Here is a 60,948-nt window from a genome sequence, read left to right on the forward strand (position 1 = left end):
TGTCCACCTCTGCCACAAAGGGAAGAGTAGGATCAGGATGAACGAGGATGTGTCCGGGGGTGAAACGTCCCTTGAGCTCCATGAATGCCCTGTCAGCCTCAGGAGTCCAGTAAAAACTGGTCTGGGACTTGCGGGTTAGTACCGTGAGAGTCGCTGCCACCACACCAAAGTTGCGTAAGAACTGGCAAACCCGAGGAACCACTGGAACTGCTTGAGTGAGGTGGGACGGGGCCAGTCGGCGACCGCCTCAACCTTTACGGGATCCATTTTGATTCCTGCGGTAGAGACAATGTGACCCAGGAAGGAAACTTGGGATACGTGGAACTCACACTTCTTTATCTTGACAGTTGACTCTGCAGGAGGCGTCTAAGGACTTTGCGGGCGTGCAGTATGTGTTCCGGAAGGGATTTGGAGAAGATCAGGATGTCGTAGAAGTAAACAAAGACGAACCGATTCAACATATCCCTAAGAGTGTCATTGACCAATGCTTGAAAGACTGCTGGTGACTTCGATAATCTGAAGGGCATGACTAAATACTCAGTGACCACTAGGGGTGTTAAAGGCTAACTCCAAGGCGGCGGACATAAGGGGTAGGGGGTAACAATTCTTTATCGTAATCCGGTTCAGCCCTCTGTAATCGATGCAAGGATGCAGGCCTCCATCCTTCTTACCCATGAAGAAGAAGCCTGCACCAGCTGGGGATGTAGAGGGGTGAATGAAACCTGCCTCCAGCGACTCCCGGATGTAATTGTCCATGACTGCTGCTTCAGGGATTGAGAGGGAGTACAGACGACCCCAGGGAGGTGTGGAGCCGGGTAGGATTTCTATGACGCTGTCGTCCATCGAGGCCTTGAATCTGCAGAGGGATGGGACATTTCACGTAGGGGATTTGTAATTCTCTGGCAAAGTTCTGATCAATCAAATGAACTGCGTCCCCGGAGTCCACAAAGGCTTGAATCTGGTGCTGACGGTTGTCCCAGTGGAGGGTTGCAGGTCGTGACAGACGGTGACTGGGTAGCCGGGGGGTAACTTCACAGCTTGTCAGGGTCTCACCTTGTCCTGGCGAGCCCTGGCGTTTCCCGTCAGCTCTGGGCATGTAGCACGGAGATGGTTGAGACCTCCGCAGTAGAGGCAGCAGCCTTCGCACATGCACCTGTCACGCTCCTGTGGGCTCAGAAGTGTGTCCCCCATGATACTCCTTGGTGGGTTACAACATTTTTGATCTGGGCGATCTCTGCTGGGTCCATGTTTGGGCAGAAGCTTGCTGTGACGTGGTGAGGTTGGACCCAGGTGCAGAGAAAAGAACAGACAAGCAATCGGTGGTTAAGGATAAACATAATACTTTACTAAGAAACGGTAGCTGCAGGATCACAGTACACTTGAAAAAACAACAATCTCAAACTCACTCAGGAAAGGAATGCACATGGTAAACAATTCAAGCTTCTGCAAAGAGAAACAGAAAACATTCCTCGTTTTTAAGGGGAAATCATAATGAGTAATAGAACACACCTGAGTGTCATAATTGTCTCTAAGATGGTCTCTGCGCCCTCTGGTGACAGGTGGAACCATGACAGAGATCATCCGTTCACCTACTCTGCGTCTCACAAAGACACAACGGTTGGAACCAAAATCTCAAATCTGGACTCATCAGACCAATGGACAGATTTCCACCAGTCTAATGTCCATTGCTCGTGTTTCTTGGCCCAAGCAAGTCTTTTCTTCTTGTTGGTGTCCTTGAGTAGTGGTTTCTTTTCAGAAATTCAACCATGAAGGCCTGATTCACGCAGTCTCCTCTGAACAGTTGATTATGAGATGTGTCTGTTAGGTTGCAAGTTCAAATCCCCGAGCTGACAAGGTACAAATCTGTCGTTCTGCCCCTGAACAAGCAATTAACCCACTGTTCCTAGGCTGTCATTGAAAATAAGAATTTGTTCTTAACTAACTTGCCTAGTTAAATAAAGGTAAAATAATAATAAAAGGTGCAGTTAACTCTAATGAAGTAATCCTCTGCAGCAGAGGTAACTCTGGGTCTTCCTTTCCTGTGGTGGTCCTCATGAGAGCCAGTTTCATCATAGCGATTGATGTTTTTTGCGGCTGCGCTTGAAGAAACTTTAAAAGTTCTTGAAATGTTCCGCATTGACTGACCTTCATGTCTTAATGTAATGATGGACTGTGGTTTCTCTTTGCTTATTTGAGCTGTTCTTGCCATAATATGGACTTGGTCTTTTACCAAATAGGGCTGTCTTCTGTATACCACCCCTACCTTGTCACAACACAACTGATTGGCTCAAACGCATTGAGAAGGAAAGAAATTACACAAATACATTTTTAACAAGGCACACCTGTTAATGGAAATGCATTCTAGGTGACTACCTCATGAAGCTGGTTGAGAGAATGCCAAGAGTGTGCAAAGCTGTCATCAAGGCACAGGGTGGCTATTTGAAGAATCTCAAATATAAAATATATGTTGATTTGTTTAGCACTTTTGTGGTCACTACATTATTCCATATGCGATATTTCATAGTTTTGATGTCTTCACTATTATTCTACAATGTAGAAAATAGTAAAAATAAAGAAAAACCCTTTGAAACAGTAGGGGTGTCCAAACTTTTGACTGGTGTGGTCGCATATTTCTGCTTTACCAAATGAGGAGAGTTACAAACTACACACCAGTTAGTTATATTTAAACTACATCTTTAATAATAATAAGCTTTGCAATAGCATTTGACTTTCAAAAATCCACTATTTCTAATGAACCGTTGAGAAGTACCAACAGAAAAGTACAAAGATCTTTTATAGCCAAGATACACCCTCTCAACTTACATGACGAATCACAGATCTTAGGAACAGTTCACAAAGAAAGACTTTTTCTTGAGAAAGATATCTATAAACCATAGCAGACGGTTACTGCTGTGTCAACAGTTTTCATTGTAAAGACCAGTGTCTGGCCCCCTTACTCCAAAAGGGAACTGTCTCTCCCTGGTACGGCATAGAACAGAACCATTAGCTCATCCAATGGCATATATCAATTGTCAACTCTAGATACTCCCATCTCAAGTAAACCCCCTCTTGACCCCACTCCTGGACAAGCTCACTGAGGGGAGTGAGCCTCTAGGTCATACACTATCCCAGGATAAGTGTAAGATCAGAGAGGACATACAATGTTTCCAGACACTGCCATACACCTCCCCCCAATGGGAAAAAGAGGGAGTGACTGGCGCACAGACATTGTGGAGACGAGTAATTGGTTCCCCATTAATCACACCATCCCTTCACATGGTTTAAGAATAGGTAAAGACACAATCACATATGAAGACAATGTTCCATTCTGTCCTCTTCCCTTTCTGATATTCTGCATAGCAACAGGGACATGTGAAAGACAAGCTGGACCTCTCCCCTCTCTGGGCCCCAAGTGACTGAGCCCCAGCTTAGGGAAAAGTGCAACCGCCAACACTATAGTCCAAAAGGATACATTCTAATGACAAGTGTCTCACATAAGCATATTATGCTAATAAAACATCTTAATTTTCTATGTTACCCAACTAATTCTGATTCATCCGCCACACTGGTACTGTGTGTGTGTGTGTGTGTGTGTGTATATATATATATATATATATATATATATATATATATATATATATATAATTTATAAGTAAAATAATTGATGTAGCAACTACAGATTGCCCCTTTAAATCGATCAAAAGTGTGTGAGTTTGAGCATGTGTCCATTAGGCCTATGCATTTTTTTTATCAGCATGAATTAGATTGAGTAATAAAAGCCCCACTTTTATTCCATAGGCTGGGATCCGCACTACTATGCAGCTGTTGCAAGAGCGTATTTTTCACTGGCTGTCCAATGGATTCAAAAACAATGATTTGATAGGCAGTTTAAACTTCTTGAATTCAACCATTATTGGGTTCAAATACACATTTAGATTTGTGAACAGCCATCCACAACAACCACAATCCGTAAGGCGCAAATAGCTAAATGAGAGAGCAGCAGTATGATTCACATCAATGCGCTACGTAGATATCAATAATAACTGATATCCGTATCGCCGTAGACTACACCACTGATGTCATCCTTACCTCCAAGCGTTTATTCAAGTTGGATCATCTTTGAATGCCGACAGCATTTGCACCATTGGAAGACAGCTTGGACTGTAGGCTACAAAAGCCTCGCTCAGGTGGAACAAACTTAAACTTGCGCCTTTTTTCAATGCTGATTTGAGTGTCATTGAGAAAACAGAGAAGTGTCAAATACTTTTTTTTCTCGCAAACATTCTTTCTGAATTTAAAAGTAATCCTCAAAGTAATCATCTAGTTTTTCAAAAGTATCTGTAATCTGATTACAATATTTTTGCTAGTAACGGATTACAGTTACTGTTTTTTTTGTAATCCATTACTCCCCAACCTTGCCTATTAGCCACGTTATGACTGACTTGGGATCATTGCCCTTGCTAGTTTGATTGTTTTGACATTCCCAGCCTTAGTTACAGTCGTATGTTTTTGTACAAAATATTTAGTCATTGAAACTGAAACCGTGCATCCCGAATGGGTGGAGGCATAAAACAATGTCCCAAGCCAGCTGTAATTTACAACCTGATAGCAATATTTTTTAGACTACCAAGAAATCTATTGGAGAATTATATTAATCATGCATTGAACTCCATCCATATATTCTGCCAGCAATGCCTTGCTCTATACGTCACAGATTTTTTTTTGTCAAATATAACCTATTTTTAAAACCTCTTATGAAGTTGGTTTTGTAGCATAAACTACGAATTTCATATTTTTGATATTACGATTGCCTGTTTGTTTCATATCTGCAAAGTAGTTAAAGTGGAACATTTTAAGGACACTAGCTACTTTTTCAGTGGGGTGAATACTGACTCACTGAGTGCTGCTCATCTGAAACTGCAGTTGAAAAGGAAAAGAGGAAGATCCAGATACTGTGCTAGCTTTGGTACTAGTTTAGCTAGCTAGCTAATGTTAGCCAAGCTAAAATAGCCAACCTAGTATTGCATCACTCGGTATAACACTATTTTTACACAATATTAACTCATCACTGATAGTTCATGTGTTACACAACAATGTAGGAATACATTTATGAAATGTTTATGAAGTTTTAATTGTTTTAAACGTTCAAAACATTTATACATTGGAGCACTTGTGAATATACACTATTTAATCATTCGGAAATTATTCAGACCCTTTCACCTTTTCCACATTTTGTTACGTTACAGCCTTATTCTAAAATTGATCAAATAATGTTTTCCCTCATCAATCTACACACAATACCTCATAATGACAAAGCAAAAACAGGTTTTTAGAAATGTTTGCAAATTTATTTTAAAAAACAAAGTATTCAGACCCTTTACTCAGTACTTTGTTGAAGCACCATCGGCAGCGGTTACAGCCTTGAGTCTACTTGGGTATGACGCTATTATTTGGGAAGTTTCTCCCATTCTTCTCTGCAGATCCTCTCAAGCTCTGTCAGGTTGGATAGGGAGCATCGCTGCACAGCTATTTTCAGGTCTCTCCAGAGATGTTCAATTGGGTTCATTTCCAAGCTCTGGATGGACCACTAAAGGACATTCAGAGACTTGTCCCGAAGCCACTCCTGCGTTGTCTTAGCTGTGTGCTTAGGGTCGGTGTCCTGTTAGAAGGTGAACCTTCGCCTCAGTATGTGATCCTGCGTGCTCTGGAGCAGGTTGTCATCAAGGATCTTTGTACTTTGCTCCGTTAATCTTTCCCTCGATCCTGACTAGTATCTCAGTCCCTGCCGCTGAAAAACATCCCCACAGCATGATGCTGCCACCACGCTTCACCGTAGGGATGGTGCCAGGTTTCCTCCAGACGTGACACTTGGCATTCAGGCCAATGAGTTCAATCTTGCTTTCATCAGACCAGACTATCTTGTTTCTCATTTGTCTGAGAGTCTTTAGGTGCCTTTTGGCTAACTCCAAGTGGGCTGTCATGTGCCTTTTACTGAGGAGTGGCTTCCGTCTGGCCACTCTACCATAAAGGCCAAATAGGTGGGGTGCTGCAGAAATGGTTGTCCTTCTGGTAGGTTCTCCCATCTCCACAGAGGAACTTTGGAGATCTTTTAGAGTGACAATCGGGTTTTTGGTCACCTGCCTGATCAAGGCCATTCTCCCTCGATTGCTCAGTTTGGCCAGGAGGCCAGCTCTAGGAAGAGTCTTGGTGGTTCCAAACTTCTTCCATTTAAGAATGATGGAGGCCTCTGTATTCTTGGAGACCTTCAATGCTGCAGAACTTTTTGGTACCCTTCCCTAGATCTTTGCCTTGACACAATCCTGTCTTGGAGCTCTACGGACATTTCCTTCAACCTCATGGCTTGGTTTGTGCTCTGATATGCACTGTCAACTGTGGGACCTTATATAGAAAGGTGTGTGCCTTTCCAAATCATGTTCAATCAATTTAATTTACCACAGGTGGACTATTATCAAGGTGTAGAAACATCTCAAGGATTGTCATGTCCTCCCTTGCTCCGGCGCTCGATGTCACCAGTCTACTAACCACCGATCCTGGCAACCCATATTTACGCCCACCTTCGTCTCATCATCAGTCACACTTGGACTTCATTACTCCCTTCATTACTTACCCTTTATATAGCACTCTTTTGTTATCAGTCATCAGGTCGTACTGTTTGTGTTTCCATGTCAGACGCTTCTCTTGTTTTGTATCGTTCCATGTTCGTTTTCATTAAACTCACAAACTGCACCTGCTTTCTGACTCCCTACGTTACAAGGAGGATTAATAGGCCCCTTTTTTCTCAATTTCCGCCTGAATGACGTGCCCAAAGTAAACTGCCTGTTGCTCAGGCCCTGAAGCCAGGATATGTATATAATTGGTACCATTGGAAAGAAAACACCTTTGAAGTTTGTAGAAATGTTAAAATAATGTAGGAGAATATAACACAATAGATATGGTAGGAGAAAATCCAAAGAAAAACCAACAGGATTTTTTTTTGAGAGAGACCATCCTCTTAGAAAGGCAAGTAAAAGGTCATATTGAAAATGATCTCCCTGGATGCAATTCCTATGGCTTCGACAGGGTGTCAGCAGTCTATGTTCAAGGTTTCAGGCTTATAACTTCAAAAACGAATAAGAAATATCAGTGTTAGTACAGGGACACAGTCTTGGAAATTTGTGTTTGCGCGCGCCATGAAGACAGTACGCACCTGCTAAAATCGGTTTCCTATTGAACATACTTCTTTCCGTAAGAAATGTTATAGTTTGATTACATTTTAGGGTATCTGAGGAGTAAATAGAAACGTATTTTGACTTGTTGAAACAAAGTTTAGGGGTAGATTTTTGGATTCCTTTCTCTGCATGTTGAACGAGTGGATTACTCAAAACGATGGTGCCAACTAAACAGACTTTTTGGGATATAAAGAAGGATTTTATCTAACAAAACGACACTACATGTTATAGCTGGGACCATTTGGATGACAAATCAGAGGAAGAAATTTAAAAAGTAAGTGAATATTCAATCGTTATTTTTGAATGTATGAAATCTGTGCCGGTGGAAAAATATTTTGATGTGGGGCGCCGTCTTCAAACAATTGCATGGCATGTTTTTGCTGTAATAGCTACTGTAAATCGGACAGTGCAGTTAGATTAACAAGAATTACGCTTTCAGCCGATATAAGACACTTATATGTACCTAAATGTTTAATATCCATAATTTTTATGATTATTTATTTGAATTGCGCGCCCTCCAGTTTCATCTGAAGTTGTGGGACGCCTATCCCTATTAATGGAAAAAGGATGCACCTGAGCTCAATTTCAAGTCTCATAGCAAAGGGTCTGAGTACTTATGTAAATAAGGTATTTCTGTTTTTGACTATTTGCTAAAATTCTAAAAACCTGTTTTCACTTTGTCATTGTGGAGTATTATGTGTAGATTGATGAGGAAAATGAATAATTTAATCAATTTTAGAATAAGGCTGTAACGTAACAAAAAGTGAAGGTCTGAATACTTTCCGAATGCACTGTACATACAAAAGTATATGGACACCCCTTCAAATTAGTGGATTCGGCTATTTCAGCCACACCCGTTGCTGACAGGTGTATAAAATTGAGCACACAGCTATGCAATCTCCATAGACAAACATTGGCAGTAGAATGGCCTTAGTGAAGATCTGTGACTTTCAACGTGGCACCGTCATATGATGCCACCTTTCCATCAAGTCAGTTAATCAAATTTCTGCCTTGCTAGAGCTGCCCCTTGTCAACTGTACATGCTGTTATTGTGAAGTGGAAATGTCAAGGAGTAACAACGGCTCAGCCGCGAGGTGGTAGGCCACACAAGCTCACAGAATGGGACAGCCGAGTGCTGAAGAGCACAAGCCTGAAATCACCATGCGCATTGCCAAGCGTCGGCTGAAGTGATTTAAAGCTCGCCGCCATTGGACTCTGGAGCAGTGGAAACGCGTTCTCTGGAGTGATGAATCACGCTTCACCATCTGGCAGCCCGACAGACAAATCTGGGTTTGGAGGATGCCAGGAGAACACTACCAGCTCCAATGCATAGTGCCAACTGTAAAGTTTGGTGGAGGAGGAATAATGGTCTGGGGCTGTTTTTCATGGTTCTGACTAGGCCCTTTAGTTTCAGTGAATGGAAATCTTAACGCTACAGCATACAATTATATTCTGGACGATTCTGTGCTTCCAGCTTTGTGGCAACAATTTGGGGAAGGCCCTTTCCTGTTTTAGCATGACAATGCCCCGTGCACAAAGCGAGGTCCATACAGAAATGGTTTGTCGAGATCGGTGTGGAAGAACTTGACTGGTCTGCACAGAGCCCTGACCTCAACCCCATCGAACACCTTTGTGATGAATTGTAACGCTGACTGCGAGCCAGGCCTAATCGCCCAACATCCGTGCTCGACATCACTAATGCTGTTGTGGCTGAATGGAACCATGTCCCCGCAGCAAAGTTCCAACATCTAGTGGAATGCCTTCCCAGAAGAGTGGAGGCTATTGTATCAGCAAAGGGGGGACCAACTCCATATTAATGCCCATGATTTTGGAATGAGATGTTCGATGAGCATACTTTTGGTCATGTAGTGTAGCTACCCAGGGCTCGAGACTAACTTTTTTCATTACCGTCCCAGAATCAGCCCATTGTGCAATTTCAACTGTCCAAAACTGAAGAAGATATGAAAATATGTTTATTTTTATGTTTTGATATTCCAAATTGTTTACTGTAGGACCTAAGTCATTCAGAGTGATTTGAAAGACTAATAAGACTACTACTAATATACACTGAACAAAAATATAAACGCAACATGTAAAGTGTTGGTCCAATGTTTCATGAGCTGAAATAAAATATACCAGAAATGTTCCATATGCACAAAAAGCCATGATAATCCATCCACCTGACAGGTGGGGCATATCAGAAGCTGATTAAACAGCATAATTATTACACAGGTGCATCTTGTGCTTTGGACAATAAAAGAACACTCTAAAATGTGCAGCTTTGTCACAACACAATGCCACAGATGTCTCAAGTTATGAGGGAGCGTGCAATTGGCATGCTGACTGCAGGAATGTCCACCAGAGCTGTTGCCAGAGAATTTATTTTCTCTACCTTAAGCCACCTCCAACGTCTTTTTAGAAAATTTGGCAGTACGTCCAACCAGCCTCCAAACCACACCAGCCCAGGCCCTCCACATCAGTCTTCTTCACCTGCGAGATCGTCTGAAACCAGCCACCCAGACAGCTGATGAAACTGTGGGTTTCCACAACCAAATCATTTTCAGTCAGAAACAGTCTCAGGAATGCTCATCTGCGTGCTCGTCGTCCTCACCAGGGTCTTGACCTGACTGCAGTTCAGCATCATAACCGACTTCAGTGGGCAAATGCTTACCTTCGATGGCCACTGGCACGCTGGAGAAGTTTGCCCTTCACAGATGAATCCTGGTTTCAACTGTACCGGGCAGATGGCAGACAGCGTGTATGGAGTTCTGAGGGCGAGCGGTTTGCTGATGTCAATGTTGTGAACATAGTGCCCCGTGGTGGTGGGGTTATGGTATGGGCAGGCATAAGCTACAGACAACAAACACAATTGCATTTTATCAATGGCAATTTGAATGCACAGAGATACCATGACGAAATCCAGAGGCCCATTGTCGTGCCATTCATCTGCCGCTGTTACCTCATGTTTCAGCCTGATAATGGCCACATGTTGCAAGGATCTCATCGACTTTGAAAGAGGGGTCTCAAAGGAGCATAGTGGGTTTAAAGGCAGTGTATCTCAGTCACCAGATCTCAACCCAATCGAACACTTATGGGAGATTCTAGAGCGGCGCCTGAGACAGCATTTTCCACCATTATCAACGGAACACCAAATTATGGAATTTCTCGTTGAAGAATGGTGTTGGATCCCTCCAATAGAGCTCCAGACACTTGTAGAATCTATGCCAAGGCCCATTTGAAGCTGTTCTGGTGGATTGTGGTGACTCAACGCCCTATTAAGACACTTTATGTTGGTGTTTACTTAAATTTGGCAGTTACCCGTATACAGTACCGGTCGAAAGTTTGGACACACCTACTCATTCAAGGGTTTTTCTTTCTTTCTTTCTTTATTTTTACAATTTTCGACATTGTAGAATAATAGTGAAGACATCAAAACTATGGAATAGAACTGTTGGGTCGAGTTGTCCTTATGTGGAACCACTAACGAGTTGGCTAATCAAGACTCCTGACACCTCTTTGTAAAATGAATGCAGACCAGATCCCAACGCACTGTTTCTCCTTCCTGACAAACTGAAGTGTTTCAGGTTGATAAGATGCGTTTGTTTTGTCTTTTAATTTTGTTGTTTGCTCTCCCATAATGAGATGAGTTGGAGTGTTGACTGACTGCAGAGATCTGCATCAGTCTCTGGCTGGCTCGTTGTCAGCATCATGGGGCTTTGACCCTGCTGTGGGCTAATGGTGTCTGGAAAAGCAGAGTGTCGTTATAATAAAGGGATGCACATTACTGATGAAAATAGACCTTCCAGCTACCCATTGGCATAGAGAACATGATGCAGATGTCATTCCTCAATATCATGTCTAGACAGCAGGTTTGCAATCTCCAGTTTATGGTTAGAGCATCTGCAGTAGTTAATGTTTCATAATGAAAAGGTTGATTAAGAATGATTGCATGTAGACTTGTATTTTGTTACGCTATACACACCACCTTTTGAAGTTATTGCATCATCATTCTGTCACTGTGTTTCATTACTTTCAACACATCACAACATTCCCCACACAACCCTCATTCTAAATTGTCATCTTTCATTGTTACTGACATTCATGATGACAGGGTATATTGTTATAAATAAGAAATAAGGGCCATACAGTACTTTCTGAGGTTACTGTCACAATTATTTGCAACCTTTCCTTGCAGGACAGCCACAGTGTGGAAGAATCTTAACCCTTTCTGGGGAGAAGAATACACGCTGCACCTCCCAATGGGGTTCCACTCTCTCTCCTTCTATGTCATGGATGAGGACACCATTGGGTAAGATGGTCTTCAACAGCTGTCAAAGATAATTCAGAGAATTGTTATAGTGTGTCAACAAACTAGCTGATAATGGTGTATAAACAAGTTATATCTATATAACCTGTAAAGGTATCATAGTTTTGTAATGTAAGAGATGTTCATGATTGTGTTTGCTTGTTTAGCAGAGGCTGTGATTGAGAGTTTTGTTACCTAGACGGACTGGGTTAGGAGCCATGGATGTGTGTTTTGGAAAAATCTGCATGCTTTGAATAAACAAACACCAACACGCAGATGATACCACAGATTGAAAAATGAAAGACAACCTCAGTATTTTCCTTCCTGTCCTGATCAATGGTCTCGTCAGTTTATTAATATATTTTAGCTGTTATATCAGGGAACTCTATAGGATATTAAGTTATTTTTTGAGAAATATCTCTTGTGAAGTTCTCTTCAGATCGGCTATCTTAATTTGGTCACTCTGTTGTCGCAGATAATTTTCCTGTGTAGCAGGAAATGCAAATTGTGGTGTATTCAAGGTTTAAAGAGGCTTCTAAAGTTTGTAATTTCCACTTTAAAATTTCAGACTTGATTTGCCACACTGAAAAATGTACCAGCCCCTACAAAAATGTCCATTAATTATAGTCCACATAATAATTCACATTTCCTCGTGTTGCTGGATTATTTTCCTGCTGTGAGAAGCAGGGTCAATTTTAGACAGTGTATCTGTATATTCTATAATACGTTTTTATGAATATGGTATTGTGGTATTAAAATTCTCTATTTTTTGCCCTAGCCATGATGACGTCATTGGAAAGATATTGCTGAGCAAAGACGCCATCGGGGCCCAGGCTAAAGGTATACCTGATCACTATGCCACAATACTGTTGGTGTCTTTTAATTAAAGGGTGGCACCATCATGATGGAGAAAAACTACCAGCACAGAAACAATTCTAAATGCTTAATGCTTTTCAGTGCTGCGGTTGATATCTGTGGGTCTTCTTCTCTGCCTATGCCATGCTAAAGAGGGCAAGCCAAAAGAGGGTCACCAGAGAAGGGTTATTCCCACGACTCTGAGTAAGGCTCTGCCATGTAGGTCACTGTAATTGAGGAGCTGGGCCTTTTTTAGGTCCTCTTGCTGGGAAATATTGCCAGTGTATTCTCACTCATCCATGGGTTAATTTAGAGATGTATTTTCTGACTTATGCTTGTTTATTTGCTCACATACTGTCCACATCTTTTTTTTCCTGACTTGTCTCTGAGCAACATGCTCTCATTTCATTGGACAGGCTACAGGCAGAGGGAACGACCTGTACATGGTTACATTTTTGCAGGATTGCTCTTTGAATCAGGGTTTACATCAACTCCAGGATCATTCATTGTACAGTGCAGCTGTCCTTTATGTCTGAAATGCCACTGTAGTCTGTGAGAATCAGCCAAAGCTTTTCAAACTGTCAGTCTGCGGCTTTCTTCACCACAGTACACCTGGCTCTCCTAGAAGTGGCTTTTAACGTGTGAATTAGTTAGAATTTCTAGCAATACTGAATATCCTTGCACTGCTTTTTCTTATCCATGGCAACTGGGTATAAAACCCTGAAGAAGAAATAAAAACACGCAAGTGTGTTTGTTAGAAATATATTGTTACTTTGAATGTGTTTTATCGCTACATAAAACTAAATGTGAAACCTTTTCTGTTAGTTAGTGTCTGATACCAGTCCTCTCCTGGGAACATTCTGCATTCAGTCCTGTGATTCACTGCAACATGTTGCCACTGAGTCAACAACTCCTTCACAGGATCTTAGGAATTCTCTCCTCTTTTGGCTGTGAAACTGAAGTTACTGCCCTCGCCACCTTGTATCTCAACCAGAAATGTCAGCAGCAGTGCCCATATTATTACACACAAAAGGATCCTCTTGTCTTTTCATATACTGTACCTTCAGAAAGTATTCACACCCGTTGACTTTTTAAACATTTTGTTGCGTTACAGCCTGAATTTAAAATGGATTAAATATCGTTTTTTTTGTCACTGGCCTACACACAATACCCTATAATGTCAAAGTGGAATCATGTTTTATTAATTCTTACAAATTAATTAAAATGAAAAGCTGAAATGTCTTGTATTCAACCCCTTTTTTATGGTAAGCCTAAATAAGTTCAGCACAAAAAATGTGCTTAACAAGTCAATAAGTTGCATGGACACTGTGTGCAATAATAGGGTTTATGATCTTTGAATGACTACCTCATCTCTGTACCCCACACATACATTTATCTGTAAGGTCCCTCAGTCGAGCAGTGAATTTCAAACACAGATTCAACCACAAAGACCAGGGAGGTTATCCAATGCCTCGCCGAAGAAGGGCACCTATTGGTAAATGGATAAAAAATAAAAAAGCAGACATTGAATATCCCTTTGAGCATTATGAAGTTATTAATTACACTTTGGATGGTATATCAATACACCCAGTCACTACAAAGACACAGGCATCCTTCCTAACTGAGTTGCCGGAGAGGAAGGAAACCTCTTAGGGATTTCACCATGAGGCCAATGGTGACTTTTTAAAACAGTTGCAGAGTTTAATGGCTGTGATGGGAATGGATCAACAACATTATAGTTACTCCACAACACTAACCTAATTGACAGAGTGAAAAGAAAGAAGCCTGTACGGAATAAAATGTTTCAAAACATGCATCGTTTACAAGCATTTCGCTACACTTGCATTAACATCTGCTAACCATGTGTATGTGACAAATACATTTGATTTGATTTGATCCTGTTTGCAACAAGGCACGAAAGTAATATTGCAAAAAATTTGACAAAGTGTTATGTTTGGGGCAAATCCAATACAACACATTACTGAGTACTACTCTCCATATTTTCAAGCATAATGGTGGCTACATCATGTTATGGGGTATGCTTGTAATCGTTAAGGACTGGGGAGTTTTTCAGGATAAAAACGAAACAGAATGGAGATAAGTACAGGCAAAATCCTAGAAAAAAACCTGGTTCAGTCTGCTTTCCACCAGACACTGGGAGACAAATTCACCTTTCAACAGGACAGTAACCTAAAACACAAGGCCAAATCTACACTGGAGTTGCTTACCAAGAAGACAGGGAATGGTCCTGAGTGGCCGAGTTACAATTTTAAATCTACTTGAAAATATATGGCAAGACCTGAAAATGGTTGTCTAGCAATGATCAACAACCAATTTGACAGAGCTTGAAGAATTTGGAAAATAATAATGGGCAAATGTTGCACAATCCAGGTGTGGAAAGCTTTTTAGAGAAGGGTTCCCCAACTGGTGGCCCGTGGGCCGAATTTGACCCGTTATTGTTGAATTTTCATTGTTGGACATAAAAAAACGGTACAAACACCAGGAAATCAGCTCCAAGTGATTTTAATTTGGTAAATTAGTTCCCAAATATTTCCACGCATAATAGAGAGACGTTATCATATACAAATTTAAGCAAGATTTGAAATTATTATGTTTCAGTCAAATATTTTATTTGTTTTTGGCTTCTTGCGGTCAATTTGCAGTCTACAAATTATTTGTAATTCTGTTCTGGCCACCTGACCATTTGCTCAAGAAAAGAATTGGCCCTGTCTTAGAGACTTACCCAGAAAAACTTGCAGCTGTATCGCTGCCAAAGGTGCTTCCTCAAAGTATTGACTCAGGGGTGTGAAAAAAGTTAAACAGCTGCACCATTGAGAGCATCTTTACATTTACATTTAAGTCATTTAGCAGACGCTCTTATCCAGAGCGACTTACAAGTACATACATTCATACTTTTTTGTACTGGCCCCCCATGGGAATCGAACCCACAACCCTGGCGTTGCAAGCGCCATGCTCTACCAACTGAGCCACACGGGACCAACTGAGCCACACGGGATCTTGACTGGCTGCATCACTGCTTGGTATGGCAACTATTTGGCATCCGACCGCAAGGTGCTACAGAGGGTAGTACATCAGTGGGGCCGAGCTCCCTGCCATCCAGGACCTCTATACCAGGCGGTGTCAGAGGAATGCCCTAAAAATTGTCAAAGACTCCAGCCACCCAAGTCATAGACTGTTCTCTCTGCTACCGCACGGCAAGCAGCATCGACTCACCAAGTCTGGAACTATCAGGACCCTGAACAGCTTATATCCCCAAGCTATACGACTGCTAAAAAGTTAGTTAAATAGTTAACCAATAGCTACCCAGAATATCTGCATTGACCATTTTTGCACTCATCTCTTTTGACTCATCACGTACGCTGCTGTTACTGTTTATTATCTATCCCTTTGCCTTGTCACTTTATCCCTACCTATATGTACATTATCTACCTCAATTATCACGTACCCCTGCACATTGACTCAGTACTGGTACCATGTGTATATAGCCAAGTTATCGTTACTCATTGTCATCGTTACTCATTCCTCGTTTCTATTTTTTCTACTATTTCTGTTTTTTCCTCTTGTTGGGAAGGGCCAGTAAGTCTGAACCAAGAGTTTCATATCAGACCATTTCTTACATGAATACAGTATGCCACTCTGATTTGTCTTGCCTTCCAGGTCTCCTACTTGGTCATTTTGTAAATATATATTATTTTCTGTAACTACTGCATGTGCCCATCTCATTGATATCAAATGATTAGAGATACACAAATAGTTTTTGCACAAACCATGCATCATGTGCGTAATGGTCATGTGAGGTGAAATGGTCATGTGAGGTGAAATGGTCATGTGAGGTGAAACTTTGTTGGTTTGACCTGACGAAGATCCGTTTCGGATTGAAACGTTGTCAATAAAGTGGTGAATTGGGAGCTTTAACCATGTGCGGTCCTTCTTGTTCTTTACTAGGGCCAGTAAGTAAGCATTTCACTGTTGGTCTACACCTGTTGTTTATGAAGCAGGTGACACATTACATGTGATTTTAATCCTTATGTAAATGAGATATCTGTATTTAATTTTCAATACATTTGCAAACATTTTTAACATGTTTTCACTTTGTCATTATTGAGTATTGTGTTTAGATGGGTGAGAAAACAAATCTAATCAATCCATTTTGAATTCAGGCTGTAACACAACAAAAGGGGTATGAATACTTTCTGAAGCCACTGTATGTAGCGGTCGATGCCGTTTAAGATGAGGGAGGATGATCATTTTTTTTATGAGCATGGCCTTATTTCTATTACAGCATATTGGATGACTCATTCATATTCTGTTCACCCAGTTCAATGTAATAGCAATACGTTTAGGCTGCTACATTATACTCAAATCTTCCCTATACCCATCATGAGGTTGCTACAACCTAGTCTACTAATGAAAGTTTACAACAGGTGCACAGGTCTGGAGAATTTTTTTTTTGTAATCAAGGTGACAGACAGTGACACATTCAAAATCACCTTGCACACTCTTGCCTGCATCTAGCTGATCTAGGGTGTAATCATTAGTCGCAACAGTTGTAAACGAGAGCTTCTATTGGAGAAATTCAGGTATGTTTATCCCTGTTTCGTTCCGTTTGCCCTCCGTTTACGATTTTTCTTCAACAGAATCGGCGGAATGAATACACACCGAACCACCCGCCAACACAGTTCACTTTGATAGCAGACACATACAAACAGCATGATCACTTTGCTCATTGTATAATTCCTTCTCGCATCTATCCTGTCCTACTGTACACCTTCATTGAAAAACTATTATTTGGTGATGTGAATATATTTAGTATAGTTTTATCTAAAAAGGATAACTTTTTTAATGTTTCACTATTTTTATTTTTATGAAATTCACTGAGGAAGATGGTCCTCCCCTACCTCCTTTGAGGAGCCTCCACTGATAGCAGACATTTATCCAGGGTCTGACTTATGAGGATGTGTTCAAGGATTTACAAATTGTTCACAATAACAGAACCATGCAGGGCACTACCCATTAGAGACACTAGGCATTATTGATGTAGTACTGGGCTGGCTGTACTACATTTCACTGATGGCCAGTGTTGTGTTCGAGACCACCTAAAGCGAAACGATTCAGCACCAAGACTGAAGCAAATCGAATCCGAGTCAAGACCAAGACTGGGAGGGGGTGAGTGGTCTGAGACCAAGTCAAGACCGAGACTGGGAGGGGGTGAGTGGTCTGTGACCAAGTCAAGACCGAGACTGGGAGGGGGTGAGTGGTCTGAGACCAAGTCAAGACCGAGACTGGGAGGGGGTGAGTGGTCTGAGACTAAGTCAAGACCGAGACTGGGAGGGGGTGAGTGGTCTGAGACCAAGTCAAGACCGAGACTGGGAGGGGGTGAGTGGTCTGAGACCAAGACTGGGAGGGGGTGAGTGGTCTGAGACCAAGTCAAGACCGAGACTGGGAGGGGGTGAGTGGTCTGAGACCAAGTCAAGACCGAGACTGGGAGGGGGTGAGTGGTCTGAGACCAAGACTGGGAGGGGGTGAGTGGTCTGAGACCAAGACTGGGAGGGGGTGAGTCGTCTGAGACCAAGTCAAGACCGAGACCAGAAAAATGCGAATCCAATGTCAAATCACCACCATAATAAGAGTTCAAAATGTCCAGTATTTCTGTGTTCATATTTCAGAACATCTGGATTCTTTAGACATTCAGAATGGTGAAAAAATACATGCCAAGGACAAATAGAGAGCCACTTTACAAATGATCACTAACCCAAGGTCTATAATAGATAAAAATACTATGTTATAACTTCCCCCGGTCTCCCCTAATAATAGTGGGCATGCAACTTTCAAACAATTTCCCTCATTCTTCCCTACCAGGAAGTCACGGAAATTCTGATGAGCGTGACAAGGTATTGAGGATATTTTTCAACTAAAGTAAAGGACAGTAATGCTATGAGTAAAGCAGGAAGCCCAGGTTTCAATGGGCGATAACATATCAACGTGTCATTTAAAAGAGTGTGCCTGACCAGGTGGGTTTATGCGCTGAGTGAATGGGAGCTGATAATTTCGAGTTTTTTTACTCCTCTGGTCTCGGCTGGTATCTGAAAGAAAATACGAGTCCTCACTGTCCGAGACCGAGTCAAGACCGGATTAAAAAGGTAGCCGACCCCGAGACAAGACAGAGACACTCAATATGTGGTACTACAACACTGCTGATGGGCTTTATTAAACGATACATACGCTACATGACCAAAGGTTTGTGTACACCTGTTTGTCGAACATCTCCTTCTAAAATCATGGGCATTAATATGAAGTTGGTCCCCCCTTTTGCTGCTATAACAGTCTCCACTCTTCTGGAAAGGCTTTCCACTAGATGTTGGAACATTGCTGCTGGGACTTGCTTCCATTCAGCCACAAGAGCATTAGTGAGGTTGGGCACTGATGTTGGGCGATTAGTCCTGGCTCGCAGTTGGCGTTCCAATTCATCCCAAAGGTGTTCGATGGGGTTGTGGTCAGGGCTCTGTGCAGGCCAGTCAAGTTGTTTGCTTTGTGCATGGAGGCATTGTCATGCTGAAACAGGAAAAGTTCTTCCCCAAACTGTTGCCACAAAGTTGGAAGCACAGAATCATCTAGAATGTCATTGTATGCTGTAGCGTTAAAACTTCCCTTCACTGGAACTAAGGGGCCTAGCCCGAAATATGAAAACAACCCCTGACCATTATTCCTCCTCCACCAAACTTTACAGTTGGCATTATGCATTGGGGCAGTTATTGTTCTCCTGGCATCCGCCAAACCCAGATTAATCCGTCAGACTGACAGATGGTGAACCGTGATTCATCACTCCAGAGAACGTGTGTCCACTGCTCCAGAGTCCAATGGCGATGAGCTTTACATCCCTCCAGGCGATGCTTGGCATTGCGCATTCTGATCTTAGGCTTGTGTGCAGCTGCTCGGCCATGGAAACCCATGAAGCACCCGACGAACAGTTATTGTGCTGACGTTGCTTCCTGGGGCAGTTTGGAACTCTGTAGTGAGTGTTGCAAATGAGGACAGGCAATTTTTACGCGCTATGCACTTCACCACTCAGAGGTCCCGTTCTTTGAGCTTGTGTGGCCTACCACTTCGTGGCTGAGCCGTTGTTGCCTCTAGACGTTTCCACTTCACAATAACAGCACTTACAGTTGACCGGGGCAGCTCTAGCAGGGCAGAAATTTGACGAATTGACTCGTTGGAAAGGTGGCATCCTATGCCAGTGCCACGTTGAAAGTCACTGAGCTCTTCAGTAAGGCCAAGGTTTGTCTATGGAGATTGCATGGTTGTGTTCTAGATTTTATACACCTGTTAGCAACATGTGGCTGAAATAGCCGAATCCATTCATTTGAAGGGATGTCCACATACTTTTGTATATATTGTGTATGCGTTGTAAAATGTCCCCTGTGTCCAGGGTTGGATAACTGGCTGAATCTAACCCGGGTGGACCCAGATGAGGAGGTGCAGGGGGAGATCCACCTAGGTCTGGAGCTTCTTAGAGATGCCAAGAGGATAGGACTGCGCTGCCATTTCATAGAGGCCAGGTAATACACCCACTTTATTGCCTAATTGATGCTACTGTAAGCCGTTATGGTCTCTTGTTGAAATATATAACTTCTTGTTGAAATATATAACTGCTTCTTCAATCTCAAAAGGTCGTCAAAATGCTCATCCTCTGTATGACAGATTATCATGCAGTGCTTTGTGGTTGAATTCACAATATCTGTCATTCTCCTTATGAGCATTAACCTCCAGAGAGATAAAAACTTGTTAGACAATATTTCATGTTACCAGGAATATCACACTCCGTTTCAGTGTTTTATAAAAGAGTCTCGAATGCACAATATGGAAATTGTGAGATTTTAAGGTTGATTTGGCAGAGGGATCTTAATTGTGGCATTGAGGAGGATGTATGGAAAAAATATTGTTTCCAATGTAGGGTAGTGTACCAGGGTTGCAAGGGTGAAATGTACACATTATAAGGTTGTTCATAGGTACTATTGGACCCCAGTTAGATGAAATAAATTGGGTTTATTGCAAAATAATGTATGCTGGAAATGCAAGGGTGAAGTACGTACCTTTCTGCATGCTATATGGGATTGTCCCATATAGTACAAAAAAGTATGAATGTATGTACTTGTAAGTCGCTCTGGATAAGAGCGTCTGCTAAATGACTTAAATGTAAATGTAAATGTCCCATGATGCTCCTTTTCTGGAAGGAGGTTCTTCAAAAGCTTGAGGAATGGGTGTGACAGCCTATCCCAGAGTCCCCACAGCTGTTCTTATTAGGGGATATATCTATTTTACCAGTGGTGTAAAGTACTTAAGTAAAAATACTTGAAAGGACTACTTAAGTCGTTTTTGGGGGTATCTGTACTTTACTTGACTATTTCTATTTTTTACTACTTTTACTTTTACTTCACTACATTCCTAAAGAAATGTATGTACTTTTTATGCCATACATTTTCCCTGACACCCAAAAGTACTTCTTTCAATTTGAATGCTTAGCAGGACAGGAAAATGTTCCAATTCCCACACTTATCAAGAGAACATCCGTGGTCATCCCTGCTGCCTCTGATCTGACGGACTCACTAAACTAATGCTTTGTTTGTAAATGTTGTCTAAGTGTTGGAGTGTGCCCCTGGCTATCTGTAAACAAAAAAAACTATGATGATATCTGGTTTGCTTAATATAAGGAATTTTTAATTACTTATACTTGTACATTTACTTTTGATACTTAAGTATATTTTAGCAATTACATTTACTTTTGATACTTAAGTATATTTAAAACCAAATAATTTTGGACTTTTACTCAAGTAGAATTTTCCTGGGTGACTTTCCCTTTCATTTTCTATTTAGGTATCTTTACTTTTACTCAAGTATAACAATTGGGTACTTTTTCCACCACTATATTTTAGCACCAGATGTTAGGAAAGAAAAGTTTGGTTTTGCCTCAGTGGGTTTCCTTACTAGACTCATAACTGGAAGAGTGCAGATTGCCTGAAATCATCAGATTGGCTCACATTTATGGTGGAGACTGCATCTCATGAATCAATGATAGCAAAATGACAGGAGAGGAAAGGGAAATTTAGTATGATATGGGATCACTTTTTAAATTATATAAGGGACATGCGCGTGAGAAGCGAGGGTATAAGTTAGTACAAATAATTTATTTGATTATTATTACAATTTTTTTATATTATTATTATTACTTGTTGTTTAATATTCCAACCACTGATATATGGTTGAAAGGTGCTGTCTTGTTTTCTGTCTTGTTGGGTGTTATGTTTTTATTGTTATTAGTGTTATGTAATGTCATATCGATAAAAAAAAATCATAAAAAACTTTATTGATAATATCTGCAATGCTCATCAATCAATAGTGCCTGAAAAAGTATTCATACCCCTTGACTTATTTCACATTTTGTTGTGTTACAGCCTGAATTCAAAATTGATTGAATACACAAATCGCTTTCTATGCGTGAGAACTTTTTGTATTTTTCTCGTCGTCAAATCCCTGCCAAAAGTCAGGTGACCGAAGCGCTTCCAAATACGGAGATGCTGTCAATAAACACTGGCATGTTTTATCATCGGACCCAGCTTTGCCAGCTGAATTTAAGAATCCACCATTTATTGTATATAAGAGAGGTCGAAATTTACGCGATAAATTGGTCCATGCCAACTGCCAGCCACGAAAGAAAATCAGCCAGGCACTTTTACGCCCTCTTCCGAATGGTAGCAATCTATAAATGCAGAGGTTGCGCACCGTGCAATAATATGATGAAGTGTGAATATTTCTGCCACCCACATACAGGTTCCAAATAAATCACATTATTACGTGCTCAACCCCACTCATGTTATCTACATGATTAAATGTCCACGTGGGCTGTGTTTTGTAGGTAAAACCTCTTGTTCTCTCAAACAGAATTCGTGAACATAAAAGTTAAATCAGGAGTAACAACAGGGATTATCCAGTCGCTGTACATTTTAATGCACAAAAACATGACATTCTACCTTTAGGTTCTGTGGCATAGAGAAAGTTAAGATATCAGACAGGGGAGGTGATATAGATAATACTCTGGGCAAAATATAATGTTTTGGGATTTTCACCCTCCAGACATTATTTCCAAAAGGTCTTAATGATGAAATGCCTATGTATGTTATGTTGTAAATGTGAACATTAATTAATGCCCCCATTTCAAATTTCTCTGACGTTTTTCTTGGGCTATTCCCAATGATTTATGAAAACTTGCTTGATGGGTCGATGTCCTCATTGTGGTTTTACAGATGTGTTTAATACGTTTTATGTACACACTTTATTAAATATTTATGAAATGCACATTGTTATATTTGGTAACACTCCTTTTCCCTCGACTCCAACCCCATTCGATGCATGGAACGGATGTGGGTGGAGCTATGTCTACATAAGGGTGCTAATTTTAAAACAACTCCCAAAAGCTCTGAGGAAGGCTTTGAGGCCGATACGTAAAGTTTATTAAAGAGCAGTGATACTATCAAGAGGGTTTCTTATTTTTTCTCATCTTATTCAACTGTTACCATGCACATGCAAAAAAGATAGCTCAGATGTGCGAATGCCTTTTGAATTAAGAATATTTAATTCAAAACTGTAACTCGGCCACTCAGAAACATTCACTGATTTCTTGGTAAGAAACTCCAGTGTAGATTTGGCCTTGTTTTAGGTTATTGTCTTGCTGAAAGGTGAATTAAACTCCCAGTGACTGATGGAAAGCAGACTGAACCAGGTATTCCTCTAGGATTTTGCCTGCGCTTAGCTCCTTAGCTCCATTCCATTTATTTTTTTGTCCTGAAAAACTCCCAAGTACTTAACGATTATAAGCATACCCATAACATGTTGCAGCCACCACTATGTTTGAAAATATGGAGAGTGGTTGGATTTTCCCCAAATCCCCCCCACTTTGTATTCAGGAAAAAAATGTAATGGCTTTGCCATATTTTTTGCAGTATTACTTTAGTGCCTTGTTCCAAGCAGGATGCATGTTTTGGAATATTCGTATTCTGTACAGGCGCCCTTATTTTCCCTCTGTCAATTAGGTTAGTATTGTGGAGTAACTACAATGTTGTTGATCCATCCTCAATTTTCTCCAATCACAGCCATGTAAACTGTGTAACTGTTTTAAAGTCACCATTGGCCTCGTGAATACTTTCTTAAGGCACTGTATGTTATTGACGTCGCCTTTATTCTTAAAATAAATACAAGCCCCAGGTAGATTGGGTTTACCCGCCTGTTGAAGTGCCAGCAGACACCAAGGCCACAGAGTTACAGAAAGCAGATTTTGAGGAGGATATGCTCATTTAGAAAGAGGAATGTGCCACAGAGAAAGCCATTAAGAAATGAGAGGCAGAGAGGTCCCTGAGAGGGTTTCAATAACGTGATGGGAACTGAGCACTGTAAGCATGGCATCTGTCCAGCGTGGCTGTTTCTGCAGGGTTTGAGCAATCAGTGGCAATGTGCTCAAGACCCCCTGAAGGAGGGCTTCTAACTAGATCTGGCAAGCTCTCATTACTGCCTAACGTTTGAGATTAGGGGTTTCAATTTAGTTATTTTCTACTAAATTAATCCTAACAACATTTGTACACTGTAGTGATGTCTGATAGATATCTTCGTAATTGATTGGTTATGTGTGTCATCGTCATAACCAGATTGACTGACTGACCTAGTGACTGACCTAGCAAACTACGCTAATAGGACTAACCTAGCAGTGAGGACTAGCAGATAGTGGCTCGGTGAACTGCATGTTAATTGCCTGATTTAAGAGTTTGTAACATAACTAAACCGGATAATTCACAGCCTGGCCTACATCATGGCATGTTGTCAGAATTAAAGAACTCACACGCCGAAGATTAGTGGGGAAATGTTGAAATTCAACCTACCAGAGCCGTTCGATTTCTCACAGCCGTCTCCAACGGCATGGCCGATCTGGAGACAACGTTTTTCCTGTTTTCGAGTAGCATCGAAACTGGATAAGGAGACCGGTGTGGTGCAGGTGAATTCACTAGTTTATGCAATGGGGAAAGATGCAGAGATTTTCTACAATGCATTCTCCTTTGATTACTTTAATGATGAGTTCAACAATGATGTGGTGATCGAAAAACTGAATGAACCTTTTGTGCCATGGCGCAACGTGATTCACGAACGAGCATGTTTCCATAAACGGATTAAAATAAAAAGGGAAGAGAGACAGTGGAATCTTTTGTGAGGAATCTGTATGAGCTAGCTGAACACTGCGAGTTTGGAACTACAAAGGACAAACAAATAAGGGACAGGATTGTGATTGGCATTATGGACAGTGATCTTTCACAAAAGCTACAGCTGGAGCCAGACTTGACACTGGAGAAGGCGATACAAATCACACGCCAGTCAGAGCAGATAAAGAAGCAGCACGTGGACATGCGAGCGGAAGCTGAGAACTACGTTGATGAGGTGAGAGGCAAACCACAGCATTACAACAAACATTCTAAGCAGACTGCATGCAGCCAGAACAAACAGTTTAAGCAAAGAAACAGTCAGTCAAAACAGGGGAATTTCTCACATTGTAACCACAACCATGATTACAGTGAAAATTGTCCAGCACTCAACGAAAGATGCAGGAAGTGTATGGGGTATTTTGGGGCATTTTACAAAAATGGTCAAAGAAGTTACAGCTGAGGATTTAGAGGAAATGCAAGGGGCATTCTTTTTGGGATCAGTTACTAAGTAGTCTGAAAATCAGTGGCATGTTGAGCTCCCAGTAAATGGCACACCTGTAAAGTTCAAGATTAACACTGGGGCTGATATTAGAGCGATGTCTCAGAGTACTTACCAGAGAACGGCACAGCGCCCCCGGCTGGTTAACATTGTAACAGATGTTCGCAGCCCAGGTGGCAGGATTGACTGTATGGGAAAATTCTTAGCCAAAAGGAGAAAAGTACAAATTCTGGATCTTTGTGATTCAAGGACCATATGCTAATAACCAAGTTAGCAGAACCGTTGCATGCAAGATGAGTTTGTTCCTCAGAGCAGATGAGATCAGCACAGATGTGTTTGGAGAGATAGGGCTACTGAACTGTGAACCGGTCAAGATTGAATTTAGGCCTGATGCAGTCCCCTATTCTCTGACTTCGCCATGCGGAATTCTGTTTCCACTCCTTCCAAAAGCGGAGGATGAACTCGACAGAATGGAAAGAAATGGGATCAGAGGGAGTAACCGAGTCTACAGACTGGTGTGTTCCCATGGTGCTGGTGATGAAGAAAAATGGCAAAGTGAGAAAATGCGTAGACTTAAAACGACTTAACGAAGCAGTGAAACGGGAGAGGTTCATCTTACCCACCTTGGAGGATATAGTACCTAAGCTATCCAGGGCGAGAGTCTTCTCCACACTCGATGCGTCTAGCGGTTTTTGTCAGATACCGTTTTGTCAGAACCCAGCTGCAACCTATCAGAGTCAGGACTAAAGCTGAATAAAAACAAGTGCCACTTTGGGAAGTCGGAGATCCAGTACTTCGGTCATGTGATCGGAGCGGATAGGATAAAGCCGGATGACAGCAAAGTGAAAGACATCTCCAAGATGCCCAGTCCAACAAACATCATTGAGCCGGGCCTGTCATCAGTGCTACACCCCATCACTGAGCTATTGAAAAAAGAGATGTGGGGAGACCCACAGGAGCAGGTATTGGCATACTGCAATGCCGGCCAACCAACTGTGGTCAGTGCAGACGCAAGTAGCTATGGCCTCGGAGCTACATTCCTATAGGAACAAGAGGGAGGCGAGCTCCATCCTGATGTATTTTTTGTTCACGCACAGAGACTGAGAGAAGGTACGCGCAAATTGAAAAAGAGTGCCTTAAGGTGTATGTGCATGTGAACAATTTGCCCACTACCTGCAGGGCAGCTTTGTTTTACATACAGACCATAAGCCACTCGTTCCATTGATCAACACGTACGACCTGGACAAAGCACCACTCAGGTGTCAGCAACTGCTCATGCGCCTCATGCGTGTCAATGGGAAAGCAGTGTTCCCTGGGAAGCAGTTAGTGGTGGATGACACACTGTCAAGAAACCCACTGAAAGAAAACACGCCAGACACAGAAGAAGAAGTCAAAGCATATGTGGAGGCTGTGGGGGAGAACAGAGCAGTGTCTGCACACAGGTCGGATGACATCAGAGAGGCGACACGCAACGATGCACACCTCCAAATGGTCATGGGCTACATCCGAAAAGGTTGGCCTCAGAGAATGGTGCAGCTACCCTACTCGCTACAGGGATACCACACAGCGAGAGCGCATCTATCAGGGCGGGATGGACTTCTGTTATATCAAGACAGGATTGTCATCCCAGCTTCACAGAGGGAAAACGTTCTACAACAGATACACAAAGGTCACATTGGGCTGACAAAGTGCAGAGAAAGAGCCAAGATGTCGGTGTGGTGGCCGGGCATCAGCTCCCACATCGCGAGAAAAGTAATGTCATGCAGGTTCTGTACAGAGAACAAACCAACTCAAAAGAGAGAACCACTTGTCATCACACCTTTACCTAAGGGTCCGATGCAGAAGATCGCAGCCAACCTGTGTGAGCTATAGGGCAAGAAATACCTCATAGTGGTGGACTACTATTCTAGGGACATAGAAATAGCTCACCTGCCCACTACCACTAGCCAGCAGGTCATCACCCGCCTCAATGGTATGTTTGTAAGATGGGGGATACCTACCGAGCTCGTTAGCGACAACGCTACTCAGTTTGTCTGCACTGAGTTCAAGGAGTTCAGAAAGAAGTATGATTTTGCTCATACCACCTCCGGTCTCCATTACCCGCAGGCAAATGTTCTCAAATGTTCTCGCAAATGTTCTCAAATGTTCTCAGTGTATTGTTGTTCTCTCCACAGGCAAATTGTTCTCTTGTTCTCAACTGGCCTACCTGGTTAAATAAAGGTGAAATAAAAAATGCACTTTAAATAAAGTTTTATTGGATTATGTCCTATTCTTTCATTTGAATTATTGGTTGAGATGGAGATGTGAATCCAACATAAAAATTATTAATTTGTAGACAAACTGGAATTTGTTGACATCCAAACACATTTCAGTACCACGTTTGCAATCGTATAAATAGCCCATCAACTTGTCGACAAGTTAACAAATTAAATGTTGGATTCACGTCTCCAACTAAACCAAAAGTAAAAGAATAGCATTAAGCCAGTGGCTCAGATGAAACTATCCATGCATTAGATATCATTTAAATGTTGATAGTCTCTGTGGAGACCACAATTGCTGTAATAATCAGCATTTATCACTTGCGCCATGTACTTTTAATGTAATCTCAACTACAATCCAAGTCATTTGGTTGTGCTATTAGATGAAGCACAGTGATAACATATTAAGTTGTTGTATAGATATAAAATATCTGACATTGTATTCCTATTTGAACTTTGTTGTGGTTTTAAATGGTTGAAAGCGCATTGATAACACATTTAGATGACAACTAAACAAAATATCTGACCTTATTTTTCCATTGGATTTTGGCTTTGCTTTTATATTGGTTGAAAGCATAGTGATAACACATTGGGAATTCAACAAACTTCTGGCTGTCTTTTTGAGTGGGTGATTAAAGGTTCAAACCTCATTGATCGACGTCTCAACCAAATATTGCCAAAATGTCCACGTTGAAATGACTTGGTGTGCCCAGTGGGATTGTATCAAACAGCAGAGTTAAGATAGTCTGGTGCTCCTTTGCCTTTGTGTCCTGTAGACAGCAATGGGCTCCCAATGAGAACATAGTTTTAATGGATTATGTGCCCTGGCCCCTGAATGTGGTAAATATGCTTTATGTTGTGGTCCAAGAATTTTTGCTGCTATGATGACGGTGACATAGCTAACTATCTTACATGCCCATTCACATCTCTTACACATGAGAATGTATTCAACACAATGTATCCAGCATAGCTTTGTCTCTGTTTGTCAGACAGTGCTTATCTCTGTAGAGACTGATATACCATGGTGGTTTGTGCTCTCACTTATCTGAGTGTGAATGCACCTCGTCTTAGCACTGGGAGCAGTGAGAGACAGGTTTGATCATGAAATCTGGGTGTATAAACAGGTCACTAACTGGCTCTCTGTGAAAGAGTCTGTCTCTAGCCGACCTCTATGGTGAAGTCACTGTCTCAGTGCTGCTCACGCTTCATCACTGTCGCTCAGCAGCTTGCCTTCTGCTCATGGATGCAGTTCAGTCTGAGTTATACTCTCACTACACTTACTGTCTCACTATCTCACAACACAGGCCCATCTAACAGGCTTCTATGCTGCTCAAAGTTCTCTCATCTTTAGATTTAGCAGAGTAATGTCAAATCTAGAGGAATGATCTGCACATATCATCTCACTCATTGAATCATTCCAGCACCATGTATAGGGACAGGTAAAGGGGCTGGGGGGTTGCTCATACATTAATGTGTTTCTGTTTGTTGACCTCTTAGAGACCTGGCGCCAAGAGACATCTCTGGAACCTCTGATCCCTTTGCCAGAATCCTCTTCAATAACCACAGTGCAGAAACTTCGGTGAGGAGGGAGATGAGCCAGATAAAATGTACATGTCTGTATTATCACCAACTTTAGTGGAAACAAATTGACTGATTTGAACATGTGAAATAGTAAATGAAGGGTTTTTCTGGTGTGTGTGTGTGTGTGTTAGATCATTAAGAAGACTCGTTATCCACACTGGAGTGAGACCCTGGAGCTGGAGCTGGAGACCTGGGAGCTGACTGAGGGAGGGAGTGTCACAGTGGAAGTCTGGGACTGGGACATGGTGGGCAAGAATGACTTCCTGGGAAAGGTGAAGAGGTTATGTTCCTAATGCCTATGGGTTACTTGTGTTATTCTGTGAGGACACATTATCCTTATTTCTACTATGTGGAATCATTCATATTTTTACAAATGCCAATATGTATTGTTGGTGCTAGAGTGCTGTTTCAGTTAAGTGTATGGTATGATGTTTCGGTTATTTGTTTTCCTGTTCAGGTGGAAATCCCTTTTGCTTGCCTGCACAAGACACCTCTGTTGCAGGGTTGGTTTCGTCTGCTGCCCCTGGGAAACCATGAGGATGATGCTGGGTAAGGGGTGTGTGTATATGTTTTTTTGTTTGTTTTTGGACCAGAAGTCCTCACAAGGATAGTAAAACAAGGAACATTCAGACAAGTGGGGACATTTCGCCAGTCCCCACAAGGAAAAAGGCTATTTTAGGCTTATGGGTTAGGTTAGGGTTCAGTTTAGGTTTGGGGTTAGGAATTAAGTTTATGGGTTGGTGTTAAGGTTAGGTTTAGAGCTGGGCGATATGGCCCAAAAAATCATATCTGGATTTTTCCAAACTTATGGGCGATTCCCGATATATACAGTGCATTCGGAAAGTATTCAGACCTTTTGACTTTTCAACATTTTGTTGCGTTACAGCCTTATTCTAAAATTGATTAAATAGTTTTTTTCCCCTCATCAATTTACACACAATACCCTATAATGACAAAGTAAAAATAGGTTTTTATAAATTTTTGCAAATGTAATAAAATTAATTAAATATCACATACACTACCGTTCAAAAGTTTGGGGTTACTTAGAAACATCCTTGTTTTTGAAAGAAAAGCAATTTTTTTTGTCCATTAAAATAACATCAAATTGATCAGAAATACAGTGTAGACATTGTTAATGTTCTAAATGACTATTGTAGCTGGAAACGGCAGATTTTTAATGGAATATCTACATAGGTATACAGAGGCCCATTATCAGCAACCATCACTCCTGTGCTCCAATGGTACGTTGTGTTAGCTAATCCAAGTTTATAATTTTAAAAGGCTAATTGATCATTAGAAAACCCTTTTGCAAGTATGTTAGCACAGCTGAAAACTGTTGTTCTGATTAAAGAAGCAATAAAACTGGCCTTCTTTAGACTAGTTGAGTATCTGGTGCATCAGCATTTGTGGGTTCGATTACAGGCTCAAAATGGCCAGAAACAAATAACTTTCTTCTGAAACTCGTCAGTCTATTCTTGTTCTGAGAAATGAAGGCTTTGGAAACATATGGCCCTTATCTTTCATCAGCGAGAAAAAATCCTTCTAATAAAAGATACACTTACTGTAGAAGTTTTGCACAGATCCATACAGATATGGGCGCCGCCATCCGACAAAACAGCAAGATGGCTCTGACAGACATGGCAGCTCTGCTTCTAGCTCCTAAGCAACTTTGCAGTATTTTGTTTTTTGTGTTATTTCTTACACTATTAGTGCAGACATTTTTTTGTGTTATTACATACAGCCGGAAATAACTTTTGGATATTAGAGCGGCGGTAACTCACCAGTACTACTACCAGGAATACGACTTTCCCGAATTTGATCCTTTGTTCGCACCCCTCAGGGCAATTTAAGTTATCCCAGAGGCTTGCCCAAGATGCCGCCGGGCCGGCGGAGAAGAAGTATTCGGAGTGGACTTCTAGTCCCACTCAGGAGGCGGGCACACCATCCATAGCTTCCAAGTATATTACTCGCTAATGTTCAGTCTCTGGACAATACAGTAGACGAGCTCAGGACGAGGATCTCCTTCCAGAGAGACATCAGGGACTGTAACATACTCTGTTTCACAGAATCATGGCTCTCTCCGGATATACTGTCCCCGACCATACAGCCAGCTGGATTCTCAGTACATCACGCAGACAGGAATAAAGAACTCTCCAGGAAGACGAAGGGTGGTGGTGTATGTTTCATGATTAACCACTCATTGTGTGATTGTTATAATATACAGGAACTCAAGTCCTTTTGTTCACCCGACCTAGAATACCTCACAATCAAATAGAGGATGCCTGGTTATTTTTTTTAAATGCCTTCATCACCATCTTAAATAAGCATGCCCCATTCAAGAAATTTAGAACCAGGAACAGATATAGCCCTTGGTTCTCTCCAGACCTGACTGCCCTTAACCAACACAAAACATCCTATGGCGTTCTGCATTAGCATCGAACAGCCCCCGTGATATGCAACTTTTCAGGGAAGTTAGAAACCAATATACACAGGCAGTTAGAAAAGCCAAGGCTAGCTTCTTCAAGCAGAAATTTGCTTCCTGCAACACAAACTCAAAAAAGTTCTGGGACACTGTAATGTCCATGGAGAATAATAACACCTTCTTCCAGCTGCCCACTGCATTGAGGATAGGAAACTCTGTCACCACCGAAATATCCGCTATAATTGAGAATTTCAATAAGCATTTTTCTACGGCTGGCCATGCTTTCCACCTGGCTACCCCTACCCCAGTCAACAACACTGCACCCCCCACTGCAACTCGCCCAAGCCTTCCCCATTTCTCCTTCTCCCAAATCCAGTCAGCTGATGTTCTGAAAGAGCTGCAAAATCTGGACCCCTACAAATCAGCCGGGCTAGACAATCTGGACCCATTCTTTCTAAAATTATCTGCCGAAATTGTTGCAACCCCTATTACTAGCCTGTTCAACCTCTCTTTCGTGTCGTCTGAGATTCCCAAAGATTGGAAAGCAGCTGCGGTCATCCCCCTCTTCAAAGGGGGTGACACTCTTGACCCAAACTGCTACAGACCTATATCTATCCTACCCTGCCTTTCTAAGGTCTTCGAAAGCCAAGTCAACAAACAGATTACCGACCATTTCGAATCCAACCGCACCTTCTCCGCTATGCAATCTGGTTTCAGAGCTGGTCATGGGTGCACCTCAGCCACGCTCAAGGTCCTAAACGATATCTTAACCGCCATCGATAATAAACAATACTGTGCAGCCGTATTCATCGACCTGGCCAAGTCTTTCGACTCTGTCAATCACCACATCCTCATCTGCAGACTCGATAGCCTTGGTTTCTCAAATGATTGCCTCGCCTGGTTCACCAACTACTTCTCAGATAGAGTTCAGTGTGTCAAATCGGAGGGCCTGTTGTCCGGGCCTCTGGCAGTCTCTATGGGGGTGCCACAGGGTTCAATTCTTGGGCCGACTCTCTTCTCTGTATACATCAATGATGTCGCTCTTGCTGCTGGTGAGTCTCTGATCCACCTCTATGCAGACGACACCCTTCTGTATACTTCTGGCCCTTTTTTGGACACTGTGTTAACAACCCTCCAGACGAGCTTCAATGCCATACAACTCTCCTTCTGTGCCTCCAACTGCTTTTAAATACAAGTAAAACTAAATGCATGCTCTTCAACCGATCGCTGCCTGCACCTGCCCGCCCGTTCAGCATCACTACTCTTGACGGTTCTGACTTAGAATATGTGGACAACTACAAATACCTAAGTGTCTGGTTAGACTGTAAACTCTCCTTCCAGACTCACATCAAACATCTCCAATCCAAAGTTCAATCTAGAATTGGCTTCCTATTTGTAACAAAGCATCCTTCACTCATGCTGCCAAACATACCCTCGTAAAACTGACTATCGTACCGATCCTCGACTTCGGCGATGTCATTTACAAAATAGCCTCCAATACCCTACTCAATAAATTGGATGCAGTCTATCACAGTGCCATCTGTTTTGTCACCAAAGCCCCATATACTACCCACCACTGCGACCTGTACGCTCTCGTTGGCTGGCCCTCGCTTCATACTCGTCGCCAAACCCACTGGCTCCAGGTCATCTACAAGACCCTGCTAGGTAAAGTCCCCCCTTATCTCAGCTCGCTGGTCACCATAGCAGCACCCACCTGTAGCACGAGCTCCAGCAGGTATATCTCTCTGGTCACCCCCAAAGCCAATTCCTCCTTTGGCTGCCTCTCCTTCCAGTTCTCTGCTGCCAATGACTGGAACGAACTACAAAAATCTCTGAAACTGTAAACATTTATCTCCCTCACTAGCTTTAAGCACCAGCTGTCAGAGCAGCTCACAGATTACTGCACCTGTACATAGCCCATCTATAATTTAGCCCAAACAACTACCTCTTCCCCTACTGTATTTATTTATTTATTTTGCTACTTTGCCCCCCATTATTTCTACTTTGCACATTCTTCCACTGCAAATCTACCATTCCAGTGTTTTACTTGCTATATTGTATTTACTTCGCCACCATGGCCTTTTTTTGCCTTTACCTCCCTTACCTCACCTCATTTGCTCACATTGTATATAGACTTATTTTTCTACTGTATTATTGACTGTATGTTTGTTTTACTCCATGTGTAACTCTGTGTTGTTGTATGTGTCGAACTGCTTTGCTTTATCTTGGCCAGGTCGCAATTGTGAATGAGAACTTGTTCTCAACTTGCCTACCTGGTTAACTAAAGGTGAAATAAATAAAATTTAAATAAAAATGCCGACCGTATTACCTCCCAAGAGAATTCTCTTCAGTTATAGTCACAGCCGTGTATATTCCCCCTCAAGCTAATATCACGACGACCCTCAAGGAACTACACTGGACTTTATGCAAACGGGAAACCACAAATCCTGAGGCCGCATTCATTGTAGCTGGGGATTTTAGCAAAGCAAATTTGAGGAAAACGCTACAGAATTTCTATCAAGACATTGACTGTAGTTCTCGCGCTGGGAAAACACTCAACCACTGCTATTCTCTCTTCCAGGATGCCTACTGTACAAGGCCCTTCCCCGCACTCCCTTTGGCAAATCAGATCATGACTCCATTTTGCTCCTCCCTTCCCATAGGCAGAAACTGAAACAGAAAGTACCCGTGCTAAGATCTATTCAGTTCTGGTCTGACCAATCGGAATCTATGCTTCAAGATTGTTTTGATCACACGGACTGGGATATGTTCCAGGTAGCTTCGGATAATAACATTGATGCATACACGGACACGGTGACTGAGTTCACCAAAAAGTGTATAGGGGATTTTGTTCCCACTGTGACTATTAAAACCTACCCAAACCATAAACCGTGGATAAATGGCAGCATTCACGCAAACTGAAAGCGCGAACCACCACATTTAACCATGGCAAGGTGACTGGGGATATGGTTGAATACAAACAGTGTAGTCATTCCCTCCATAAGGCAATCAAACAGGCAAAATGTCAGTACAGAGACAAAGTGGAGTCGCAATTCAACAGCTCATACACAAGACGTATGTGGCAGGGTCTTCAGACAATCACGGATTACAAAGGGGCGACTCATCCGTGAAGAGCACTTTTTGCCAGTCCTGGCTGGTCCAGCGACGGTGGGTTTGTGCCCATAGGCGCCGTTGTTGCCAGTGATGTCTGGTGAGGACCTACCTTACAACAGGCCTACAAGCCCTCAGTCCAGCCTCTCTCAGCCTATTGCGGACAGTCTGAGCACTGATGGAGGGATTGTGCGTTTCTAGTGTAACTCAGGCAGTTGTTGTTGCCATTCTGTACACCTGTACACCAGGTGTGATGTTCAGATGTACCGATCCTGTGCAGGTGTTGTTACACGTGGTCTGCCACTGCGAGGACAATCAGCTGTCCGTCCTGTCTCCCTGTAGCGCTGTCTTAGGCGTCTCACAGTACGGACATTGCAATTTATTGCCCTGGCCACATCTGCAGTCCTCATGCCTCCTTGCAGCATGCCTAAGACACGTTCACGCAGATGAGCAGGGACCCTGGGCATTTTTCTTTTTGTGTTTTTCAGAGTCAGTAGAAAGGCCTCTTTAGTGTCCTAAGTTTTCATAACTGTGACTGATTGCCTACCGTCTGTAAGCTGTTAGTGTCTTAATCTTGAGCCTATGGGGGGTGCTATTTCGATCTTGGAAAAATGAGTTCCCAAATTAAACTGCCTCGTACTCAATTCTTGCTCGTACAATATGCATATTATTATTACTATTGGATAGAAAACACTCTCTAGTTTCTAAAACCGTTTGAATTATTTCTCTGAGTGAAACAGAACTCATTCTGCAGCACTTTTCCTGTCAGGGAGTGAGATTTCAGAAATCCAGGTCCCTGTTCTGAGATCAGTTTATAAGTCCCCATGCAAGCTATGAGGGTACATGCACTGCATACGCCTTCCTCTAGATGTCAGTAAGCGGTGAGACTTTGAATGGAGTCGATTGCGCAATCTGGGACCTTATATTAGACCGTGGAACAGGAAGTACCGTTCTTTTCAACAGTGCGCTTGACGCATGAAGACATCAGAATGGCGTCCTGCAAACGCTTTCGTTTTAGTATTTCTATATCTCCGGTCATGTTTTTATTCGTTATAGGTGTTAAAGACATCATAAGGTAGTTAATTTAAACCGACTTATAGCAGTTTATAGCAGTTTATTGCGATTTTCTGGGATTTCTTTGCCACGCGCTTCCATTTGTTGGGCACCTCTCCAGTGGGTGGCTAACGTTTAGCGGCTAATTCGACTGGACAAGAGGACATCTTTCAGCCAAAAGACGATTGTTTTGAAGAAAGGACACCTTGCCCAAGATTCTGATTGAAGCTCAGCTAATAGTAAGCAGTCTTTATGCTTTTAATTAATTGTTCTGTTGTTAAAAGTAAAATGCATGAGACGCCATTTCTTGCAGTATAGCATTGCGTTATCGCAGCCTGTATTGCGCAGTAACTATAATTTTAAAAATGTAATTCAGCTTTTGCATTAAGAACTAATTTGTCTTTCAATTGCTGTCCAACCTGTATTTTTTAGTCAAGTTTTGGAATAGTTACTGATTAGATTAGGTGCCTCTTCAAAGATTTCTCCTGCCATTTTCCTGGCAGCTTTGCTACTTTTCTCATTGTATAACACGATTTGTGCCGCTAAATATGCACATTTTCGAACAAACTCTATATGCATTGTGTAATATGATGTTACAGGACTGTCATCTGAAGAATTCTGAGAAGGTTAGTGAAAAAATTTATATATTTGGTGGTTTATACGTTATTGCTATGTTTGGCTTGAATCAATGCTGTTATAATGTTTGCTATTGTGCTAAGCTAATATAACGCTATATTGTGTTTTCGCTGTAAAACACTTAGAACATCTGAAATATTGTCTGGATTCACAAGATCTGTGTCTTTCATTTGCTGTACGCTGTGTATTTTTAAGAAATGTTTTATGATGAGTATTTAGTTATTCCACGTTGGTCTCTATAATTGCTCTGGCTGCTTCGGTGCTATTTTTGACGGTAGCTGTGATGGTAGCTGCAATGTAAAACTGATTTATACCTCAAATATGCACATTTTTCAAACAAAACATAGATTTATTGTGTAACATGTTATATGACTGTCATCTGATGAAGTTGGTTCTTGGTTAGTTAGGTTGGCTTTGTGCATGCTACCTGTGCTGTGAAAAATGTCTGTCCTTCTTTGTATTTGGTGGTGAGCTAACATAAATATACGTGCTGTTTTCGCTGTAAAACATTTTAAAAATCGGACATGTTGGCTGGATTCACAAGATGTGTACCTTTCATTTGCTGTATTGGACTTGTTAATGTGTGAAAGTTAAATATTTCTAAAAAATATATTTTGAATTTCGCGCTCTGCCTTTTCAGTGGAATGTGGGAGGAGTTCCGCTAGCAGAACGCCTGGGCTAGACAGGTTAACGACCGTTCCACAGGTGCATGTTCATTGTTTATGGTTCATTGAACATGCATGGGAAACAGTGTTAAAACCCTTTACAATGAAGATCTGTGAAGTTATTTGGATTTTTATAAATTATCTTTGAATGACAGGGTCCTGAAAAAGGGACATTTTTTGTTGTTGCTGAGTTTAGTTTGTGAGCTAGGCAGGCTACTGCCTGGGAAGGTCTCTCACTCAGAAGTACGAGATAGGGAGGGGGCGGGGGTAGGTTGACCTCAGGTCTCAACACTGGTAGCCTGAGGTAGGGGGAATCTATCAAATAGCGCACCTCTAACTTTGTACAGTACTAATGCAATTAGTAAAATCAGTCACACTATCAAAGGCTACCAAATAAACCGCTATTCATTAATAATACTGTGAATATATACAGTTGAAGTCGTAAGTTTACATACACCTTAGTCAAATACATTTAAACTCCGTTTTTCACAATTCCTGAAATGTAATCCTAATAAAAAATTCCCTGTCTTAGGTCAGTTAGGATCACCACTTTATTTTAAGAATAATAGTAGAGAGAATGATTTATTTCAGCTTTTATTTCTTTCATCACATTCCCAGTGGATCAGAAGTTTACATACACTCAATTAGTATTTGGTAGCACTGCCTTTAAATTGTTTAACTTGGGTCAAACGTTTCGGGTAGCCTTCCACAATCTTCCCACAATAAGTTCCCACATTCCTCCTGACAGAGCTGGTGTAACTGAGTCAAGTTTGTAGGCCTCCTTGCTCGCACACGCTTTTTCAGTTTTGCCCACAAATGTTCCATATGATTGAGGTCAGGGCTTTGTGATGGCCACTCCATTACCTTGACTTCGTTGTCCTTAAGCCACTTTGCCACAACTTTGGAAGTATGCTTGGGGTCATTGTCCATTTGGAAGTCCCGTTTGCGACCAAGCTTTAACTTCCTGACTGAGATGTTGCTTCAATATATCCACATAATTTTCCTGCCTCATGATTGCATCTAATTTGTGAAGTGCACCAATCCCTCCTGCAGCAAAGCACCCCCACAACATGATGCTGCCACCCCCGTGCTTCACGGTTGGGATGGTGTTCTTCGGCTTGCAAGCCTCCCCCTTTTTCCTCCAAACATAACAATGTTCATTGTGGCCAAACAGTTCTGTCTTTGTTTCATCAGACCAGAGGACATTTCTCCAAAAAGTACGATATTTGTCCCCATGTGCAGTTGCAAACCGTATAGTCTGGCTTTTTTATGGCGGTTTTGGAGCAGTGGCTTCTTCCTTGCTGAGCGGCCTTCAGGTTATGCCGATATAGGACTCGTTTTACTGCAGATATAGATGTTTTTGTACCGGTTTCCGCCAGCATCTTCACACGGTCCTTTGCTGTTGTTCTGGGATTGATTTGCACTTTTCGCACCAAAGTATGTTCATTTCTAGGAGACAGAACGCGTCTCCTTCCTGAGCGGTATGACGGCTGCGTGGTCCCATGGTGTTTACACGTGCGTACTATTGTTTGTACAGATGCACGTGGTACCTTCATGTGTTTGGAAATTGCTCCCAAGGATGAACCAGACTTGTGGAGGTCTACAATTTGTTTTCTGAGGTCTTGGCTGATTTCTTTTGATTTTCCCATGATGCCAAGCAAAGAGGCACTGAGTTTGAAGGTAGGCCTTGAAATACATCCACAGGTACACCTCCAATTGACTCAAATTATGTCAATTAGCCTATCAGAAGCTTCTAAAGCCATGACATCATTTTCTGGAATTTTCCAAGCTGTTTAAAGGCACAGTCAACTTAGTGTATGTAAACTTCTCACCCACTGGAATTGTGATACAGTGAATTATAAGTGAAATAATCTGTCTGTAAACAATTGTTGGAAAAATTACTTGTGTCATGCACAAGGTAGATGTCCTAACCTACTTGCCAAAACTATAGTTTGTTAACAAGAATTTTGTGGAGTGGTTGAAAAATTAGTTTTAATGACTCCAACCTAAGTGTATGTAAACTTTGACTTCAACTGTAGTTTCACAGACATATTGTTCTGGTTTGTGCGAAATCGTTAAGAATAATATAAAATAGTCCAAATTTGTGGACCGCTCTCAGAATTTGTCTTACTCTTCCAGTGACCGTAGCTGAAGCAGAGAGGAGCTTTTGTAATGATGGGGCGGTAAGTCGGAAGCAGGTGAAACGTTTTAATAAAACAAAACCAAGAACACGACACTAACATAAGGCAGTACGCCGATACACAATTACAATACCAACAAGGAAGGAAATGTGCCCACTCACCCTGCCAGTCCTGACAGTGACTCCTCAGGACCCTCCCTAGCTCCTGATTCATCCTCTCCACCTGCCCGTTAGACTGAGGCCGATACCCGGATGTGAGGCTAACCGTGACCCCGAGCTTCTCCAAGACGGCCCTCTATACTCAGGATGTGAATTGGGGGCCACGGTCTGAGATGTCCTCCGGAAGAACATAATTCCGGAAGACCTGTTGGAAAAGTGCCTCAGCGACCTGGAGAGCAGTGTGAAGACCAGGAAGAGGGATTAGGCGACATGACTTGGAGAATCTATCCACTACCACTAGAATGGTGGTGAAACCAGAAGGGGGGAGATCAGTAACTCGGTAAGTCAATGGATAGATGGGACCAAGGTCGCTGAGGCACGGGAAGCGGCAGGAGATTCCCTGCTGGAACATTCTGGGTGGACTTGGTTTGAGCACACACTGAACAGGAGTTGACATACTGCGTAACATCCTGCACCAAGGTGGGCCACCAGTATTTCTCAGTGATGGAATGGATGGTGCGAGAATTACCTGGATGTCCAGCGATGACATCTGTGTGTGCCCAGGTCAGCAGCTGATTCCTTATCCCTGTGGGAACATAGATGCGTGCGGGAGGACAATTCCGGGGTGCGGGCTCCCTCTCTAGAGCCTGGCAGATGTCCACATCTACGTCCCAAACTACTGGACCCACGACTCGGGAGGATAGGATTATGGGTGCCCTCTGGAGAGGAGCCTCTCCCAAATCGTAGATACGGGACAGGGCATCAACCTTGATGTTCTTAGAACCTGGGCGATAGGTCAGAGTGAAGTTGAACCCGGTGAAGAAGAGGGCCCACCTGGCTTGGTGCGGATTCAGTCTCCTCGCTGTCCGTATGTACTCAAGGTTCCGATGGTCGGTGAGGATGACGAGTGGTTCCTTGGCACCCTCCAGCCAGTGTCTCCACTCCTCTAATGCCAACTTCACCGCCAAGAGCTACCGATCACCAAGAGCTCCCGATCGCTGACGTCGTAATTCCTCTCTGCGGGGGACAGTTTCTTGGAGAAGAAAACACAAGGATACAACTTTAGTGGGTCCCCCTGTCTTTGTGACAAAACTGACTCCACACCCACCTCCGATGCGTCTACCTCAACCACAAAGGGTAGCGTGGGATCTGGGTGTTTTAGCAAGGAGGCGGAGGTGAAACACCCCTTGAGGAGATGAAAGGCCTCGTCGGCTGCTGGAGACCAAACCAACCTAAGAGGCCCACCCTTGAGGAGGGAGGTGAGAGGGGCGACGACGCTGAAGTTCCTGATGAAGCGACTGTAAAAGTTGGAAAACGCCAAAAACCGTTGTAATCCCTTGATGGTGGTTGGGACTGGCCATGACTTTACAGCATCTACCTTCTTGTCCTCCATCCTCACTCCCTGCGAGCTGATTTGGTAGCCCAAGAAGGAGACAGCTCTCTGGTGGAATTGGCACTTCTCCGCCTTCACGAACAGGTGGCTAGCCAAGTGGCATTCCAGGACTGCTCGAACGTGAATCTTCCAGGTTGGTCGAGAAGATCAGGATGTCATCGATGTACACAATCACCTGACGTCCGAGCATGTCCCTGAACACCTCGTTGACGAATGCCTGGAACACTGACGGAGCATTGGCTAAGCCAAAGGGCATAACCAAGAACTCATAGTGACCAGACATCATGCTGAACGCCGTCTTCCCCTACTCCCTCTCCCGGATGCGAATGAGATTGTAGTCACTCCGCAGGTCCAGTTTGGTGAAGAACTGGGCCCAGCGGAGCTGCTTGATGGCTGACTGCACCAGCGGGAGAGGGTACCGACACTTCGTGGTGATGTCATTGAGTCCACGGTAATCGATACAAGGGCGTAATCCTCCCTCCTCCTTGGCCACGAAGAAGAAACCAGCCGACGCAGGGGACTTGGACCTGCGGATGAAGCCCTGTTGGAGCGCCTTTTGAATGTAGTCCTCCATGGCCTGGGTCTCAGCCACCGACAGAGGGTAGATGCATCTCCACGGAGGTGTAGCACCGAAAAACAGGTCAATGGCACAGTCCCAGGGGCGATGAGGAGGTAGACAGGTAGCGCGGGTCTTGGAGAATACCTCCCTTAGATCTTGATATTCCTCCAGGATGTTGGGCTGGAGGGCAACCACAGGACTCTCAACCGACGTGGAACCACAGGGGGCAGGAAAGCAGGTCTTCCCACATCCATGAGATGGTAGGGTTATAGCGCTGAAGCCAAGGTAGACAGAGGATGATCTTGTGAACTGGTGCAATGGTGATGAAGGGATGTTTTCCTGGTGATTGGGCTCCATGGTGAGGGTGAGTGGTTGAGTGATGTGTGTGATGGTTCCGGATCCTAGAGGCTGACAGTCGAGACCTTGAACTGGAAAAGGAGAGGAGGCAAGGGTCTGATCCAGTGATGGGTACTAAAAATAGTCTAACAGGAAGAGCAGTAGATGGAATACTCACTCCTGGTCCGGGGGATGTAACATCACGTGACCGTCCCTCTGCTCTAATGGATCCCAGATTATGAAGTAATGGACACCGCTGGTGCTTGTGCCCTCCCTGGCCACAGTACAGACAGAGCCCCAGCTGTATCCGTCTGCGTCGTTCCACCGCGGGAAGACGTGTGTCCCCTACCTCCATGGGTTCAGGCTCTGATCCCGAACACTCGCCGAAGGAGGGAGAGAAGTGATGGAGATGCCAACGCTCCCGGAGGAGGTTATCCAGACGATGGCCATTGCAATGAGTGTGTCCAGGGTGAGGTTGTCAACTCGGCAGGCCAGTTCAGTCTGGACCTCCTCGCACAGACCTCTTCTAAATAATGTGCTGAACTCTGACTCATTCTATCCACTGGAAGATGCTACTGTCCGGAAGGTAAGTGCATACTCATCAACCATCTGATTCCCTTGCTGGAGCTGAAGCAGACGCTCACCTCCCTCTCTGCCCTCCGCGGGATGATCAAAAATACATTTTAAACAGAGCCTTGAACCCCTCATAAGACTCGAGCTCCTCCTCTCTCACAGACGGCCGTAGCCCATTCCAATGCCCTCCCAGTCAGCAGAGAAATATCCGTGGCAACCTTAGACCTCTCGGTGGTGGGAGCTCCCATCTGATGTGCGAAATAGAGGGAGCACTGAAAGAGGAAGGCACGGCATTTGGATGGTGTCCCATCATATATCTCTCCGGGAGGGATAAACGGGCATCGCTGACCTGAGCAGGTTGCTGAATGGGCTGGTGTGCTGACTCATTGGGTAGACTCGCCCTAGAATATCCTCCGCTGTTGAGACGTTGTAGACTGTGGAGAACATCTTCCATGGCCGTCCCCAGTTGAGCCAGCTGATCATGGTGTTGACGAAGAAGGTCACCTTGTTCATTGATTGTCTGGGACATGTCCGGTTGTCCTGCTGCTTCCATATTTTGAGTTGGTATTCTGTAATGATGGGGCAGTGAGTCGGAAGCAGGTGCAACGTTTTAATGAAACAACAAAACCAAGAACACGACACTAACATAAGGCAGTATGCCGATACACAAGAACATTTTGTGAATTTGTGAAATTTAGTTTTATTTGTTTGTAATAATTCGAGTATCTTTTTATTTGTATGTATATACTACAATTTGTTTCTATTTATCTTTGTTACTTCTTTTTGTCTTTTGAGTCTTATTTTTGTATATATTTTTATAGTGTTAAATGTTATGATTATTTATTTGTGTTGTTCCAAATGTCTGAATAAAAATGACAGTTAATGCAGAATGGTGCTTTTGTTGGGGGGGGGGGGCTGAAGGGGGCCATACGAACTAGAACCGCCACTGAACATTATACAGGTGGACCTTGTGCTGGGGACAATATAAAGCCACTCTAAATGTGCAGCTTTGTCACACAACACAATGCCACAGATGTCTCAAGTTTTGAGGGAGCGCGCAATTGGCATGCTGACTGCAGGAATGTCCAACAGAGCTGTTGCCACAGAATTTTATGTTAATTTCCTCTACCACTTTAAAATAATTCGGCAGTACGTCCAACCAACCTCAACTGCAGACCACGTGTAACCGCGCCAGCCCAGGACCTTCACATCCGGCTTCCTAACCTGCGGGATCGTTTGAGGGAGGGGGGGGCTGCTGAAGAGTATTTCTGTCTATAATGATGCTCTTTTGTGGGGAAAAAACTCATTCTGATTGGCTGGGAGACTTGTTCCCCAGTTCCTGTGCCCCTGCCCAGTCATGTGAAATCCATAGATTAGGGCCTAATAAGTATAAGGCAAAGGTTTGAAGACAGCCGACGGATCACTGCTTAAGTATCTAATTCCCTCACCGAGTTTCATCAAGGGACAAGGGTATACAGCTAGGGCTCTGCAGGCATCTGTTCTCTGTGATAACAGTAGAACAAGGGTAACTGTGATAGCAAGACACACACACACACACAGAGAGAGAGTCATTACGGAATGAGTCACAGATTTAGGGGGTTGTTTGTTCCGGAAGGAATGACAAGGTACTATCAGAAGGGAGGTCTGTCACTCCCAAGATGGCAGGGTAGAGGAAACTGGAAAGGCCATTACAGGGTGGTTGTCACACATCATACCCCGCATGGCAATCCACCAAACCTATCCCCGGTGTGGGCACATTCCCTTTTGTATAGTATTGTTTGAGTGTTGTGACTGTAGTGTCTCTGAGGCCTCCCTCTCTCTCTCTCTCTGTCCACAGAGGTAAGCTGGGTGCGCTGCGTCTTAAGGTGCGTCTGGTGGAGGACCGTATCCTGCCCTCCATGTACTACCAGCCTCTCATTGACCTGCTGGTGGAGTCTGTCATCTCTCCTGCTGAGGTCAGCATCACACTACTGTCACAAACACAACACATTGTTATTAACTCATTCTACAGGATATTTTTCAGTGGAGGCTCTTCAGAGGAGGAAGGGGTGTACCATCCACCTCAGTGAATTTCATACAAATAAAATTGTTAAAACATTTAAAAACGACTAAATATATTCGCATTACCAAATAATGTATTAAACACACTGTTTTGCAATGAAGGTTTACAGTAGCCTCAACAGCCATCTGTAGGGTAGCACCATGGTGTAGCTGGAGGACAGCTAGCTTCCGTCCTCCTCTGTGTACATTGACTTCAATACAAAACCTAGGAGGCTTATGGTTCTCAACCCCTTCCATAGACTTACACAGTAATTATGACAACTTCCAGAGGATGTTCTCCAACCTTTCAGAGCTCTTGCAGCATGAACTGACATGTTGTCCACACAATCAAAGCATCAGAGAATTCATCTAGTACTGAAAGCATAAGCTACAGCCAGCTAGCACTGCAGTGCATAAAATGTGGTGAGGAGTTGACAATAGTTTTGAACAAATTAATTTCTTCAAAAATAAAGGAGCAGTTTCACTTACTTAGCTAGCAAATGCAGCTAGCTAGTTTAGCCCACTCATACACCCTGCTCAAATAGAGGGATGTTAGCTAGCTGGCTATGGCTATCCAACACAATACTGGAACTCTTCCAAGTCAAGGTAAGCTTTTGGTTTTACTAATTTATTGCCGCCGGTGTAACTGCTAAATTTCTATCTGACTATACACTATAGTTACTGCATGATTGTAGCAGGTTTACTAATGTCTTAGTTTTATTAGCTATGTTGACTATGACGTTACTTTAGCTAATATGGTGACAACGATGTAGGCTGTGTGTAGCAGTTATGATATGGTTTGGCTTGGAAAGGCACAAAGTCAGCTTTCTCTCATATATGAACACCTGGCTAATAGACCCTGACTATCTCCAACCTATGACCCCTCCCAGGTGGAGGACAGCAGCCCTCTGACCATGCTGGAGGAGGTGACCACGGTTGAGAGCCGGCAGGACGTGGCCATGACCCTGGTCAAGATCTACCTGGGCCAGGGCCTGGTGGTGCCCTTTCTGGACTACCTCAGCACCCGTGAGGTCAACCACACTTGTAAGAGACACTGGCTGGCTTGGGAATTTAACATTGGATAGAAAAGTCATATTTGAGCTTTTTTTGAATGCTCTTGTAAAAAACATTGTTATATGACCACTGAATCTCTTGGATGTATGGAAACAAATCCCTGTGAAGCTGTGAACAACCAGGGAGTGTGTAGGTTAAGGTAGTGTACAGTGTGGGAAGGAGCTTTGAGTGTACAGTACAAGTCAAAAGTTTACACGCACCTACTCATTCAAGGGTTTTTCTTTATTTGTACTATTTTCTACATTGTAGAATAACAGTGTAGACATCAAAACTATGAAATAACATATATGGAATCATGTAGTAACCCATTTTTTTTTATTTACAAATCAAAATATATTTTATATTTGAGATTCTTCAAAGTAGCCACCCTTTGCCTTGATCATAGCTTTACACACTTTTGGCATGCTCTCAAACAGCTTCACCTGGAATGCTTTTCCAACAGTCTTGAAGGAGTTCCCACATATGCTGAGCACTTGTTGGCTGCTTTTCCTTCACTCTGCGGTCCAACTCATCCCAAACCAGCTCAATTGGGTTGAGGTCAGGTGATTGTGGAGGCCAGGTCATCTGATGCAGCACTCCATCACTCTCCTTCTTGGTCAAATAGCCCTTACAGAGCCTGGAGGCGTGTTGGGTCATTGTCCTGTTGAAAAACAAATGATAGTTCCATTAAGCGCAAACCAGATGGGATGCTGTGGTAGCCATGCAGGTTAAGTGTGCCTTGAATTCTAAATAAATCACAGACAGTGTCACCAACAAAACATCTCCACACCATCACATCTCCTCCATGCTTCATGGTGGGAACCACACATGCGGAAGTCATCCGTTCACCTACTCTGCATATCACAATGACACGGCGGTTGGAACCAAAAATCTAAAATTTGGACTCATCAATCAAAGGACAGATTTCCACCGGTCTAATGTCCATTGCTCGAGTTTCTTGGCCCAAGTAAGTCTCTTCTTATTATTGGTGTCTGTTAGTAGTGGTTTCTTTGCAGCAATTCAACCATGAAGGCCTGATTCACGCAGTCTCCTCTGAACAGTTGATGTTGAGAGGTGTCTGTAACTTGAACTCTGTGAAGCATTTATTTGGGCTGCAATCTGAGGTGCAGTTAACTCTAATGAACTTGTCCTCTGCAGCAGAGGTAACTCTGGGTCTTCCTTTCCTGTGGTGTTCCTCATGAGATCCAGTTTCATCATAGCGCTTGATGGTTTTTGCAACTGCACTTGAAGAAACTTTTTTCAGATTAATTTTGAAGTACTGATGGACTGTGGTTTCTCTTTCCTTATTTGAGCTGTTCTTGCTGTAATATGGACTTGGTCTTTTACCAAATAGGGCTATCTTCTGTATACCACCCCTACCTTGTCACAACACAACTGATTGGCTCAAATGCATTGAGAAGGAAAGAAATTCCACAAATGTACTTTTAACAAGGCACACCTGTTAATTGAAATTCATTCCAGTTGACTACCTCATGAAGCTGGTTGAGAGAATGCCAAGTGTGTGCAACGCTGTCATCAAGGCAAAGGGTGGCTACTTTGAAGAATCTCAAATATAAAATATATTTTGATTTGTTTAACACTTTTTTTGGTTACTACATGATTCCATATGTGTTATTTCATCATTTTGATGTCTTCACTATTATTCTACAATGTAGAAAATAGTAAAAAAATAAAGAAAAACCCTTGAATGAGTAGGTGTTTCAACTTTTGACTGGTACTGTATGTGTGCTAGGCAGATTGAATAAGAGCCCAGCTGCTCACCTGCTCTTGTTCCTGCGTATCCCACAGAGGCTCTAAGCGTTGTTGGTATTTAACTCTGATTTGACGCTCTTTCTCTAATCGTAGCAGCAGCCACGGTCGGGCTGTGTGGGCGGGCGGTGCATGCCTGCCAGCACTATATTTATCAGTCCTCCGACAATTATCCACCCTTAAGTCGTTTCACAAGTTCTGCGTGTTCATTAATTATATTTCTGTCTCCACCCGCGTCCCCAGGCTAAGTCATAAGGAGTTTTGTTGTGCTCTGCGTGTTTTCTTCTCTTTCTGTTAGTGTGGCTTGCGATAACATACAAAGTGCCCAAGTTTCCATAGCAACTCCACACGATCTGAAAGGGAGATCAAAATAGATGTTGGGGAGCAGCAAGACATTAAAGCAGGGCACAAGGACAAATGAGAAAAAAACTACCTTAGAAGTTGTGTGGTGGACCCAAACTTCTAAATATCCTTTATGTCATGAAAGTGCAGGCAGCTCCTCCCTATCTGCTCTCACAAATGACCTTTAGGTATACAACTAAAACACTATGCCTGGCAACAGGTCATATCCCCATGACTACATCAATGTTCCTCCCTCCAAGGATAAAGGTAACTATGTAGCAAAGAGGGCCAAAGACAGTCTTCTTTGAAAACTGAAATTAGAGTAGCGATAGTATTTGGGTGACCCTCGTAGACCAAGATCAATATCTGGTTCATGACTCCTCTTAGCCCCATACACAGTGGTTTAGAAATATGATGTCCTTGAAGTGTATAGCCTGTCCTATGTTATAAAGATATGTTACATTTTTTTATTTATATTCCTCTTCCTTTTCATGTATCCTTCTGATAGCGGATCCAAACACCTTGTTCCGGTCCAACTCTCTAGCTTCTAAAGCCATGGAGCAGTTCATGAAGGTGAGTGGAACTCCAGTATATTCTCATCATGTTGTCTAGGCATGCTCAATCCAACATGTTAGCTGGATTCACTCTTGGCAGTCACACTATGCTCGCACCTGTCCCACAGTATATACATGCCAAAGACTTAAATCTAAGAACCACTATTATTCTGAAAAGCTGGTGTTAGCCGGATAAATATAAAATAGCATTGAATGTATGCTTTGTAAATGTGAGGTATTGTGCACTGGCAGGCTGTGGGGATGCTGTACCTTCATGAGGTCCTGAAGCCCATCATTAACCGCATCTTTGAGGAGAAGAAGTACATTGAGCTGGACCCGTGTAAAATTGACCTGAACAGAACCAGGTAAAGAGGAAATACTGGTGTAGAAATACAGATGTAAAAAATGGTTTATGAGATGTAATAGTTTCCTGGATAACAGCACATAACATCTTCACAGTTGACTAGAGACGACAACATCAAGATATGAAAAAGGAATGTAAAAATGGGGGAAGGTTGTTGCCTAGCAACCAGAGAGAACCCCCTAAGATAGGCCCAGTCGGTATTAGATAGAACATCGCGACCCTGCCCGCCTGTGGTGAAAAAAAACCTGTGGTTACCTAGGTTACTCCATTGGCTCACAGCAAAACCTTGATCTTTTTCAAACGCAATTTTCTTGTTGCCTGCTTGTTTTTATCAATTACAAAACTAGATTTAAGAAAAGTACAACATGTGGAAAGATTACTTTTCAACATTGCCTCTCCCCTAGCATTCTCACTACTTAGAAAAATGTAATATTGTAGGGCTTCTCTCATGCCCCTTTTCATGACGATGCTAGCAGCCACTTGAGTGAGTGAGTGCTAGCTAGCGAATCGAACATTAATTAAGCTAGCCAAGACCAACAACACAAACAAACGAACTATACAGCTCCAAGTAGTAAATGGAGTTACAAATGGACTGTACTAAACAAGTTAAATGTCTTACCTGTGATGAAATGTTTTACGTTTAGCCTTCTTGGATCCCCACATATCCCACTCTTCCACACTGAACAGCCTGAAGCCAGAGGGCTGAAGCCAGGGGGTTCCTCTCGCAGGCTCTATTTCCCTATGTGGGAACATTACGAATCGTAGGTTAGGATTTTTGACCTGGCTGCGTGTACATTGAACGACACAGCAGCTTTTCAGCTTTTTTATTTCTGTATAACAAAAATCGACGACGAAGTTGCCTCTTTTACAATGGGGGTCAATAGGAAAGAATGTTGGTTTTCCCCAATTTGTGGGCATGGTCGAGGGGAATTCCTTATTATTATGTGAATAGCGCCTGGGACTATGCCCATCTCTAATACCCACCCATCTCCAGTATATATCATCCCTACAGCCCAGACCAGACCTGATATTTACACAGACTGATCCTAAATATCCTCAGACTTAACCTGCTATGTACTGTAACATTATGCCACATTTGTGCTCATGTCTCCACAGACATCACAACACTGAGGCATCTATTGATTCATGGAATGTCTTGATGTTGTATTGATTTGCACTGTGCACAGACTTCCTAATTAGTGACAATGCTTTTTGTACAAAGCAAAGATCACAGTAATGATCCGACAGACCCTTGCGTTTCAGAGCATTATTGATTTGGCAGTAGACATTTCATTTCAATGTAACACTGACCCCTCTCTTTCTCTCTGGAGGCGTATCTCATTTAAAGGTGCGGCGTCTGAGGCTGAGGTGAGGGAGAGCAGTGTGGAGATGCTGCAGGGCTATCTGTCCAGCATCGTAGAGTCCATCGTTGGGTCAGTTGCACAGTGCCCTCCCGTCATGAGGGTGGCCTTTAAACAGCTGCACAAGAGGGTGGAGGAGCAGTTCCCTGAGCCAGAGAACGAGGTCAGTCTCACCAATAGGTCAATGGTCAAATGCACCTACCAAGGTCACCGAGATGAAGGTGTGTTTTCAATGCTGGATAGAGAATAGACACTGGGATGGTGTCAGTGTTTTTCTTTATTCATATCTCCTGTACTCCTTCCCTACTCACCTTCTCCTCACAGGATGTGAAGTATCTGGCCATCAGTGGATTCTTCTTTCTGCGTTTCTTTGCCCCTGCTATCCTCACACCCAAGCTATTCCACTTGAGGGACCAGCATGCAGATACACGCACCAGCAGGACACTGTTACTGCTGGCCAAGGTACTGTGCCCTTGCACGTACACACACACACACAAACACACATGCCTGCACACACATTCTCAACCAGTGCCACACAGTAAAACCAGCCTGATCACTAGAAATAGACTTCGATTTCTGACATCTGAGAACGTCGATATACACAGAAAAAGAAAAACGATTGGTCAACGCTGGGCGCGAACTTGTGATGCTTGGACCACTGCGCCACTGCAATTCACAATACTCGAGCAAGCCATGACAAAAGTTGATAATACTTGATGGTTACAGCGAGTCGTTTTTTCTTTTTTTCTTTTAAGCCTTCCCCAAACCATTCCCATAACCTTAACCCCTCAGAATTAATGCTTTAACTGTCAACAATTGAATTGATTCTGTTTTAATCCTGTAACCATGCAGAATTAATGTGTCAAAAATAGAAGTTCATCCATAATACGTTGAATTTCGAAGGAAAACTGTGAGATCATGTTGGTAAAACCTAGGATAGGATAAAGTATTCCTTCTGACCCCCCCCCCCCCCCCCCTTAAAAGATTTAGATGCACTATTGTAAAGTGGCTGTTCCACTGGATGTCATAAGGTGAATGCACCAATTTGTAAGTCGCTCTGGATAAGAGCGTCTGCTAAATGACTTAAATGTAAATGTAAATGTAAAACAGTTGTAGAGGATAGAGTTGCTGTCCGTGGTGCTGAAGTCCTGTTGCTATGGGTCCTCTACAGAACATTTTCTATTTTTACCTCTGTGTGCGGCCAGGCTGTGGTTCAAAGCAGAGCTTCGGAGAGGGGTGGAGAGGGGCTTCTTCTGCTCCCTTGGCCAGGTGTGTGTGTGTGTGTGTGTGTGTGTGTGTGTGTGTGTGTGTGTGTGTGTGTGTGTGTGTGTGTGTGTGTGTGTGTGTGTGTGTGTGTGTGTGTGTGTGTGTGTGTGTGTGTGTGTGTGTGTGTGTGTGAGAGAGATACTCTGTTACTAAAAGCACAAGTAGCACCTGATCATACTGTGCTTTTCATTTAATACCAGGTTTGATAATGATACTCCTTGTCCATTTGATTGATGGTTATAGTTACATGAGATAGTGATGGGTGAACATGGCTGTTTCTCTGTGTGCTCCAGGCAGTGCAGAGTGTGGGGAATCTGGGCTTGCAGCTGGGCCACGGCAAGGAGCTGTGGATGGAGCCCCTGCATCCCATCATCCTTTGCAGCGTGGCCTCTGTTAAAGACTTCCTGGACAAGCTCATCGACATAGACCAAGATAGTGGTAAGAAGCACCAGCAAGACTGTTTATTCAGTAATGCATAGGGTCAGGAGTTTTTTTGTCACTACGTCACCTGACTAGGGGAAACTCTGGACCCTAGTAGTAATGCATCAGTAGCCTGATGAAGAGCAAGCAGGTTACCGTAGAGATAAGGTAGAGCCACTGGAGGGGAACATCAGAACTTGGCTGGGCTCCTGTCCTGGCAGGCTAACCCACCAGGTGCCGGTGTGGCAAGGCCGTTTATTACTGATATCAATAGTAAGAATAGACCCACTGGTGAAATATTAATGGGCAGCTGGGAGCTGATACTGGGGTAACAAGGGAGCGGGGTGGGCTGGGCGTTGGACTGTGCAGCCCTCGCCACCCCTACACACCACACAGATTAGATAGCATGCCCCTTTTTTCCGTGGTTACGTGTCAGCGACTCTGTTGTTGTGATCTGTCTTATCCCTCTGAAATATCACGTTCCAATCTCCATGTGTCTTCTCAGCCACTGGGCTCTCCCTCAAAGGCCACTTTGACATTTAATGCACACTGGACAACGGCTCATAATAATGGCTGGAACGGAGCAAATGGAATGGCATCAAATACCTGGAAACCATGTGTTTGATGTAATTGATACCATTCCGCTCCAGTCATTACCACGAGCCTGTTCTCCCCAATTAAGGTGCCACCAACCTCCTGTGGTGCTGTACTGTAATTCAACAATATGTATAACAATACTGCTGCAGCTCCACCTTGTGTCCACATTGATAAAAGTATAATTTTGGTTTGCGTGCTCCCCCATATCAGCTGTCTTATTTCTCTCTCTTCCTTTCTCCCATCCTACCTCATCCTCCTTCCACTTATTGTCACTGTTTCTCCTACTCCCTCTCTCCACCCCACCATCCTCTCTCTCTCTGCAGTGTCTGAGGTGCCCCAGAGGGCTGTGTTCTTGCCCTCAGTGACAGTGAAGGAGGGTTATCTCCAGAAGCACAAGGCCGAGGGCCCCCAGCTCCTGTCCCGCTTTGCCTTCAAGAAGCGATACTTCTGGCTGAGCAGTGAGACCCTGTCGTACGCCAAGACTCTGGACCCCTGGCAGGTTTGATCCCAACATACACTCTGTACAGAAACCTATTCATGACCAGCTTTGATAACAGCTCTAATGGTAATTCCTCCACTCTGTTACGTCAGAGAAAGCCGGACAAGAAAACTTTAAGGATCAAAGTCCTCTGAAAGTGACTCATTCATTATAACAAGGTAACAATGTTTCCTCTGGTGATGAATTGGCTCCTGTACCCTTCAAAGGGTGTTTGATCGTCATTCTGCCTCATAAAAAAAACATTTGAATCATCCCTCTGCCTTATTTATTTGTGTTTGGCTCTGTATGAGAACATCGTTAGTGGGGAGGCCATTGTCATGTGATGCCCAGCCTTTTGATAATGAACTTCTCTCATTTGCTTAGCCAGCACAGGACAAGAGTGGGGATGAGAGAGAGAGAGAAAGAGAGAGAGAAAGAGAGAGAGAAAAAGAGAAAAAGAGAGAGAGAGGAGGGGGTAGGAGGAAGAAGGGGGACAAAGAGAGAGGGGGGGTGGGGAGAAACAGAGATAGATAGAGAGTGAGAGAGATGTGGGGAAGAGAGTCAGGCCAGTAAAATGCTGTTCTCTTTGAGCGGGCTCCTTCCTTTGTGTGGCTCGAATAAAGGCTAGGTTAATTGAAGGCTGTGGATATTCATAACAACATTGCAAATCAGACTGTGGACAATATCCCCTCTCCGCCTCGCTGCTCCCACCGTGCTCTAGCCTGAGCGAGGCAGGCTCCCCATGGAAGCAGCTGATTTACACATTAAAGCAGCCGTTCTGACGGGTTTCTTCCGTCCTGCTCTCTCACTTTCTCCGCTTTTTTCCTTCTCTCCACCACTCTTTTCTCTTCTCAGTCCTCTTTCTTTGCTAAATGGTTGCACATCTTGAATTGCATAATAATAAAACATAGGGGAATGATAAAAGCGGATACATACTGTACAGACACTTGAAGCGGGGCCTTTACTCTCCCGAGGAGAAGCTGATACACATAAAATGAATCATTTAGCTATTTGCCTGTATTTATAAGATTACCTACAGAGTAATACAGGAGTGCCACATGGACCTGTGTTTGGATGCTCATACTGTGTTATGTGTGTATCCTGCAGGTGCGTTCCTCCATCCCCATCCAGTGTGTGTGTGTCGTTGAGAGAGTGGATGAGAATGCCTTCCAACAGCAGCATGTGATGCAGGTCGTCACCCAGGACAATGATGGACAGATCCACACCATCTATATCCAGTGCAAGGTACTGACAGACCCCCAGTCACTGACCACACTATTACAATTGACCCTGGACTGGGTTGACTATGTGGTACTATCTTTGCATCACTGTGATGTTTGAGTGCAGCCTCCCCACTACAAAATGGTGGGCGTTATCAGAGACAGTATAAAAGGTAGAGTCTGTCTGTCTGTCTGTCTGCAGAATGTGAATGAGTTGAACCAGTGGCTGTCAGCCATCAGGAAGGCCAGTATCTACAACGAGCGCATGCTGCCCTCCTTCCACCCGGGGGCGTACCGCAGTGGGAAGTGGACATGCTGCCTACAGGCCAACCGTGCTAGTAATTATAACATTGACCATAATGGAAGCTTTGTTCAAGTGCCACACACTTAACATGTTAGTGCTTTTTTAACTCTTCATAATGATCTTTTTACCTGCCGTTTATGTGCACTGCTCTTACACCAGCCCATAGCTGTTTGCTCCCTCAGATTAAGTAACTCACAGACAGGAAGGAATGTGAATACACTGTATGGCCCCTCTCTCTTGTTCAGCTTTAGGTTGCAGTCGCACTCACTCTGCAGTGACTCTGGGCGACTGGAGTGACCCACTGGATCCAGACGCAGAGACTCAGACCATCTACAAACAGCTTCTTCAGGGAAGAGACAAACTCAGGTCAGTGGCATACACTTTGATATTAGGACATTTAGAGGCTATGATAAACCTCCTCCAACAGACAGTGTGCAGGATAATTTCCTTGTCACAAGGAGTCTACATTGCAACACTAGGACTACTCCCTACTCATATTCATTAGAAATAGCCTGTAACCCAGGAACACATAAATGTGGATTGATATGCTCAGCCTCTCTCACACTTGGTCACTACCATGGCAAGGAAATACCATGGTACTGGTGCAAATACTGTGGTATTTTCCTGCCACGGTAGTGACCAAAAAACATAATAGTACCATGGTATTTTTTTCATTGTACTACCCTTGCAGGAAAATACTGTGGTATTTACACCAGTACCATGGTATTTTCCTGCCAGTTGTTTCCAAAAAAACATGATAGTACCATGGTATTGAAATGTAAAGTACCATGGTAGTACGATGAAAACAATAACATGGTTTTGTACTAGCAGCATGTAGTGAAACATGAAAGCATGGTAGTTGTTTACAATGTATTATCATGATGGTCTGTGTCCCACCATTTTTCGGGTAAAGTGACATTGACTTCTTGCTCTGCAATGGCAAAGTGTAGGCCTAGTGTACCCTCTTAAATCCCTTTAGCTCATAGTGAAAAACCACAACACACATTTTTTTATTTTATTTAACCTTTATTTAACTAGGCAAGTTAATTAAGAACAAGTTCTTATTTACAATGACGGCCTACACCGGCCGAACCCGGACAACGCTGGGCCAATTGTGCGCCGCCCTATGGGACTCCCAATCACGGCCGGATGTGATACAGCCTGGATGATACAGACACATGGTCTAGTAGTGTAGTGTACCCTCTTAAAACCTGGGACCTGGATAGGGTATCGTGAGAAGAATGGAGTCTGACACCTTGAAGATAAGGTTTAAAATAATTAGCTAGTTTATCTGGCGCTCTTCAATACAGTTTTCAGTTGTCTCTCTCTCATTCAACTGACTCATTCAACTACTCTAAATACAATTGCCAACATACTAAAAAACTATTTGTAAAAAGGTATAGATTATCATCTTACTTCATAAATACATATTCATCATGTCATTCTCAACATACCACTAACAACAGCAAGTTACAATGTTCGTTGGAATCCTCTGTCGCCATGACTACGACAGGCTAGCTTGACTGGCGCTAATGTTAGCCGATGTCAGCTTCTATGCTAAAGGTCTTTTATGGATGAATTAAACTCCAGTTAACTTGGTCTTTCATATCCTGTGCTTTATGACTTGCTCACCGTGAAGATAAGGTTTCAAATCATTTATCTGGTGCTTCTCTCTTTAGTTTTCAATTGTCTCTCTCATGAAACTGACTCGCTGACTATGGGACAGCAGATAGTGTAGCGGTTAAGAGCGTTGGGCCAGTAACCAAAAGGTTTCTGGTTTGAATCTCAAAGCAGACTAGGTGAAAAATTGGTCGATGTGCCCTTGAGCAAGGTATTGTTCCTGTAAGTCGCTCTGGATAAGAGCGTCTGCAAAAATGTCAAATGTAAGCAGGCTAGAGACAATGTAGAGTGAGAGCGTGTTTATTTACTTAATGCATTATACTCCCATTGTACCATGGTAACGCACAATTAATAAAGATGGTGCCATATGATTTTTGGAACTATTTATCATAATTGTGCGTTACCACGGTTCATGTATAATACAGGTTAAAACCATGGTATTTCTATGATCCACATCTATACCATGGTATTATTTAGGTGCTTGGCAGTACCATGGTAGTACCATCATACTTCAAGGCTAAAACCATGGTAAATTTCTATGATTCAGACTATACTATGGTATAAGGGAAAGTACCATAGTAGTACCATGGTATCAATGAAAGTAAGGCCAGCCTCTCTCACAACTCTCAGCCTCTCTCACAAACTCTGTTACACACTATCTAAACATTGATAAACATGTTGATCAGTGTGTTAATGCGAGTGTGCCATGCTGTGCACTGTGCTGTGTTGCGCCGTGCCCTGTGCTGTGTGGTTACAGGAAGCAGTATTTGGAGGCTGAGACGACCCCAGAGGAAGAGAAGAGACTGAACTCTGGGCTGCTGTCTGGTGAGACTCTGTCAAAACAGTGCCTTTTTAATATGCAGTTTAAATAGTTGTAACACCTTAGCCTTCAGAGATTGGTTCACTAGACCCTTGTACTATAATTTAATACTATAATTTAAAGCATTCTCCTGCTTTAAATCTAACTCTCCCCCAGATGGAGCAGACAGTAGCGGGCAGCTCCTGAAGCACAGGCAGGCTGCAGTGGCTCGGCTGCTGAGGGTGGTTCTGGATCTGGAGCAGGCCCATGCCACCTTCCAGCAGAGGGAAAGAGAGGAGGGAGGCAGCCTCATCCTGACCCCCTAGACAGGGCCTTCCCAGCAGCATGAGCCCGGGCCTGAGGGGGAGAGCAGCTTCCTGCATCAGGCACATCTGTGTAGGAAAGCTAAGTGATCGCAGAAGGAAGGCAGCGTCTCCCTTCTCCCTGTCATATTGTCTGTTACATGTGATATCAAGAGGAACTTTCTTCTCATCCAGATCACTTCTTCAAAAGACAGAATGTAGAGGATGCCAAGCCCACTCTGCTACGTTCTTTTCCATGGACGTTTGACATCATACACAGGTTTTCAGCAATCTAGTGACATAACTGATTGCTACATGCCTTGCATGCAGATTGACTGCCACATATTAACTTCTGCTACTCTCACAAAGCTTGGGCTCTTGTCGATTGAGCAGGACACAAACTGTTATGTGGATCAGAGCTGAAGGAGGGGTTGGACATAGTGTGTCATTCGGTGGTACTGCGTTATTGCATGGCTATAATGTAATGCATGCCCTGCATCCAGCGTTTGTGAAATGTGAAGAAAATGCTTTTATATTCAATATTATCATACCTTGAAGGAGGACGATTATGCAATCTACTCTAGTTTTAGCTGAATTTACCTGAATCTATGCTATTTTGATATTGCTTTTATTGATGTTTTTTACTCTCTAATTGTATATATTTCAATTGAGAACCGCCACAATGTAGCAGTGAGATTTGGTGTTCATATCCCTGAGGACATTGCGCTGTGAGATGCCTAAGCAAATGTTATTAATACAACGGCACACGCGCCATAATTGCCTGAACAGTCACGTGTTTGCTATTAGGATATTGTTTTCACTGTTGCCATGGACACCTGAGATGAATATTTAGTGAAGCTTGTGTTTGGTACTGTTGCTCTGTGCATGTATGTGGAGTAACTCAAACACAAAGCTGTGGCTTTGATATAATACATATTTGACATATACAGTATAGGGTTCACAGTTGATTAGTTAATTGGTTAACGTGTCTTTGTAGCTGTACTACTGACAATCTTATCCAGTCCATCCAGTGGTGTGTGTTTGCGCTTCTTCTCAGGTGTTTGTATTTTAAGACAGCTGATTTTGAGTGAAGTGTCATACAGTAACTGCAGTGGTCGAAAGTAAAAAAGTCGTCAAAAATATAGTACAGATACCTCAAAAAAACAAATTAAGAAGCACTTTAATAATTTAAAGTGCTTTTTAATTTGTGTTTTTGAGGTATCTGTACTTTACTTTACTATTTATATTTTTGACGACTTTTACTTTCACTTCACTACATTTCTTAAGAAAATAATGTACTTTTTACTCCATACATTTTCTTTGACACCCAAAAAAGTACTCGTTACATTTTGAATGCTTAGCAGGACAGGAAAATAGTCAAATTCACGCACTTATCAGTCGAACATCCCTGGTCATCCCTAGTGCCTCTGATCTGGCGGACTCACTAAACTCACATGCTTGGTTTGTAAATGATGTCTGAGTGTTGGGAGTGTGCCCCTGGCTTTCTGGACAATTTAAAAAACAAGAAAATGGAGCCATCTGGTTTGCTTAATATAAGGAATTAGAAATTATTTATACATTTACTTTTGATACTTAAGTATATTTTAAACCAAATACTTTTTGACTTTTACTCAAGTAGAATTTTACTGGGTGACTTTTACTTTTACTTGAGTCATTTTCTATGAAGGTATCTTTACCTTTACTCAAGTATGACAGTTGGGTACTTTTTCCACCACTGAGTAGCTGTCATGCGTTTAATGAAAATTGGACATATTATGTAGATAATTTCTGTTCTACTTCAGTTGGGCTCTCTGTGGAGAGCTTATGATGTTGACTCGTAACAGTATGACCATATCCTGTCTTAGCCATTTCAGCATTGCTGTACACTACATGACATTTCATATGCTGTACCTTATATTTTGTATACATTTATGTTTTTCCTCCACAGTTTTGACCAAATTCAGGTTGCTTGTTTCGAGCTAAGCTCAGAGAGATGATGAGTCAGACTCCAAGTGTGTGAGTTGAGTTGCGTGGAATGGTGTGTGCCATTTGAAATGTTTTTCTGTGGAGATGTGGGAGATGTTTCAGATGTCAAACTGTGTGTTGTCTTTATTTTGGTAGTAGTTTATTTAATTAGTAACAAGGAAGAGTATTTTATTTCGATCAGACTTGTCGATCAAGAGAGAAAAGCCAAACTTATTGGAATGTTACAATTTCACTGTTATCAAATTATCTTTAACTGTTATCCAGATAGATTTTTGACCTATTATTGTAATCTGTTTTGTAAATTGTATTCTCTACATTCCAAATTGTATTTACTATGGCTTGCCATCTTTGGAAGCTTATTTTAGACCACTGTTGTATTCCACAAAAATTCACCAAGCATGCCCTCAATTTCAAATCTGGACAAATATTGATTGTTGCTCGTTGACTTGGTATTTGCTGAAAGAGAGCTGCAATTTTGAAAATGAGCTTCAATTTTAGTGCTTACACAAAGTTACTGCATGTACAAAGTGGGTGGTTACAGATGAGTGGTAACATCCGCTATATTACTGTGAACTGTATTGGAAATATTCAGTAAAATGGAATGTTACCACTTCTACTGTTTAGTTTGAATCTGTGTTTATGCACACAATGGACAACCTTTTCAACTTATAATCAGTCAAGTGTTTTTTGTAACAGGTGTTGGAGGGTCTGGGGACACCTCCTCCAGCTCTTTCAGTAGGTCCCAATTCCCACTAGAGTTAACTGCAGCCCCTGATTGTGTGGTCACAAAGGATCCGTCCTGTGTTACTTATCAAGATAAGGGAGGGTTACTTCAGTGTATTTACTGAATCCCAATTCAGGTCATATCACACAACCCACCACAGTGATACTTTTCCCAGCTGATTCTTACTCCAAGCTCTGTGAACACAGACATCAAATCTCCCAGGATTTAGACCAGGTAAATCATGTGAAATATGAGTCCTTGAAAGTGGCCCGTGAAGTACAAAGTCAGTTTCCCTTCATATTAGATTAATATTTAAGAATATGAGTAAAATGTGTTCGCAGCACATCCCCTTCCTAACCTTATTAAAATGCTAATGAGAGGCACCTGCTATGGGGCAGCAGAGACTCCCTCGTTAACACCCTCATTACATTAGTGACGGAGGTGAGTGATGAGATGAGGGGGGCTCGGCTGGGACAGGGGAGTCTGGGATGTCAGCCCTGGGCCACGACAGACGCTCTAAGCGGCTGTGTCACGGCTATGCTTGTGAGAGGTGCGATGAGCCCCATGACAGACACCACAGGCTGTCCGCATGACCAGCAGGGAGACCTCCCATGACAACCCCACAAGCTGTTCCTCCAGACCTGGAAGGGAGGGGGGAGGATTGGGGTATTTGCTTTAGTATGCGCCACAGTGCCTGCAGACCCAGCCTCCATTTCTTTCACACAGCACCAACATTGAGCAGCCAGTGACAGAAAATGGCCATAATGCAACATTTACTGCCGGTGAAAACTGTTACCGCTACACTCCACAGCTCGAGCGAAGCTCGTTTATATCTGCATAACGAGGTGCAGGGCAGCCAGGAGGAGAGGGGAACGAAAAAGCTAAAGGAAGAGGATAACTTGGTGGCAACGAAAGACAGTAAAGAACGAGAGAAGGTCAAACAAACTACCCTGTTGAGGGCACATTTATTTTTCACATGAAACACACAAACATGCAACAAAATCATCACAATCCAGTAAAGACGGATAGATTAAGAAGCCCTTTAATGTTTTATGTCTCTAATCTTGCCTTTATTTCTATTTCATTTGATTATACATTTCAAATCTCAATTTCTCTTTGTGTGTTGTGTTTTCTTTTTTAAATCGCAATATGTAGTATGTTGCTTCTGATGAGAAATGAAATTTGAATGTTGAACCATAGCCACATGGCTCTCTGACATTTCGTCAGTAAAAAATGGGCACTTAAAATGCAGACGATTACCTCATACATATGGTTACCTTTTCTGTGCAACCTGAAGAGAGAGCGGAGCAGCAAAGCGCTAGCTCATTCTCATCTCTCTCCATCAAACCCTCTTTAGAGGTAAAAACAGACAAGCAGTGGAGTATGGAGCAGTCCACCATGCCACTCCACAGGACACAGCTGGATGACATCTCTAATGACTCAACTGTCACATACAAAATATTTTCTTTGTCAGCAGACTTGCTTAGGTCTTGAGTAACATGCACTTCTATGGTCTATTTTTTTGTCTCAACCCCCAAACGTCTACTGTTTCAATATTTTTGGAACTTAAACCAAACATTTTCACACACACATGCACATACGCTCACACACGCAGACCCTCTATCTCACACCTACACAGATTCCCACCAAATTGTTGCAGGCCTATCTGTGTAGACATAAGCACAGTATGCTGTGGAGATTATCAATATGATT

General features: G+C 42.9%; 1 protein-coding gene across 1 annotated transcript; it reads left to right on the forward strand.

Moving 5' to 3' along the window:
• Positions 1–8,348: 8,348 nt before the first annotated feature.
• LOC120062847 (rasGAP-activating-like protein 1) lies at positions 8,349–56,549 on the forward strand. The gene is made up of 20 exons (XM_039012917.1): positions 8,349–8,416; positions 11,425–11,538; positions 12,314–12,375; positions 19,838–19,967; positions 28,905–28,986; positions 29,120–29,260; positions 29,446–29,537; positions 43,873–43,990; positions 44,966–45,119; positions 47,749–47,813; positions 48,047–48,159; positions 49,490–49,682; positions 49,844–49,981; positions 51,079–51,223; positions 52,126–52,301; positions 53,388–53,525; positions 53,703–53,838; positions 54,050–54,170; positions 56,182–56,249; positions 56,401–56,549. The coding sequence occupies exons 1-20, from the start codon at positions 8,349–8,351 to the stop codon at positions 56,547–56,549; spliced, it is 2,403 nt and encodes an 800-aa protein (XP_038868845.1).
• The last annotated feature ends 4,399 nt before the right edge of the window (positions 56,550–60,948 follow it).

This window comes from Salvelinus namaycush, chromosome 18 (genome assembly GCF_016432855.1).
Source record: "Salvelinus namaycush isolate Seneca chromosome 18, SaNama_1.0, whole genome shotgun sequence".
NCBI lineage: Eukaryota > Metazoa > Chordata > Actinopteri > Salmoniformes > Salmonidae > Salvelinus > Salvelinus namaycush.

Coding starts and splice junctions, on each gene's coding strand:
- LOC120062847 (XM_039012917.1), top strand. CDS start 8,349: ATGGGACAGCCGAGTGCTGAAGAGCACAAGCCTGAAATCACCATGCGC. Junction 8,417..11,424: donor ATTGCCAAGCGTCGGCTGAA/GTGATTTAAAGC, acceptor CTTTCCTTGCAG/GACAGCCACAGTGTGGAAGA. Junction 43,991..44,965: donor CTGTCATCTCTCCTGCTGAG/GTCAGCATCACA, acceptor GACCCCTCCCAG/GTGGAGGACAGCAGCCCTCT.